We start from the raw sequence: 72,089 nt of genomic DNA on the forward strand, positions 1-72,089 counted from the left end.
GCAGCACATTTACAAAGACCTCCATGCCTTATGTGTTTATCGAGATCATTCGATGATTGATGCTAGAGCTGGTGAACGAGTTCTTTAGTTGACCGTCAGGAGCTCATGATGCAGCCTGGGAGATATTCCTGGTAAATCAAAGGCGTTTAATTTTTAAATTCATAGTAGGTTTGTATTTTATTTATTAATACACGCTTGCTTCTACTTGGAGGAGTATTATCGATTCGAGACTTTTCTGAATAAGGAGGCTGGTCGTCGGATCTTCGAGGAGGTGGCCATCCATAGGTTCTGAGATTGACTATACAGTCTTAGGCAGTCCGTTAGACAACACTCCAGTTCTAAGTCACCATCGAATTGAAAGTCTTACACAGGTCACTAGATATGGACGAACATATGGGAGGTTCTCTGTGATCAATGGAGTACTGAGGAGTACTTTGATAGGCGGTAGAGGACATGACAGAATCGATCCGTCCAACAGCATCCGATCAAGCATACTGACAGCTCCATTGGCACACATGTTATGATCGATAGATTGGTAAAAATTTTATAATTAAATTAATTTCATATTTAATTGATCATATGTATGTTTTAATTAATTTAATTTTATTATTTATTTATTATAGACATAGCAGTTGGGTCGTATATCAGGGTAGCTGCAGATATGGGAGGCCACACATCAGTCTAAGAGGATTGGTGATTACTTAGATCCTTATTTTCAATAGATCGAGGTAATAACTTAAAATATTATTTATTAAATTTTTATATATACTAATATATATGGACTGATAAATTTCTAAACTGTATAGGCAGATTATATGGAGTATCTCATATCACGATGCCTCAAGGATCCATCCTCTCAGCCCCTCCTTGATCTCGAGGGATGGCTCAGGGCTACCTGAGGGGTGAGTAGGAGTCGGATCATAGGATTCAGCTACAAATTTGACCCTTTACCAACTCAAGGATCTTCATCAATGTCCTCTTCTCAGAGCTCGATGACCCAAATATGAACTAACACACATGTGGAGGAGGTCGTGCAGAGATTTTGGAGCCAGTGATTTTAGAGCTTCCAAAACGTCATCCGTGATATGATCGTTGAAAATTTTTGAAATCCACATCTGCATGATCCGTTGGACTCATTGTCACAGCCATCACAGCAGATAAGTCTATTAATAATTTTTTTTTATTTTAAATTTTTATATGTAGAAGCTTAAATATATTTAGATTTGAGTCTGAAAAAGAGATATAGGGGGTAAAAATTCAATCTAACCATCCAAATGATAGGTTGGGGGTGTTTATAGCTCCGTATTATCAAATAAAATATGTAAGAATAATCTGTTTGAGAATTGAAGTAGTATATCGAAATATATATCTCCATCTCGATATATACGCTTTCATATCGAAATTTATTAATAATATTTTATTTTTCTTTATTACAAGATGTTGGGATATCTGATTCTCATCCATCAGCTACTAAAGAGGATGTATAAAAGCAGAAGGAGGATGAGGAGAACGATGAGGAAGATCTTACATGATTTTTTTTTTGATATGTATATAATTTTGATACTTGTAAAATAGTATAAATTTATAAAATTATATAATTTATATTTTTAATATAATATAATTAATTTTATATTTTTTATTATATTAAATAATTATTATTTTATTTATAATAAATTTTAAAAAATATTATTGCTTATTAATGTGATTAAAATAGATTTTAAATTATTTAATTATAATTTTTTTAAAAAAAATTAAAACTATTAGTGACGGTATTAGCAACACAGATGTCATCACTAATAATTTTTTAAAATTTTTATTAAAAAATTAAAAAAATTATTAGCAATTGCAGTAGCGACGATAATGGCCATCGCTAATAATTTTTTAAAACTTTAATTAAAAAAAATAAAAATTATTAGTGATAGCTTTTTATTGCTAATATCGTTACTAATTATCATTATTAACAATGGTAGATTTGTCATTGCTAATAATGATAATTAGTGATGAGGTTATTTCCATCGAATTTTTAGTGATGGTGTGCCATCGCTAATTGTAATCTCATCGGATTTTTAGCAACAGCAAAATGACTATTAGCGATGGTATTTAACCGTCGCTAATATTTTATTTTTTTATAGTGATTCTATAGTCATAAAATTTAATTATCTAAGTTATATTCGTAATTATATCTGTAATTGTATTCATATTTACAGTATTTGAATTGTATACATATTCATTTAAAATAAATATGGATATAAATTTTTGCATTCGAATAATATTTGTATTTATATTTATATTCGTTAGACAAAACAAATATAGATATGGATATGCTAGTAATTTATACGTATCCGATCCAATTTTAGCCCTACAAGAATGATTTATCCCCCTACAGGAATGATTTATCCTCTGTTTGGTTCGAAGGATGGATTGGAGGAAGGAGGGATAAGAGAGGAAAGATGGATTAGGAGGAAGGAGGGATGTGTTTTCCATCTATTCTTTGATATGTTTGGTAAAATATAAAAGAATAGATATGAATGATTTTCTTCTTTATTTGGTATAGAAAGAATATAAAAGAAGAATTATGATATTTACATAATATGTTTGCTAAACTACCTTATAATAAAAAAAATATTATTATTAATTTATAACACTTATTTATATTAAAAAATATAATAATATATAAAATTATAATCTTTATAATTTATAATTATATAAAAATTTATATAAATATGTAATTATAATTTTATTAAATAAATAATTCTATAATTTAACTTAAATAGTAAATTAGTTTTATATAAAAAGTTAACTAAAAAATAGTAAATATAAAGCGAAAGTAGAAGATAACTCTAATGCTTTGCTTATAATTATGAAAATTATATATTAAAATTAAAATTATTAATAATAAAATTTAGTAGCATAGGGTTAATAATATAGGTAAAATAAAAATATATAAATAAAATAAATAAAAAGTAAAGAAGTGTTCAATTTTGTCAAAAGATTAATTAGGGATAATTTTATCAATATAGAAACTTACTCTTCACATGCTCCATCCATCTTTCTTTGTGTCTTCCTATTTTGGAGGATATAAATTGATGGACCATAATGGATGAGCAATTTCTCTTTTTCATCTATCTTTCTAGACATTTATCTTCTGTTTGGTATGAAGGATGGATTGGAGAAAATGGATAGAAAAAGAAAGATAAATGAGAGAAAGGATTGATGAATCTTCATCCATCTTCTCATATATTTGGTGAAATATAAAATAATAGATATAAATGATTCTCTTCTCTATTTGGTATAAAAGGAATAAAAGAAAGGATAGATGATATTTATATGATATTTTACTGAGTGACTAGAGCTAGAACTGGGTCGAGCTGGGTCGTGGCCATACCCCTGCCCGAGCTCAGCCAAGAAAAATTTTTTGAGCTTTAGGCCGGGCTTAGGCTCGGTTATTTTGGAAAAAAATCAGCTCAAGTCTGATTGGGCCAACCCAACACTGTTCCTTAGCTTTGCTGAGCTCCACTCGAAGCTCGCCGGTATTGCCGTCCACACTGCCCCCGGCTCTATCAGCAATTGTTGGGCGCTCCTTCAGGCTCCACCTCAAGTCCCTTTTCGATGACCGTTGCTGCGCAGACACCCTCCTCCATGCCCCCTCAATCAGCCGCCACCCATATCGATCTCTCCAGCTGCGCCTACACAGCCAATGTCACATCCATCCACTGCCGTCGAAGCGCCCATCCCTCTCTGACGACCACCGTCGTGCCAACCCCCTCCTTCATGTCCCCTTCATCAGCCATCACCCATGTCGATCCCCCCAACCATGCCCCCACGACCGCTGTAGCATCCACATATTGCTGTTGGAGCACCCACCCACACCCATCCTCCTCGAGCATCCCAATCTTCTGCACCTGCTCCACCAGCGACTGTGCATTCATGATGATTGCCACCACCGCCATCGCATACTCCGCCCTGATCTTCATCGGCGGTGCAGGAAGAGAAGCAAGAGGGAGATTGAGAGAGGAAGGCATTCCAGAAATTGGCGGGAGAGCCTCTGCCTCTGGTAGACTAGTTGGAGGTCACCGCCGCCGTGCGAAAGGTGGTGGAGGAGGAGGCCTAGAGAGAGAAACCTCTCATAGGGCTACGACTCGCAAGAAAGGAGCGCACCACAGCACCAGGTCCGCGTGAACCAGGACAAATCTCAGAGCATATGCATGATGGATAGCACACAATCGAGAATTTGTAAAACACAAGGGGTAACGCGGTGTGTTGTTCACCGTAAGAATTGCCTCTTAATCGGACTGGACTTCAGGCTCGAGCCCGACGCCCAATCAGGCTGGACTTGGGGCTCGAGACCAGGCCGGACCCGAGTTGGACCAAACGTATATCCGAGCTCGGTCTGAAATATAAACGAACTTTATAATTAAGTCCAAGCTCGATCTGAACTGTTTTGAGCTTAACTCAAAGTTTGATCCGAAATCAGACCGGCTCAAGCCCAGTTCCAACACTAGAGCTACCCTTTGATAAAAAAGTATTATTATTATCAATTTGTAATACTTATTTATACTAAAGAAGTAGAGCAATATATAAACTTATAATCTTTATAATTTATAATTATATAAGAATATATAAATATTTTAAGTTAATTTAATTTAATAAATAATTTTATAAGTTAATGATATATGAATAAATTTATTTATATTTTTATTATATAAATAATTATTTTATTTATAATTTACTTTAAATAGTTAATTAATTGTATACAAATAGTTAATTGAAAAAATAATGAATATAAATAAAAAATAGAAGATAATTCTAATTATTTACTTATAATTATAAACATTATATGCTAAAATTAAGATAATTAATAATAAAATATAATAATATAGAGTAAATAGTATAGGTAAAATAAAAATACATATAAATAAAATGAATTAAAAAGTGAAGGAGTATTGACATTTTATCAAAAAGTTAATAAGAGATAATTTTATCAGCACAGAAATTCATTTCTCATATGCTTTATCTATCTTTTCTTGCATCGTCCAAATTTGCAAGGATGTAAATTGGTGGGGCTGAATAGATGAACAATCCTTTATTTTAATCTATTTTTTCTTAGATTTTTAAATTAAACAGTGAACAGAGATCATCTATCCTTCCAATTCCTTCTATTCTCCTTCTCGTGACCCCAACAAAGTATAGGATTACTGAATTAAATGATGGATGAAAGCTATCCATTTTTCCTATCATGACCTCAACATAACATATAATTGATCTCATATAGAAGATCTTGGGTATTTATATAGTGCTTAAGAACCCAAATAACATCTTTTCATTAGTTTTTTTTAGATGTGGTACTAAATTATTACAAATAAGATGGTATTAAACAAACTTGGCCCTCTTACCAAAAAATAAATAAAACAAACTTGGCCCATGGCCCATATGTGCAAGGGCGCCGAAGCACGAGCTTTTTTGGGAAAGGTCAATCTTGAAATTTGTGATTGAATTTGGGTCTCTAGCTTGGCAATAATGTCGAAACTTAAATAAAGAAAAAATATATGAGGATTTATATGAGCATATGTTTAGTTAAAATTAAAGTTGATCATGAGCCAAGATTGGGCATAGAAAATATCAGATTTTAAATAGGTATAGTCCAGACCTAAGGTTTGGTACATTATCAGCTCTTGTTAAAATTCAATTTCAATTCTCCTCCCAATATTCAAATTGCATTCTAACTAATTTACTATTAAAGATGGTAATAGATCGGGTTAGCCAATATCTATACCTATTCTATAATTAAAAATTATATATCCATACCCTCGTACTCGTCTTGGATTGGATTACGTCGGATATATGTAAATATTATAAAATAATTATAATTTTGAAAAAAAATATAAATTTATATTATAGCAGATCGAATTTGAGATGGAATATATTATTATCCATATATGTGATGGAAATATTTTGAATTTTTTTTTTAAAATCTATATTTAACTCAGATTGTAATCTGACTGGATAAAATTCATTGAAATATCCCATGGATTTGTTAATATTATCATCCTTATTTACTTTCGGTTTTCCAAAAAATATCTTTTCTAAAAATATCTGAATCCAGCTATTTCCTCTTCAGTCACGAATCGAACGCGTCAGGATTCGATAAAAGGAAGTTAATAAATTGACTTCCCTGGTCCCGGTGCTTGTCATGAAAAAAATGTCTTCCCTTCCTCCCCAATGCTTCCAACCAACTCGCTAATAATACACCAAACCCTCCCCGCCTTTTCGTTGACCCTATTCCCAAAACAACTCGAAGCCCGGTCATATACCAAACTCAGAGATTTCCTTCCCTACCCGGCTCCCATCCCCTTCTCCCCAAGGGAAAAAAAAAGGAAAAAAAAAATACAAAATCTCTTCCACCGCGTCGTTCTTATTCTATCACTCGGAGATGCATGTTTCCTCGTATGTTCGTTGCTCTCGCCTCGCAAATCCAACGTATTCGGAGAGTATTTCTGAAATCCCAAGTATATAAGAAAACGGGAACCCCTCAAGGATCAAACAACGAAATCGACCTGCGAGAGAGGACGGCATGGGCGGGTGCTTCTCGGACGTGAACGGTGGCCAGGCGGCGGTCGGCGTCGGTTCCCGCGGCGGCCTCGCCGGACCGCCGCTGGAGGCGGCGCAGCAGGAGCTGAACGACGCCGTAGACCACTTCCTTCATACCCACGGCCTCCGCGGCCTCTACATTCCCCTCGAGGCAAGCAGCCAAAAAACCCTTGCTTTTTAAAAATTTTCTAGATTCTAGCCAGTGTATCGATCTTTATAAGCCAAAGTCAATTCTTTATGGAATATTTTCTCTGTGGGGCCACATGTTTGTGTATGTGACCGATTGTTGATTAGGATGTTGTGGGCTGGTAGAATTAGTCAATCTATAGGACATGAACGCGTGCCTCGAAGCAAATGGTGTTTGAGACGTCGAAAGCTGAATTGGTTCTTATCTGAAGTTTGTGGTTTGAGGGTTCTCCACGTCGTTCACAAAGGGTGTCTACCTGGATGGATGTTGAAGTACAGAACTAGAGATAAATTGCTGCCTTTGTTATTATTGCTGGTGTAGTGAAAAAAAAAAAGAAGAATCTTTTGGGCTGTTAGAGGCTTGACTAAGGATATGAAGCTGGAATCTGATTGCTTCTTCCTATAGCAGATGCATGTCGAAATCCCACCATGTAAATTATACAAAATATAATCTTTCAGGCCATTAGAGGGTTGACATAGGTTACGAAACTTGAATTGGTTGACCTGTTAGTTTGTCGAATACATGTCAAGGTCCCACCATGTCATTATAACTAGGATTTTGTGGATCACATCCTCTATGCTAGTTGCTGTGAGGTTTCTCTTATGATAAGTGCAGTGATTATTCTGTAGGTGTGCATAAACAATGCTTATGTTTAAAAAAGACAAAAGTTAAAAATTTAAATTTTTATGTCATGCTTGTTGTGAGCATGCTGCATAGAGGCCGCAAAGCTTACATACAGTCAGGGAGGTGGAGTATGCTTAAGGGATATTGTTTGATGTCCTTGGTCAAAGATTGGTGAATCGGGTTGTTTGGGGCATTAGTTTTTGCTAAGCCTCTCTCCGACACACCATCGATTATGATCTGATTTTTAAGGAATAGAAAAAACTCTATGTTGCTCATGATGGAAGTTTTATTTAATGGATTGTTATGTGCAGCTTGCCATCTTGACTTTGTTTTGAGCTCAATGAAGAAAGGATTCTTTTAAGATGGTTTACTGTCGGTTATAGACAATACGTTATAGTTTGTTAGTAATATGTTATATTTTGTTAGTAATTAAACATGCTAATGAATACACACTGTTCAGTGTTCACTGTTATACCTTTTCTTTTTGATTGTTTAATTCTCCTTAACTTTCCTCCACCTGACCTTTGAACAATGAACTTTCACAAATTCGGAAAGAAGAAAATAAAGTTTACAGCTTCCGACACTCAGAGAAATAAATACTAAGAAAAGAGGTCGTATAGAAAGGATTGAGAAGAAGCAACTTTTACTTTAGTCAAGAAAGTTAATTTAAAAGATAATTTCGGAATAAAGTTTCCTAATTTACTAATTAGAAAGTAGACAGCATGGTAAAGTGTGAAGATGGTAAATAATTTTGGTAAACTGCAAGGGGCCTAGGGAGAAGTTTGAAAGATTGGCAAAGTTGAGGTTGGAGAATTCTTGAGAAGCGTGCAATGGGTTGAGACTACATTGTCTCACTGATATCTTAATGGATGCATGGGGAACATGAGCTGGTGTGATTTATTTGCTTTTCAAAATTTGAGGTAATGTTTTGAAAACTATATCTTATTTTCATTTGTCAAAATCTGCTTTTACATACTTTGCCTTGCTTGACTCATTTGAGAACTTTTGCTATAAGTTTTTCTTCATAATTTCAATTTTGCATTGAATAAGATGCACCTTGGTGCATCCCTTGCATTTCTACAGTCAAGATCCTGTAAGCAAAAAAAAAAAAAAAGAAAAGAAAAGAAAAATAATGATAATAAAAAAAAAAGATATTTGCTTAGATGGTGGATCCTCAGTAGCAAGAAACTTCTAGATCCTCAGTAGCAAGAAACTTCTAAGGAGGATGCTGTGCCCACTTTAGAATCTCAGAGGAAATTTCACCTATACCCACATCCTAAGGGCTCTTATTTCTAAATTTCTTTGGGAGACCCATTTTGTCGCACCTACACGAGGCAATGAAGGCAGTTACCTTTCGAAACATTGATCAGGGGTGATTGAAATTCTTAGTTCAATTTCTCTGTAAGTTATGACCATCAAATATTTTTTTGGATAAAAGATACATATGATTGGCAATAGTTCAGATGCACCTGTTCTTTCTGTTGTTGAGTAAACAGCTAGCATCATCCTATCTTTTTCATATAAGCTCTCCTCATCATTGTTTGTGATTCATTTTGTAGCTTCAATTTGCTTAACATTTGGCATCCTTCTAACACCAAGTCTTATGTTTGATGAAATTAAATATGACATATGAACAAGATAGATCACCACTCAACCAGAATGAACGATATTAATTTCCTACATAATTAACCATGATTCTCTAACTCTTTGTGAAAAAGTTGCTGGGGACTTTGATAGATAGATTAATTTAAAGCGATTAAGCATACAACCATTACATTGGACCTGTGGTGCAAAGGTACCTTTAGCATTATTGTTGCCAAATTTTGCAAATCATTAGGGCAATGTGATAGCTAATGGGACATTAATCATCATTTATCTTTGTAGTAAATTGCCAACCAAACTTTTTGTTACATTTTTTTATTATATGATCAAATCATAAATTTTTTATTGGTACCACTGCTGAATTCGATTTGGTATTTGCCCTTAATGATTGCTCCTTGCATCATTTATTTTCTTTCTTATTTGTTTTCTAGTTATCGCTATCAGCCTCGAAGTTGCTCGATCTTGATGTACTTTCAAAGGTATGCTTCTCAAATGTTTGATTGCATATATTGCACTATGAGAACATCTTGTTTTTATGGTAAATATTAGTTACTAAACCATGCTTCTTGGTTAGTATGTATTGTTCTGGTGCTCTTCCTCATGGCGATGCATAGACAATCTTGTCATATTTAGTTCCAGATGGTCTTTTGACAACTTGCAGGTTCATTGAGCTTTCTTTTGTTTTTGTTTGCTTCATCTAGTGCCTCTCTGGCTGCTAGTAACTGAACTTGTTAAGTTAATTGAGTTGCATGGAGCTTATACAACAATTCTTTAGTTCCAGCTGTAGTGTAAATTCTTTAAATATATGTTACTGGTCATTTCTTCAAGTTAAATGAATGTTTGTTAAAGACAATTCCTGCATTTAAAGATTTCTTCCTTTTGCACTGATCCCACATCAATAGTGAGGACCATTCATATTGTTTCTAGGTGGCTATATTAGTGGAAGATGCTCTTGGCTGATAATGTGGCTTTCATTACCCGCCTTTTTAAAGTACAACTTGATGCACTAATGATTGGTGAGGGCATGCCTTCCAATCACAACTTTCCATGTTTGGTGCGATGGCTGCGATTGTATGGAGCACACACTGGCACAGGGGGAAGCATATCTCATCAAATGTGGTGGGCCCCATCCAATCATGGCCTTTGCGCCAATCATGGACAGAAGCGATTTGCAAGAAAGACCCTCTCCAGTCCATGTTGGGACCGGAGAGAATCTTGATCCTTAATGATATTTGGGTTGCATTTGTTCATGTTGTAGCATCTACACATGCGTATCCATGTTATGCTGTGGTCTAGGATGCGTATGCCCAAGAATGTGAGCCAACAATGTGTAGAAATTTTGTCGAGAAGTAATTGCTGTCTGATACTTTATTCAAACATTGAGAATTGAGATAAACTGGTTAAAGAAAAAGTGAATTTTTAATAAAATTAACACACACACTTCGTGATTAGGGCTTGAATTTTTGTACAAAACCTATCAAATAATTGGATTGCAATTCAATTTAATTATTGCTTCTTCTCTATCTGGAATTTGTGTTGCAAGAAACTTTTATTTCTTCTTTTGTAAGTTATGTGAACTTGTCATACAGGCTAGAGAGCCATATCTGTGTGGCAGATGACGTTGCTGCTTTTGTTGTTTATACCATAGTTACATTTCTAACTTTGTGGGAAAAAGTAACTAAATCAATGAATCTATGCCATCCTGAATATTAATTTTAAAAAATTACAAATCAGTCTAACTTGAATGATTTGTTTAGAAAAACTTCTTCTAGATGTTGTTTGAGTTGATTGATAATTTTGGAATTTTGCCTGCTATGCTTCATGGTCTTCCTATTTCCATTTATATATTCTCTTTGGCTTTTGTAGAGTGATCCTATGGCAGTAATCTATGCAAAGAAACTAGATGGAATGCTTGAAGAACTTGGACGGACAGAAGTAATAATGAATACATTAAATCCTGCTTGGATCACAAAATTTACCATCAACTATCATTTTGAGATGGTCCAGCCATTGGTGTAAGCTTATCAAAATCCTCTACATTGTTGCAGATGTTACATAGTCTTATACTGATATATTATTTCATATATCAGGTTTCGAGTTTATGACATTGATACCAAGTATCATAACACATCTGTTAAGGTATTTGACTTTCTTTTCTCCCTACCGTGGTGATTAGATGGTACTCCTGGTTTTTGTAACATGCTATCAGGGACTATACTGTGTGAAGTTTTCTCTTGCTGAAATGTGTGAGAATAATCCTCACCCCTTGTTATCATGCATTTTCTATAGAAATATGGATTACCACTAGTTTTGTATATTTGATCTTGGAAAGCATTTCTTGCTGTTCCATTCTGCTGGGTTTCCTGCAGACTCATGGTATAGATTTTTGTGGTTAGCCCCTAATTGGAGCTAGGAGGTCTTCGACTGGATTTGACAGAGCATTAGTTAATTAACTGACTGATGAACACTAGTTTTAGTAGTTGATCCATGCTTTCCATAGGGCTTATTACATCCAGATCAATATTATTGTCATTCAGACTTGATTATCTGAATCTTCAAAAGAATTAAGATCCAAAATAATTGTAATTTGATGTCTTCTTGATTAGAAAGATTTAATATGAGGACCTCAATTTAGTAAATTCATGAAATAATGCAAATTATTTATTACATGCTTTTCTAGAATTCATCTCCATGTTCCTCTTTTCTTTTCTTTTCTTTTCTTTTTTTGACAATGCTATTACCTACTTAAATCTGTTGGAGAAATTTCAGACTTTGATCATTTAGTATTGTGCTGGACAAGGACAATCTGATCTGGACTTCCCCAGCAACTATATCAACTGATTAGTCTTTTCAACATTCATACGAGGGTTATACTTAATGAAATGCTTCCTTTGTTTCGTTTCCTTTTTCAGCTTATGTGTTCTTCAGTTTTCCTACTGCTTTACTTATATATTTAGAATAGAATATTGCTGTCATTTGCCTTTCACAACTTTAACAATTGTTGGTACAATTGCCATTTTGTTGAGACCGACATGATCATTGCATCACTAAATTATTGAGAATGTCATAGTTCTGAACAGGGCTTGGGGAACCATCCCAAACCACCCAGTTTGGGGCATACTAAGTCATGCCGGTGGTAGACTGAAAGGGTTCTAGTAATCAAAATGAGAAACTGGTGAGGAGGTGGAGAAGGAGAAGAGAGGAAGAGAGAGAGAGGAGGAGGAGGAGGAGCAGGAGGAGAAGAAGAGAGGGGGATGGAGAGAGGGCTTCTTGAGGCTACCAGAGAACAGTCGAGGTCATTGCACTGCTGCCAAGCTTGTTAGAAGCCAAAGGAGGGTAGAAGGAGGGAAGGAGAGGGGGAGAGAGAGGGAAGGCCACTGCACCATTGTCGAGGCTGGTGGAAGGCCAGAGGAGAGGCTCTGCCCTCCTCCCAATCGAAATAGAGGTTTCGGTCTTTGTTTCGTATTTTTTGGTTTTATTGGATGAAGTCAGCAACGCTATTGCCGACTTTGCTGTTCTTTTTTTTTTTTTTTTGGATTTTCAGTTGAAGCTAGCAACCATGCCAAAGCGATCCAGCCTTGCACTGGTACAATACAATCTAGGGTGAACCGAGTGGTTCGGCTGAAATCAGCATATCATATATTAGCATACCATATATTGATGTGTTAGGTGATCCCAAAACATTACATAAATTACAAAGGAATCGTGATATTTAATTGGAAAAAATAATTTCTTAATTAACATGTTAGGTAATACGCACACACAAAAACATATATATGAAATTTTTAACCTTTTTTTAAAAAAAAAACACCTGAGCATTTGCCTGCTACCTAATTATGGTTTGATCCATTTGCTGCCCACACATTGTAATCGTCTTTTGAAACACTGATGTGTACAAATGCACAAATATTGACAAATAGATCTGAGGGAGAGAGATGGGTTGCCACATTGTTTCCTTTTCTATACATGAAACTTTGAGGTTGAATCTACTAGAACTTATCAGATAGAAGTGAGAGAACTGTGTAATTGTTATTTAGCAGGACCTGACAATTAGTTCAGCCGAAATACAAAAATAATTGGCTATTTGGAATTCAGTTTGTCTACATTTTTCTATGCCTCCTAACTAGTTTATAGTTCCTAGTTGAAGAGCTCTAAGATGACAATTTTTAGTTTGACTTTGAAAGCCAGCTAATGGTACCCATGCCTTAACTTTCATGAGTAAATTTTCTATCACAATGTACAATTATGAATCATATTTTTTTTACATTAAATAAAGTTTATTTATTCTTCACCTGAATTCAGAAATTCACTAGCTGCTGATGTTCTGCAGATGCTGAAGTTGAATGAGCAAGACTATCTTGGAGAAGCTTCTTGTGCTCTGTCAGAGGTTATACAATCTCTCTTAGGGGAACTGTGTTTTGATTGTATTTTTTGAACATGGACAGTAAGCTATTGACAAAACATCCCATATGCATATGGAACCTAACTTCTGCTGAGACTTTCATTTCAATGCTCAGATTCATTTGTTTTAATACTATATGGATAGTAGCTAAATCGTGACATTATTGATGTAGATTTTATGTTTGGAACAAACTGTAAAGTATGAAATATAAAGTGTCTTTATGTTACTGAAGTTGTATGTACATTACATATGGTAAGCTACTTCATTTCTGTAATATCTCATAGAATGTGTATACTCATAGTGTCTGTGTTATTTCTTTTTCTTTTGATAGATAGTGACCAAACATGAACGAAGTTTGACACTTAAACTAAAATACCGGAATAGCCCACCTGCTGTTCATTTAGGGACAATAACTGTCCATGCAGAAGAAACAGTGGCTTCAAGGACAGCAGTGGAGATGATAGTACGCTGCTGTCACCTGGAAAATAAGGATGTGTTCTCCAAAAGTGTATGTATCATAAGGCTCCTTTCTTCATCCTAGTTTAAGTTATATTTGGAATATCCATTTTGATTATTTCTTTATTTTCTAGGATCCTTTCATAAGAATATCCAGAGTTGTGGAGAGTGGAATTTCGATTCCTGTATGCAAAACGGAGGTAGTCAATAACAACTTGAACCCAGTGTGGAAGCCTATAACACTGACTATGCAGCAATTTGGAAGCAAGGCAAGCTTGGCGTATCTATTAGACTATCAATACTGTGCAAAATAACATCGATTTATTGTGGGCATGCTTATGGCTTTGGTTACTAATCTTTGGTTGCTTGCAGGAGAATCCATTGATTATCGAGTGTTTTGATTTCAATGCCAATGGCAAGCATGCACTTTTAGGGTATGGCTTGTGATAAATGATTGGCAGTTGTTTGCATTTTACTCTGATCCTGATTTGAGATTTGCTAGTTATTTACGTATCAAGTCTTCCAACAGAGAACTTCAAGGAAGCATGGCAGAACTTGAAAAACTTAGCAGGGAAAAGATTGGAGCACACTTTTATGTTCCATCTTCTGTCCGTCAGGGTCATAAAAAGGTGATTAGTATCTGCTTTACAAAAATTTTGCTGGTTTCATATATAAATGCTTATTAACTGGCATTCATTTAATTTATTATGTTTTTTTTTTGAGGTACATATTTTATTATGTTTCAGATGCTGAAGGGACAGCTGTTTGTGGATAAGTTCTGTGAAAAAATTCAATATAGTTTCTTGGATTATATTTCCAATGGATTTGAGCTTAATTTCATGGTTGCTATAGATTTTACAGGTGCTGTACTATTACTTGCATAATTGTATTTGGTATTACATACTTTATTCTTTGCTTGTTGCTAAGATTGTTGTTTGTTCAGCTTCAAATGGAAATCCTCGATCACCTGATTCCTTGCATTATATTGATCCTTCTGGCCGATTGAATTCATATCAACAGGTAAAGGAAAAAAAATCATTTTGCACTTCTAGTGAGTTTTCTTTAAGGCGTCCTCTATTAAGGTTCTAGGCTTTTTATATATATATATATATATATATTTTTAAACAGGCTATAGTGGGGGTTGGAGAAGTTTTGCAATTCTATGACACTGATAAGCGCTTTCCTGCATGGGGTTTTGGAGGAAGGATGAGTGATGGGTCTGTATCTCATTGTTTTAACTTGAATGGAAGTCTTGATGAGTGTGAGGTAAGTTGAATTCAGTTTTCTCCAACTTGTGCTTATCATAACACCACTTTCTGTTCTTCTGATATTTTGTCTTTTCTTGATGTAATGATTAGCCTTCTAGAAAAATAGCTCATATAGTGGTAACTAGATTGTTGTCGTTTTACATATTTATTTTTCCTTTTACAAAATTTGTCAATGATTGGCATACTTTGTATTTTTGTTGTTTATTTCTCTGATTTCTAGTGACTGAATTACTAATTCATATCAATCATGAAAATAATGCATCTCTCTATGCTTCTTGAGTTTCATGACCATTAAACCCTAGGTCAAAGCTTGATATCATAAAAACTCTTTGGAAACCTGAAGTATGGGAGATATGCTTATCATTCGGATTGCATTGCTAAAATATGTGGTATGTTTCACTACCCTTGCAGTATCTAGATCTAACAGCTATGAAGCATGGATAGGACATGATATAGGATACTACATGATACGGATGTGCTGATATGGCTTCTTCTGCAAAAAAATGTACATGAAAAAACATGTATAATATGATATGACCTTATCCATAAAACATAATGGTTAATCACAGTAACATAGCCTATACTCCATACAAGAACATCAACATTTATAACTTCATTTAGTGATTAAATGATCATTTAAATCCATAACCCACAGACCATACTCCATTCAATAGAATCAGCATCATAGACTGTAAAATTGGCAGCCATTGTTTATATCATTAAAAGGTCACCATTCATGCAAGAGAAAGAAGAAAACCCTCACCAACATCCCTGGGGGTATCCGGGAAGTATCCCAGGCATATCAGGAACCTTTTTTTTCCATTGAAAGAAATACACAAGAAAATGCTTAAATATGGGACATGTATCCTAGCCTTATCCAATGTGTTCCAAAATCTGATACTGCAAAATACATGACATGCAAGTTGAATATATGTGTGTCTTCGTCAACAATGTAAGCACTAAAAGCTCATGATTAGATTGCTAATGCCGGACAACTTAATGATATTATTCAGGCAGCACTCTGTCATTTGAGGACATTAAATGACTATGCTATTCTTATTAGGACATTAAATTAAATTAATTAATATATCTAGTTGAAAGTTAACAAACAATGTGCAAGGCACTGAACACCAATATAAGCATGAAGACCATGTCAAAGGATAGAAAATCAGCATTCTGATGGAGAAGAACAAGAAATCTAGTGAGAATTGAAGAAAAAGTGTGATAGAGGATACATATATCAACCACAAAAGTTTGCCATCTGATATAATAGTTTCAGAAATCTACCAACAAACATTTTTATGAGAATTTATATAGGCCTATAACAAATGACTGGTGATTTTTCACAGCATAACTAGAATAAAAAAACATAACATCTCCCCTAGAGAAGTTCCACAGGTCGATTGCAAAGCAAAACATTGATGTGCAAAAGTACTTAGCAAATGCATAAAATAATATAAAGCATGGTAAAAAATAATTAAAGTGATATTTGGATGAACACTTATTTCAATTCAGAAGGCATAAAAGAAAATTACATTTTGGTTGAAATTGTTTTAGGCAGATTCTGTGACTCTGAGTTTTAGATGGAGTCTAGATTGCAACTTTGCAGTAATCCATTGAATATTAATAGTGTGTAGGTAGTGTACAAAATATGACTTCCCAATATTTAATAGATAGGTTTTAAATGTATCTACCTAAAAGATATAGTAGTGTACAAGTGTCACCGCTTCACCCCTTGTAAACTTACAACTAACCATTATCAAAAGTTATATGCCCAGCAAATATAACAGTATCTGGTTGTATAAAAAGGTTTGCAACCTGCTTTCTGGACTTGCATCTGGGATGGATCTGGGTAAAGAGGTAAAAGTATCATTGTGGCATTCAATTTATATGTTCTTGTCAGGATTTGTTATATTATGGTGTATTCTATGTACTCATGAGCTTTCCGTTGACTTAATAGTTGGATTCATACCTAAACTGGTCTTAGAGCCAAATTCATGCAGGCTGTCTGAAGAAACTAGATGTATAGTTTCTTGGTACCTGAAATTTTGAAATTACACTATCCTGGTAAGCAGGGTTATGGCCTAGTTTTTGCACCCGTTGTGTTAGGAGGCTGTTCCATTTTTGAAACTCCAGGAAGTTTCCATAGATGTTTGACAGGGCTTGCACTATTTTGATGAAATGCTTGGTGGCACTCCACTGTACACAAAAATGAAGGGGGAAAAAAGAAATCATGTTATCCTGCTTTACCAGGACAAATGGTGTTATAAACTTACAATTGGCCTAGCCACCAAAACAATGCAATATCGGGCTCCCTGAGTTTTGGTTTAGTTTTGAGACAACCAGGAATGGTGGTTTATCGGCAATTTTTTTCTTTTCTTGCTACAGGTTGTTGGAGTAGAGGGTATCATGTCATCATATGCAATGGCCTTGCATAATGTCATACTTGCTGGACCAACTTTATTTGGGCCTGTGATCAACAAAGCTGCGGCAATTGCTAGCAAGTCTCTATCCTATAGCCACAACAAATACTTCGTCTTGCTTATAATCACGGTAATGGTTCATTGCCATGTTCTATTTTTGTTTTCTCTTGTCTGTTTTTCTTGATTAGCATTCTGCTTTCTTTTCAGGATGGAGTAATAACTGATGCTGTTGAAACCAAAGATGCTATAGTTAAGGCATCAGATCTGCCCTTATCAATTCTTATTGTTGGAGTTGGAGGTGCAGATTTCAAACAAATGGAGGTACAAAAACAAGCATTCTCCATTATCTTGATACCAAAACTGTTGCCTTTTGCATAAGAATAGTTAGTGAAGTTTAAATATTGTCATTTAAGTCCCTTCTGCTAGGAAAGTTCAAGCTCCTTTTCCATCTGGCATTTAGTGGTGTCTAACATTATGCAGTTTTCTTGCAGTTTTATTTATTCAGCTGACCAATAGTCTAAACTCTGAAAAGTAATCAATATTCAATCTTGACCTTTTTGTGTATATAGATCCTCGATGCCGATGATGGAAAGCGATTGGAAAGCTCCACCGGACGGATTGCTACACGCGATATTGTACAGTTTGTTCCCATGTGGGAGATGCAGGGTGAGTAACCATGTCCTCTTTTCTTTATCAGTCATGGGACCTTGGAGCAGAAGGTCACCTATTTTGCTCTGATGGTAAGGTCCAATAAGAATAGAGAGATACTCCTTTAGGGGTAAACTAAAAGCAATGTCACAATTACTAAATATGTATGGAAATACTAAAGCATTTAATGTGAAGAATTGGAAGGAAAATGGAGAAAGGTGATAATTCTAGAGGAATAATCTTTTGTGCATCTTATCTCTTTCTTTTAACTTGTACTATGGTCCCGTATTTCCATCAAGTTCTTAAAAGGGCAATTTATATATAAAAGTATAAAACGAAGTATACATTTATGGGTTTTCTAGATGTGCATGGTAGTTATGTTTTAATGGGATTTCTACATGTTTCTTTTAACCTGTTCTATGGTCCTGTATTTCCATCAAGTTCTTAAAATGGCAGTTTATATATAAACATATAAAAAGAAGTTTACATTTGTGGGTTTTTTAGATGGGCATGGTAGTTATGTTTTAATGGGATTTCTGCATGTTTCTTTTTAAACAAAGATATAAAAACTACTTGTTAGGAGATAAGAAGGCATGTAAATAATGAAAGACTAGAAAATTTTCAGGAGCTTGGCAACAATAGGAAGATCATATATCTTGAAAGAGGGGTGGGGGGAGGAGGTTGGGAAAATAGTTATACAAGATCTAGGGGAGGTCATCCGTTTAGATTCCGACAACATATATGTACTTGAAACTATGGTGCTAATGTACAATTTCATTATGCGAGGGGGCACTTTCCCCCTCAACCCTATGTGGCTCTAACCCTGAAAGAAATAATAGTGCATGGAAGGTTTAAAGTTGCTATTATTGGAGTCCCATTGGCAAAAGATAAGGTCTCCTTTAATTGCATTGTTCATTTTTTTGTCTTCTATTTTGTCTATTTGAAATCATATTACCAGAGTTTTGAATTTGATATAACAGCTGTTGTGATTTTTGGAAACATGAAATAAATCTGGTGGCCCTTCTTTTGGTATATCGTTTTCACTTTTTTGAAAACTAAACAAGTGCAAGTACCTTGATTTTCTGTAAGTTGTTTTGGAAACTGTTTCTCAGAAACAGACAAAATTCAGTGATCGGACATTTTATTCATACCGATGCTGTTTTTCTGTGTTTTGAAGCAGAAAATAGAAACAGAGTGGAATCGAGAAGGAGCTGCTTTATTTTTATTTTTATTTGTTCCTACGTCTATATGCTCTCTCTTGTTCTCCAGCTGAGATAATCTATTTGTTGGTGACAGGAAGACAGATCTCCATCGTTCAATCACTCTTGGAAGAGCTGCCTGGGCAATTCCTGACATACGTGCGGAGCAGAGACATCAAACCAATATTTGCTCACCCTGCTGCAGCTTCTGCATCCCAACCAAACTGACTCCAAAGGAGACATGGAGTTGGACTCTGAGCTAACAGTGATCACGCCATAGTTCTTGCTAAACTTCTCTAACTATTTAGGCTCTACATTTTCCTTGTGAATACAGCCTACAAATTATAGGGGCTTGGTAAATTTTGGTGTAGTGATGATGTTGGTTTACATGTACAGCAATTAATAGCCTTTGCAAATCTGGTAAAGTTCACATTGTGGATTTATGGCCTTGATTCTGGGTGTTTTGAACGGATGGCTGTGATATCATTTGGAAAGGGAATGTATGGTTGTTGTGCAGCAGGGAATTAAAGCAGTCCTTGTTTAGCTATGTGATTTCACTAGAGGTGTATGCATATACATAGGTATGTACATGTTTGTACTATATGTGTATAATGCAAAATGGTAGCAAGTCACTTCACATATTATTGATGGAAATGAGACTAATTATTAATATATTTGGTGCCAGAGTTGCGCCCCGCTCCGTAACATTTTCCCTCATATAAAGGTGTGTGCTGGTGGATGTCTGGCTGCAAAGCTAAAAACAATTATGGGCTGACTTTGATTGGGATGTCCATCTGATCACCAGCATTTTATTGTCTGGAAGTTGAAAGGGACGACCATCAAATTAAGCGGGTGGGCTCCTCGGGATTTGTCAAGTGATTGAATAGTCCATGGGAAAAATAAAATTAACAAGATTCTTTCCATACTGATCAAACACAACTGGCTCCCCGCTGTTCGGACAGTCCTTAGCTTAGACTGGGTTCCAACGTCTCATTTTTGTGAAGTCGGGAGAATTCCAACCTTGTGCAATGCAGCCTTTGGAGGCATGCAAATGGGAGTTATTTCTCTCTCTCTTTTCTTTTTTTTTTTTTTCTTCTTCTTCTTCTTCTTCTTTGCATTTGAGAGTGCATGTGCATGCTCCTTCATGCATGCTTGCCAGTATGTTAATTATACGCATGTTCCTGCATCTATTTGTATTTATGTTTGCATGTATATCTATGTGTTTGAGTATGTACACATGTGCTTGTTGGGAAAACGTAGGGAGTTCAAAGTATATATTTTTAAAATTTTTACAGTAAAAATAATAGATTAAATAATTTAATCTCCTACACATGCTTTAGATTAGATTTAAACTATTTTTCTAAAGATCGATGATCATCGCTGTTGATGAACGTGATACGAGATCTTTTCTGATGTCAAGTAGTCATACAGCACGCTCGGCTTTTACAGATAGTCTACTTGAAGCTCTGAATAGATTGTCCATTTCAGGAGTGCTAGCTCGCGTAGAAGTTTCTAGATGGTTGAAGATGATTCTTTTTTTTAAATCGTCTAGACACCTTCAGATTAGAAGATGGAATTTTTCGAGGAGGTGGTGTGGAAGAAAGAAGACAAGATTCTTCTTGTGTTTTTCTCTCACATAACTAGAGCATAGGAAACCCTAGACCCACCCTAGATCTCATGCTCAAGAGGAAAAATCTTCCTCGATTTCTTACGTTGGGAAGCTCGCCCCCTCTCTGATTTTCCTCATGCCTTCTCTAAAGTTTCTCATGCCTAAGATCACCTCTAATGGGGCGCATAAGAAGAGATTTGGATTGTTTGGTTCAAGCTCAAACGGTGGTTGATCTTATCATTAATTCAAATCAAATTTGAATTCTATTTTGAATCAAACTTAAACTCTATCTTAGGAACTCAGAGAAAGTGGGTGACAACACTCAGATTGGCTTAAAAGGTTCATGCAAAAAATCATTTACACGTGAGAAAAAAGATAGTCGGCAGCAATGAAGAGTCCATCCAATCTTGGACTCTAGGTTTAAGTTCGATTTCAAACCTTTTGAACTCAAACTTAAACCAATCTAATCTCAATCCAAATAGGATCGGAAGAAGGCGTCAAACACCTTTTGGGCAAGAGATTCCATGCACAAAATAATTTCACGTGTGAAGAAGTGAAAGGGCGCAGGAAGGATGGCGCAAGGTGTTTGTTCAATTTGAATTCGAATTTGAATTTATTTCTAATTAGGCTCTTGACCCAACCAAATTAGGTTAGACCCAATTAGATTATCTAATCCAATTAGGTAATAAATGATTTCGATTAAATCTTAATCAAATCAAAAATTAATCAAGCTCGAATCAGAAATTGAACACCCTTACGATTAGGCCATCTCACCTAATCGGATCAAACCAAATTGAATCCAATTCAATTAGATTTAATCCAAACCTCAATGCTCAATCAAACTGAGCTAATTAGCAATTTAATTGTCAATCAATCCTCCTATAATTCATCAACAATTAGTGAATTAATTTATTACAACTTTTGCATAAGGTCAATTATCAATTAAATTGATAATTATACCCTAAAATAATTTTCAATTGTTGATCAGCCGCATGATCAGTTGGAAACTTCTTTTGAGTGCGACCCTATAGGTTTGAATCCAAGTTGGTAGTATAGGAACGATCTTCCTATATCAATTAAAGTGACCATCTAGCAATGGTATCCGACGTCTGAATAGATCGAAAGATTGTAAAGCATCATTCAAGAACCTATCGGCATATGATTACTGTATAATTCATTCCTTCGATCCTAATGCTCAAGGTGACCTAGGGTTTAACTATATCAACCCCAAAATAGTCAAGTACATTGTATTTCAATCTTTCAAATTCATCACATGGATTATTCTAGCCAAAATTTTACTAAATTGAAACATACTGATGCATTAACTCCTACTTATTTGATGGGGTCAATTTCATCTTGACTCATACACCAACTTCACAAGTATTTGATTGTGCCCAGAAATCTTTCAAATCCTGAATTAAAAATTTAAATAGTCCGACGTTAAAGCACAGTGAGTTGCTTGCAAGTTACCATGATGATCTCAGGTCAAAGGGACACTTATACTCATATCTTTCGCAAGCTACTCTTGACAGCAGAATGCTCAGCGGTTGATCACGTTCAATAAAATATACTCCTACATTTCACTTGTATGCAGTACCAATATCTCTACACCTCTTGATTATGAGGACAATTAATGCATATGACATACAACGATTTATACTTGATAATTGCTATTATTCTAGTAATAACGTATCATTTGGTCGTGAACTTATTTTAAGGAATAAACGATATATCTTCCTATATCGATTAGGATAGTCTTAAGGATTTCATCACAATATTGGAGTTCATTAAAAAAATATATACTATTTTGTGATAAAAAAACTAAATAATAATTTTATTAATTTATCAATTCATATATATTTACATAATGAGCTCAACCATCAACAGGCTGATGATTGACTTTGGGACACAATTTCTAACTGTGCTCGCTTATACAAATCTATATTTTTCGGTTGGCTCAAACTAGCCGCTATGTACTTGAGAATGTCATACCCTAGCAGCTCATTATCATTTTGACAACAACCTTGAAACGTCTTTAATTTGAGGATGGCAACGGGTCAGGTCTGTTCAAACTCATGTCAATTTATTTGACATAAACCTATGACCAACCACCACTATCTGAACTCCATTTGTTAGCCGAGAACTTCAAAAAAGTGAACAAAATGAAGACTTAATTGCATGTAAAGATGAAGTGGGAGGGAGTGAGAAGAAAGTGAAATGTAGAAGAAAGCATGATAAGTTATAAAATTGCCATCACTCAATTATTCTTAGAGCATATTTTAATCTTCAAGTATAGACTTCATAAGCTTCCTAATAACTTGAGCCAAGGATTGACCAGCTAATGGTCCACCAAACTGCTGCTATTGTTCTAGGTTTCAATGATTTGTCCTTATGGTGACTTGTTGAGTCTGGGGATCCAAGCCTAACTTGATCCATCTATAATCTGATTGGTCTTGGAAATGCTAGCCAGCTCAATTATGCAACTTCATCCATTTTCGATAGAAGAGTATTGAATAAATAACTGCTTGCCAATTACTTCGTTTGCCGGACCTGGTTGAGTGCTATATCAAACAAAAGTACATTCAAGTTGTAGCTGATGGCAATGCCATTGCGACAAAGATAACAATACTTTATGAAAAAAAATGCAACGATTTGCAGAAGAAAAAGGTCTCATGTGCGCTCAATAGAAAAGTTAACTATTGGAATATTTGGCGCAGTGCTAATAGAAAAGTATGGGATATTTTGTATGGGAAAAGGTACTCTGCCATTTCCAAGCAAAAGTTCGTTGGACCATTTCCAGTCTACAACTGGTGGACCACCAATAATCTTCTACAACAAAAATTATTTTCATTTTAAAGATCAAATGTGCAATTTTTTATCAAAAGAATCTTAATTTAATCTACTTTATTCTATGAGAATTTTTCTTAAAACTCGAGCATTATTTTTGCAAATTTTGGATGTAAATTATTTTTTTTTTAGGGGGAATACCGGATCAAAAGCACAGCCAAATTGAAATAACAATCTAAAAAAAATTCAATGGTCATTCTAGTGCAACCTGTGTATCATAAAGTATCTTTAGACGATGGTGATCAAAAGATAGATAGCCATCAAATAATATGCACCGTGTATGGCATAGAATGTGCTCATAGATTATTTTATTTGATAGTGGCTATTTATGACCATACAGTCCTCTATGGTTCTGCATTCATCACAGAGGATCCGTGCAAATAGAAATTAACTATCTTAGGCTCTTTGACTACAGCTTAATCGTCGAACTGGTTAGATGACTACTTTGGAAAGTTCAAACGTGAAAAAAAATGCTGCGGGTCAAACACGGCTGGAATGGTTAGGTTAAGAATGAGACCTCGTAGCTTTAAAAGATATTAATGGATTGACCTAAGCAAACCTCATCCATATCTGGTCTCCCACTTTATTTGATCAACTTTCAAGGTCAATTTGTTGAGCCCTCTTTTGCAAGGGAAGTGAATTAGGCATGTATGAGTAGGACGTAATCGGTCTTCAAAAGGAAATTAAAGATTTCATAAATGCTTTAATTATGCTGGTGTAGTTTGAGTGCTTGGATTTGTTTTCTAGAGTTTGATTGATCAATCCCAACCATGCTTGAACCTAGCTAATATTACGCTCAATTCAGATATATCATACATGTATGAACGGAATTTGTATATAGCTGCAGTGCATTATCCACGGTCTATATAACGAAACTCTATTGTACAGTGTACTTGTCCGAAAAATTTGAGTTGATAACAAATCTTGGGGAATTTTTACTAAAAAAAAAAAAAAAAAATCTTGGGGAATTGTTACTTTGGAGGCTGTTGGATGTTGATACAGGAGGCTAGAGTAAAAAGTTCAACCCTTTCCAGTAGGTGCCAATCAGGATGGTTGACAAAGCCGTAGGAACTTGCATGACAACAACTATGGTTTAAGTCTCATCTTTACCGTCTTAAGTTTTATTGTTCCAATAAATTGGATGGGAACTATTGAGTACTTGCTCAGATGGTGGAGGTTCGACTCTAATTGTGGTCATCCTCGTCAAGTGAGGTGGGTATGGAAGTAGTTCAAAGGAGGCCGTGTGGAAGATGAAGTTTGGAAGTGGAGTTTTGGAGGACGTGCAACAATAGGATGGCTTGCCACTTATTGTCTAGTGAACGAAAGAACTTCATCTTTATCTTAAAATAATAAATAAATAAAAAGGATGGGAACAAAAAATAAAAAACCTTTCTCAGTATGTAAGAGAAATAGAAGAAAAATATCATCTTCATTCAATTTAATGATTTCAATAAATTTTATCTATTTTTTTTTCAAAAACCTTGAGGAATTTATAGGATGAATGCAAATATGAAAGATAGCCTTGCCCTAAAATCTAAAACAAGTCCATTACAATAAGGATGACAACTTTTATAAATTATAATTGTTTTGGACGTCCTTTATCATGTAAGCGTATCTAACAATGTGAAAGAAAGCAACTCCTATACATTATTTAATAATATATTTGATCCTTTAAAACATAAATAACAATCATCTATACCATTTCTCTAACAAATTACTATTGTTTCAAATTTCGATTTTTATTATTTTTTTATACAAAGATTAAACTATCCAAGAAATAGTATTGTTTACTGAATAAACAGCGATTGGAAAAATAATCTACCATTCCTGTATCATCGTCCATTATTTTCTTTATAACATCAATTATTTTAATTCTAAAAATTTGAAAGAATATCTTTTTGAGACAAAATAACGGCTAATATAAACGTTACAACAGCCGATGATCGTTTCGGTTGGGGATCCGTTACAACATCAAAACGCTATTGTTGAGACCCTGCCTTGCCCCACCACGACGATAACGGTTAGGACCCTGGAGATTCTTGTCAGCTTCCCAAACGGGGCAGTCCTTTTTGTGGGGGACCACTTGGTCGGGTGTGAGCTCGTGCATAATTGCCTTTGGATCACCTAAAACGCTGCCGTGACTCGTTCTCACTTGGAAAAAACGGAGGCGTCGAGGAATTCGCAACGGTACGTTTTCGGCGGTCAGGATTCGCCTCCGAATTTGAAATCCATGGAGTTGGATTTGAGCTGCCGCGGCTCCGAAAAAGGGTCGAGAAGTTTCGCTCCCTTCGGTTGCAGTCACCGTACGCATCCCGCGAGTAGACGAGTAGAGGGGTGTTTAAACCGTCCGGCGGAGAATCCTTGGTCCCAAATTAAAGTTTGACCGGCGCAATAATTGATAATACCATCGTGTGGCAGCTCTCCTCTGTCCGCCATTACAATTTGTAGGTGCTGGACAAGTGAGATGGAAGCATAAATATAGCTGTCATTTGTTAGTGTTTTTTTTATTTTAATATTTTTTGATTTAATTAATGTATCTCTATTTTTAGCTGGTATGCTGTTACTTTTTTCCTTTTTTGGGTCAGAAGAGTAAAAAGGATAACGGAGAGGCTGCACTTGTTGATAATAAAAAAGAGTAAGAGAGCAACTCATAGTATCTCGTTGCTGGAGAGAACGCCATCATGACGGTGGCATTAATTTCATATTTCTCAAAATGATTTGGGGTGGCAACATCTTTGCTCCAATCCTTAGTAAATTCCTATTTTGGCAAGCAATGGCCTGATTTGACCAGGGTCTAGACTTCAGCTTGGATGGAGTAGGGCAGAAGATATAGAATAATGGATGAGAGTTAGTCCATCCCAATTTGCAAAAAAAAAAAAAATTATATAAAAAGATCAACATGCATGCAAGATGAGAAAGAGCTGGTGGATCCCAATATTTGAATGTAGAGTTATAAGGAGTTTTTATGTTGGCCTCATATAGTTAGATACAAAGAGTTTCTTATTGTTAATTTGTAGCCCTTATGACCGGCTAATAAGTAATTAGATTTTTTAGAAAAAATGATTACTATTAAAATAATATTTGATTTATAAACAATAAAAAAAATAACTTTAATTATCTATATATAGAATTATATAGATTATTAACATGCATATCTATAAAATAATTTATTTTAAAAATTGCTACAATAACATCTCAAGTACTACAAGAGAACTTGCGAAGATAAAATTTATTTTTATCATATCTCTTCTATTTTATACTCATTTTTATTTATCTCGATCTACACAAAAAAAATCACACATTCCTATGGTAATAATTATACTAAAACTAAATATAAAGAGTTTTAACATCATATTCCATTCCTTTTGTAGCTTATTCTATTTGTTTTATGCTAATTCATATGCTTATACTTCGATAAAAATTTCTATATTTTTTTAAATTTGAATTAGCAAAAAATAAAAATATATAAACTTGAAGTGTGTGCCTATATATATATATATAGACACACACACATTAATTTTTTAAAACAACAAAAATTGATAAGTTCACACCCCCATCCAATTACTCCACTATGATCGATTGTAATTGCACAATACTTACTAATTATATCTTAAATATTTTTCTTATATGAATAATCATGTTTTAATTTCAATGGAAATGGTGTGACCCCACAAAGAAAAGAAGCGAAGGTGAAACGCACAGGAGAATGACCAGACGCTCCTAATTGCATCCCTGGCGGTGCCATCTACGCAGGAACCCCCTCAGGCCTCGACCCCCCCATCTCGTGCATCTCACGTGCCACCATTCAGCGCTTAATCCGTAATGTCCAGCCTGGCATCCCTACTACTCCGCCCAAACACATGCAGATAATTACGTCCCCGCCGTCACCTTTCCTACCCCCCGGAATCCCAGCCGACTCCCCGATATCAAAACCGTTGGCTTTCCGCCTTCCCCATCCCCGATGTCCCACCAACCGTTAAAACCATCTTGACCACCCATTCCAACGGTCCGATCCCCGCCACCTGTCCCACTTATCCCCGCCCAGAACAAACTTATCCCGCAGACGGTGGTGAACCCATTGGTAACCCCAAGCTTCTTTCTGCCACGTGGAACGAGGGGAATGGTTCAAATTCTGGGTGTTGCGGCCTAACTGGGCCCAGGGACCATTGTGACAATGACGTTCGCCCCGCAGTATTCACCAACTTATTCCACCGCGGACCAATTCCAGACCCCGGAATACAAACAACCGCGCGGCGCATTCCGACGTGGCGGCGTCGAGGTCCCTCGCGTCATGCCCCATGTAAAGCGCGTATGGGGCAGTTTCGGCAACTCTTTTTTCTTTTAATTTTTTTGGTACATTTCGGTAACTCCATTGAATTACCCCACGCCCCCCTCACCAGTTAATAATTCGTCTTACAATTATAATTTCACAAGGCTATATCATATAAAAATACAAAACCAACCCATTTGTCTTCGTCCCCCCTAATAAATTATTAATTCCCATCATCAAACTCTACCATCATCACCAACAAGAACGAGAGAGGAAGAGAGAGAGAGAGGGAAGAGGAGAACAAGAGAAGAAATCTCGAAGAGTAACCGAGAAGAGATCGAAGAGAAGAGAGAGAGAGAGAGAGCGAGAGAGAGAGAGAGAGTAATGGCGGAAGGTGGGGAGAAGGGCGAGGGAGGAGGTGAGAAGGGGAAAGACGGGGAGAGAGGAGAAAGCGTGAAGCTTTTCGTGGGGCAGGTGCCGAAGCACATGACGGAGGAGCAGCTCCTCGAGATGTTCAGGGAGGTCGCGCTCGTCGATGAGGTCAACATCATCAAGGACAAGGCCACCAAGGTCTCCCGAGGTTGGTGCTTCGATCTCTTTAGCTCTTGTTCCGTTTGATGTGATTGGATCTTGGGAATGCCGGTGGGAATTGGGTTTTGGTCGGGGGTTGATGGCAAAGAGGGATTTTCTTTGGGTCGCAGGTTGCTGCTTCTTGATCTGCCCGTCGAGGCAGGAGGCCGACAAGGCGGTCACCGCCTGCCACAACAAGCGCACGCTCCCGGGTGTATGCATTTCTTCCAATCTTGTCTTTGTTTTTCTTGATCTGTTTTGAATTTTTTTATGGAATGAATCGGATTGGATCTGTATTTAGTGGTTTGTTTCATTGGCATAGATTTCGGAAAATTCGATTTTTGGATTTTGTCGCATTGTTATCATGATCTCCGTGTTTGAAAAATTCAATTATTTATCTCAGATCTTGTGTTGGAATTGTGTCAGTTGTGATATGATCTGACGAATTACTGGGAATGGTCGGGGAATCTGATGCGGTTGGACGGGTATCAGTGGCAGCATTGATGGAATAGATGGCAAAGAGTGGTTTTTAGTTACGGGCAGGAATGGTTGAGTGTACTGAATAAGACCATATAAAAAGCTCAAAGTATTTGATGGACAGCTGATGTCAGTTGTGAGAATTTTTGCTTAGCTGCAAATTTGAAAAAGCGTGAAGTTTGCAAAGGAAAGGTGATGTAGCTGGGTTTGAGTCTGGAAGGGGGCAGAACTTCTACTCTGTCACAACCAAAAAGACAGAAATATGGTAGTTAAAAAAGTTGGCATGCAATTAAGGCCTTACCACTAAAAAGTAATTTGTCAGTTCAGCAGAACTATAATTAAAACCGTTAGGATCAGCTTGTCAATGTAATTAAGGCATGAATTGGACATTCTCAGGAATAATTTGATTCAGTTGAGTGGCAGTGATGGCAATGTTGATAGAACACAAGGCACGGATGGATTTGAATTGTGATAGATTGGATGCTCATTGTCGTGAGAAGGAAATGTAAAAAAGTTGATGTCAGGTGTGCTGATTTTCAGAGTTGTGTTCTGGTCGGCAACTGATTCTTTTTTTTTTTTTTTTGTTACACTGATGTAATAAGGTAAACTTACCATATCAATTTTTTTTTTACACAGATTAAATGTGAAATCAGGATAGGAAAATTGAGAGTTATTTTATCACTGATTTTGGGCCATTTATCAGGCTATGTTAAGTGCCTAACAAAAGGAAGCCATCTATTACTTCAATGCCACTAAAGCATAAAATGCCAAAAAGATCTTTGAATTAACTGGATAACATGTTTGACATCTGCAAAAGACTTTTAATGTTTGTGTTCTAAAATCAAATCATGACAATCTAGCTAAACAACATAACTTGATATGAAGATTTGGAGATAAATACTTGTCAGATGAGGTATTTCATATAATGCAGCATTGAATCACATCTTCACAATATGGCACATAATGTGTCATTGAATCAGAGGGATCTGTTGCTAGAAATATATGTAAACATTGCAAAAGAAAAATAGAGATATTTATTGATCTGTATTTGGCTAAATTTCATCCAACTACACCATTTAATTTGCTTTCTTCTATTGGTTTGATTGATGCCATATGTTATGTTCAAGATGACCAGTTTCATTACCAATTGATTTGAGATGTGTTGTTAACACATGTAGTAAATTTTTGGCAATAGCTCCCTCTGATAATGAACTCGTAGTCTTGAAATTATTCCACACTTTCTTTCCATGATCAGGCAGTATATTTCACAAGTGACATTTGTTGATTTTCATAGCCATGGAAGGGAAAAAAGGAACAACCTCTTAACCAAGCAAACAAAAAGTTGCAATCAATTAGCTGATACATAAATCCTCTCCTGGTTGATCTGAATTTGCTGAGTCACATGTCATTTCGTATAAGATTTGATTTTTTTTTTTGGCTCTATTTGCATTTTATGGTCATGGCCAAGTCTGCTTTTGTTTGGTAATGTCTACATTGTGCCGAAGTTGGATTGGAGATCAATTTTCATCAAGGGGCTTTAGAAACCACATCTATTTGCTAAGAAGTGCAAAGTGGATTCATTTGACATTTAAATAAGTTTAAGTTGCTCCAAATTAAGAACATGTTCACTCAAGTGCTCAAAATGGCCAGGCATGCAACTTAAGTACAGAAAGACCATGGTTAAGTATGTTAATACTATACGCAGGTGTAAATATGGAGCCAGAGATATGACCTTCTATAAATTTACTTAAGGTTGCACAAGGATGAACTTGACCTTTCTCACGTCTAAGTTACATATCACAAGTGATATTCCAAAAGCTTATCTTTGGAACTGAGGATACATCAAATCCTTAAGCTCCTAAATTCTTCTCGTTAACTAGCTCTTAAATTCTTCTCTTTTAACTACCACAGAAAAAAAGCTTCTCTCTTGAAATATCGTCTTCTTGTCATGAGTGTAAAACAAAAAAGGTAATTCCTACTGCACATCATGACATAGCCAGAAATAGAGCTTGCTTAGCATGGACAATTAACCAATTTATGCACCACCATATGGTAGATATGTGAAGCTTCGGCATAAATAATAAATGATGCCATGCTAAAATCTGTTATGAGATTAAACCGCTGTATCACTTATTAGTTTGAACATTTGGAAACATGATTCCTAAGGAACATGTGGAAAAAGGAATAAGCATTTCACAACAGTTCTGGATACATATTGTTTAGAAAGCAAAAAAAATATAAGGTACCGAACAAGGTTTTAAATCTCATGGGATGGAGGTATCTCGGTATCTCCTTGGAACGAGATGTCTCGCTATCTTTTCCTGTCCCGATAGTTGTCCCGGTCATGTATCCTGATAGATATCCTCCTTCTCTTCTCTTCTTCTTTCATTTTTTTCTTTTTTTTTCTTTTTTCTTCCGTCATTTCTTTCTTTTTCTTCTATCTTCCTTTCTTTTCTTTTCTTTTTTTTTCTTTTGTTTCGTTTTCTTATCATTTCCTTTTTTTTCTTTTTCTTATTCTTTTTCTTTCCTTTCTTTTTCTTCTTTCTTTTTCTTTTTTCCTTTCACTTTTTTTCTTTCTTCATCTTCTTTTCTTTCTTTCCTCTTTTTTTTTTCTCTCCCTGCATGGATGGATTTCAGAGTCTCCACCCCGTCCCAACCTTGTTTGCTCACAAGAACGGGACGGCTAGGATGCCCCTCATCCTGCCGAGACGTAAAATCTTGGTACTAAAATGGTGTTGATGGTGGTAAGACAATTGAAGAATTTACAATTGGAAGATTGAAGTAAAAGGTTGTTCCATGCAAGACTATTGTTAGGTCTAACTGTATAAGTTTTTGTTGCACTTAGTGGACTCTTATGGAGTGGCAAAAACTAAAGAGAGAGGTTGCTGGTTTTCTTTTGGCTGAATTAACAACCTATGTCCAAAAATCTATAACTAGTCAGTTTTTGGGGGAGTGGGACCCAATCAATTTCTTTCAAAATTTTATGGGTTTCTTTGAGATTTCAACTTTGTTGGATCATATATGTTTGAGTCCTCTATGTTGCCCCATGCTGATAGGATTGTATTTGGTTGCAAAAATTTGTCAGGTTTTCTATTTTTCATTTTAAAAATAGATTTAAGCAAGTGCAATTAGATGCAAATCAAACTTGATCAGATTTAAGGAGTTGATTTAGCTAAAATTTTAGATTTTTTCTGATGCAAATGAACAATTAAGAACCCCACTTCAAAATGGATTAAGAAAGTATAACAAACCTATTTCTGTTATGAATAATTAGGAACTCTATTAGGCAGGCAAATTAGTCAAGTTTCCTAGCATATTTTGGGGAAATGTGTTTCCAGTTAGACTTACTGGAGTATCCAGTTATTGACCCACAATCATTCATACATCTGACCCCTACAATTCATTACTGGGTGACTGGACAGACAATGAGACAAATCTTGCTGTATCTGTCAGTCCTTGTCAAAAAATCCACTATTAAATGGTGTGGCACACCGTAATGCACCGCAGTGGGCAAATAACCAGATTGTCCAATTATTTTATAAACGAGAAATGATCCAAACTCTCATCTATTTTTGTTTCTTTTATTGAGCTATATTTCATTTGGCTGGATGCAGGCCATGTTAGGTTGGATTCAAAGAGGTAATCTGAAGTTCTGAACATCCAACTTTTAGAAAGTGTCTTCTTGTTATCAGGATTGCTTTCTGTGTGATTTTTGTTGGACATCTCATGCAGAAGATTTAATCGTGAATGGAGCATTAGCGGTAACTTAGAACTTTTGGAAATATTGCTTCACCTGTGCCTCTTTATGCGCATCCCTCTTGTTGATGGCCTGCATAATATCACTTCAAAAAGGACTGCTACAAGCTTATAACAATTTTGTTAGCACCCAAGCACCGATGTTTGGGTTCCCTGTTTGATCAGTAATCCCATTTGAAACTTGTATTGATAGGCCCCTCATGAGAGCCCCTATGGATAGCTGGTTAGGTAATTTAATGGCTGTTTTAGTAAGAAATAATATCTTACTTAAATATCTTCAAGCAGAGATGTAGTTTATGGAGGCATCAGAAAGTTCATTATCTACCTTTTCTCTTTCTAGTTGATTTAGAATGTTTTGAGCATCATGTTGGAATCAAGTTGGGGTTTAGGGAAAATTTTTCTGTATAAATTTGACCACCTATGAAAATTACTTTGGGTGGAATAGAAGAAAGAAAGATTAATGATGAATGTGAATGAGGAATTTCGGTTGAGCTTGTACTATTAAGAAAAATTTTGTGTACGTTTGGACTGGGATGCTGTATAAAATCAAAAAGAGGTTGCAAATAGTTATGTTTCATATGCTAATTACTGTAGGTAAAGAATATAATTGCTATGGCAAAGTGCTCTAGAAGTTTTGAAGCGACCGTCCGATGTTGGATGTTCAACCCGCTTAGCTGAAGTTCTTCTGAACAAAGAATGTCATCCTGAACAAAGGATATAGACATATTACAACCCAGATGCATATTAACATCTTGCCCAAACTACCAGTCACAGAAACATACCGGGCTAAAGTTTATAGTCTCTAGAAAGGAGTTGATCCTGTTTCATTTTCATTATGTCAGATGCTGCAGCATCAACAAGACATGGTTGGCTGGTGCATATCCTCTCCTCTAAGGGTGAAGACTGTGGTTTGATCCTGGGTTGTGGCATATCACCAGTCTACCACTGTTTGTCAGATTGCTATATAGTGCTATTCTGAATCATGAGATTGTTTGACCTGACCCTCATGTATTCTCTGCCCAATTAAACTGGACAACTGATAGTTACATATGTGGTTTTCCCCTCTTTTTTATTGGTTTGCATGGCACTAAGCCATGATACATAAGAACCAGGATACATAATCTAATGAATGAAAGCCTCAGAGTTCCATTACTATTAATAGATGGCTCTGATATTTCTTGTGGGCACAGGCATCTCAAGTAATTCAGTCTTATGGTTCTTCATTATCTGCATATGGTCTTTTTTCTTAGGTGTTCATTTTATTTCAAGTGGCTGTGGTTATTGGCAAGAACTCATCAAATCCATCGTTAGGGTCATGACAAATTAAAAGTTGCTCCCACTGCTCAACCTAGAGCCTTGAGCATTGTATAAGGACATGCTGTAGGAGTAACCCATTACCTTCTTGGTGGAATTGCTACAATGTGGGCATTCCTATTAGCAAGAATTATTGCTGGAAGATTTGAAAGGCATTAGGGCATTAAGATTTCTAGGTTTAGCCTCAGCTTAGCACTACTCGTCATATTTGGTTTGGTATTGCTACTGCATGTGACTTCGAGAGGCATGATGATATTACTGAGGAACGTCTTTATGAGAACTTTTTTTGCTCTTTGTTGAACACTTGGGTTGGATAGAATGTGGAAAACTTCTAACCAAGTCCACCATAAAATTCACATGTCAACTCCCAACCTGTCTTCATGTTAGTTAACATCATTCTTTTCTATTGTAATTTCTTGGGAGAGATTGGTTGCCGTACTGAATTTTAATGTTTTGAGTAATATCCAAGTAATTAGTGTCTGTTATTTTTTACTTCCTCTATGAATTGAAATATTGAATAATATTTTTGTGGTTTCTTCTTCGGGCTTAATAATGGAAGAAGGTATGTCTCTACCTCAGGCTTACAGAAGTTGTTCTCTAGTTCTGATTGATGGTTGCTCTACTCTTCTGATTCAGGCTTCTAGTCCATTGCAAGTGAAGTATGCAGATGGTGAACTGGAAAGACTAGGTGCGTAATGTTGTGCAAGCCAGAACTTACAATTTTGCATTTCCTAGAAATATGATATTCTGCCTCTTTTCTTCTTGATTTATAGTTATTTATGTTTGATGGTGATATTTCTGTTTTAGATAAGCCTTTTTGAATACTTGTTATTGACATGTGCAGAACACAAACTTTTCATCGGTATGCTTCCGAAGAATGTATCTGAAGCTGAAGTTTCTGCTTTGTTTTCAACATATGGTAACATTAAGGACCTACAAATCTTAAGAGGTCCCCAACAAACAAGCAAAGGTACAGTTTGTTCCTTTCTATATTTTTAACTAGTTAACATGACTCACTCTCTACTCAGCAGGTTGTAGTTCTGAATTAAAATTTTCAGTATTTAATTATCATACTTTCCTTTCTTCTAGAAAGCATCAATACTTTAAATCACATGCAGTTTCCATATCAGATACATACTAGATATAGATATTTGTTGGAAACTCCTAGGATATATATCCAATGTTCAAAAATGTTTGGAAACTTCTTGGATATGCTTAAGATCATGGTTTGCCATACCCCACCTTGTACCACCCGGTATAGAGCATACTATACTGGTCTGGCATACCGTATCATATCGATACTCTCATACTGTACCGACCTGCATACCAACATTGTAATAAAATGGTACGGTACTCAGATAGCAAATCTTGTTTAAGATACTTCTAGGACACCTCCAAGACTGAGGGTGAGGATGTTTCTTTCTTTTCTCTATGAACATTACCTCATTAATGATAAATGGTTAATTTTAGTTTTGAGATGTTGCTATTAAAAGCATGGATTGTGAATTATGGTCTATGGGTTTGGATGATGACTAGATGATGAATTTACGGAAGGTGATGCTAATACATAAAGTACGCATTATGCTATTGCGGGGTACATTATTACATATATTTGTAAAATGTATATGTACATGTTGGCATATCCTAGTTAAAGTGTCCTACTTTTTCAAAATTTACTGTATTGGCGTATACATATCATATCCACATCCTGTGTGTGTCCATGCTTCCTTGTTATTCTTTTTTAATCAGAGTCACTTATTTCTTTCTTTTACTTACAATAGCAGGCTGTGCCTTTTTGAAGTATGAAACTAAAGATCAAGCTCTTGCAGCACTCGAGGCCTTAAATGGGAAATACAGAATGGAGGTCTGTGTTTATCCAACTAAGAGACTTCTGCAGATTTTCATTTATTTTGTTTAGCTCTTTATGCCTTTTTCTTTCAAATGATGCAAAGAAGACAACTATATAACATTCATATGTTCTCTCTTCCCAAGTTGCATATGGCTTAATGTTAGACACTACTTTTCTTGCACTAAACTGAGAGATAGTCCAAAGCAATATTGTTCTAGAAGCGTGTGATAGTGCATATTCTTTGATTAGTACTTGCAGGTATGGCAACCATATGATATTTTGGGACAAGTGGTGGATTATTTGTTGGATGAGTTGCTGCATATGATGCACAGAGTGGCATTTGTAGAAAGCCAAGGTGTCTTCTCATTGTAAAATTATATCGTTCTTGAAGCTATAAGAGTGTTGGCTGTGTTGTTCAAATGCAGTACAATCCATTGATGGGGCTAATATCCTTGTATATGCTATTGTGATAGGCTATGCGTTACATACATATACAAGCACTAATTCATTTGTATCATTGTGTATACTATTGTGATAGGCAATGCGTTACGTACATATATGAGAACAATTCTTATGGCCATTGATCTTAATGTACTTGTTCTTGGAAACCCAAGTCGCCAATTATTTGATAGAAGATCGAAAAACCATGTTGGAGAAATAGTCATTGAATAACTTTTGCTTTAATAGCCATGACATGTTTTCAGCTCTGGCATTGAGGTGGGGAATGATATTATGCTATTGGTTTTCCAAGGAGATGAAAATTTCTCATTTGAAGACTTACCAGTGGTAGTTCGCCAATGGTTCACTGCCTAGCGTAGACACTAGTCTATTTTGGCATCTGAGTCATGGATTAGCAGTTTGATGCAGGTTGTATAGTTCAGTGATGACAAAATTCATTCACAAAAGCCTACTGCCTTTTTCCAAAGAGGAAAAAAACCTATTTTCTGACTCTGAGAGTTGGGAAAGGAAGAAATCATCAAGCTCCAATTCTTGGCAATGGCTGGCTATGTTCTTTCTTGAAATCAGTTATTGAGACCTAATCTCTAATTCCTCTTTTAATTGTAGAAAGGAAGAAATCAATGATGTCCAATTCTTGGTGCTTTGCTTAATGTCAATGGATTCCTATCAGCAGCAAAGAAAAAGGGGACAAAGAATAATGATTGCGGAATAGAAGAGGGACATAATTAGCTGCCTGTTGGAGCCAATCATAGCCCATGATGGCATCGGACAAAAATTAAGGCGGAAAAGGAGAGGGATGAAAAATCAATCAAGAAAGATGGAAAGAGATCATCAGGCTTAAGAATATGATAGCATTAGGTCATTAGACATTTTTCAAATGCCTTTTCTTTATGACATCTTATCTGCTGAAGCAAGCATGTTTGGACATTTTATTATAAGTGGTTTGAATGCTTCAACCACTTGGATCAATGATATAAAGATATTTTGAATTGGTTTCACATAAAAATTGTTTTTGCACCAATCTAACTCTCAATGCCTTGCAAGCAATGGTTCGACCAAGTCAGCATGAGTGGGTAGACTGGGTTTTATTGAATTTTAATCAAGGTTTTAAACTCTAGCCTGAAGGTGGAAAGGAGAGGAATGGTCAATGAAATGCCCTCTAGAGTTAATTAAGATTGTTCAGCATAATTGCATAGAAACTAATAGTAGTCGGGCAATTATTATGTGAGCAAGTTCAAGCTAATTGATGATAACTTAGTTGAGATCACTCAAAAATTGACAAATATGTTGCATTTATCTAAATACAGGTCCATCATTTTATACGTTATTTTGTTAAAGATTAAACTTCCACATATAATCGAATTGGGAAAATTGAACAAATCAGGTATATTCTTTGCTACAATGATGGCCACCTATGGGAATGAATGAAAATTCAAGCTTCCAATGTTGAAGATGCTATAATAATTAGTTAATAATGGAAACATCATTACCATAAATAGTGTTTAACATGCAGCAGGACGCTGCTTACTTTGGCGTGGACATAATTAAGTTATGTTTATTTAATCTTGCAAAGCCCATCTTTAGCTCATGTGTAATGTAATTGAGCTAACACGCACTAGCATGTAGGTAGAAGGCAGGGTTGTATATCAGCCTCATTATGGTCTTGATGGAAAAAATGATTCTTCATAGCTGTTTGCTTGACGCTTGGCATGGTCGGCTATAATGACAATCAAGGATGGGCAAATTTACCAGACATCTTAGCATAAGGCCATGACGTTGCTTAACATTCATACTGATTGCCCACTTTAGTCAAGGATTTAAGTGCGGTGGCATGGGGTGTGTTGTTTCGTGGCTAGATGAAACATGCCTTGTGCTGTGTCAAACTCAAACTTGGCACACCATGGACACGATTTGCATGGCATTAGAACACATTTTACAAGGGAATGGGGTTTTATATTTTTTTTCTTTTTCTTTTGATGCTTTAAAATTCTATCGGTCTGTATAATGACTATTTCATACACTAAAGGATATTTAGAGTTCCTACTAGTATCAAACATTCAAAACATTAGTTTTTGTAGGTTGTAATACATTGTATAATGTGTTGTTTAAAAGTTATATTGACTTTATAATAATGCCTGTACATTGACATTATGACATCGTTAACAAAAATATGTGGTAGTCATTCAGAAAATCTTGGATGAGGGAAAAAAGAAAAAGATTTGAGAAATTTGGTGGCATTTAAGGGTTTCTATTTCAATCCATTCCCAAACTTTGGTGAGGTGGAAAGTTGACCTTATTGAACTCAAATGGGAATGCAATAAGTAGTACAAATTTTCTTTGCTTAAATGATATTTGTGTGAAGAAGATTTGTTTTTTGTTATCTGCCTGATGGGTCATTTTTCTACTTACTACAATGTCATCCCCCTCCCTTTCCAACATAGTGAATAGTGAAAACAAAAATATGTTTTAACCTTTTTGGCTCAGTACCAAGCACTATCAACCCAATTCTAGGTACCTAAATAGGCATGACATGGATTAATACTTGAGCCATTGAGTTTATTAGTGTCATGGGATCATAAGAAGATGAACAACTCCTAAGTATGCACCATTTATGGCCTTGAAAGCAAGGCTTGAAGTACTGGTATTGCTGCCTATATTGGTACCTTAACAATATAGGTATACTATTGAACTAATACATGGTACGGATTGATATCAATGGGTATAAATAGCAGCAAGGATTTACTAATTGGATTGTGTTGTTTTGTATTGGGCATATTGTATCAACTAGTAAGTAATTGGAACTTGATATGCTCCCCATATCTTGTCGATGCTAAGGAATGTAGTATATTGATGCTTGCTGTGGGTGTACCAGGGGACCATTGGTATACGTACCAAAACCGGTACTTAAAGCTAAGGTTTGCCATCTCAGAACCGAACCCCGTAGTAGTACCCTCCTATTATGGTGTTAGGATGCTTGGTATAATACCTAATTTGGTATACCGAAAGTCGGTATGCCTCCCATATTGCTTGCTAGTTTGATATAGGTATGGTATGGTGTGGTTAGTAGGCACCGATATCGATCGGTATGTCAAACTTTGCTCAAAACAATTGGTAGTACTATGATATGGCAAGGCTGATACAGAATTTGCATTTATGCTTAAATCCTTGGTTGAAAGCCTCTAATCCATGGTGGCTTGTTGCTCATGATGTTGAACCAAATTATGGCGTATCTAAGACTCATATGTCATGATAACCTTGAGTTTTTGTAAGAAAGGAGAGGAACTTACTGGATAGAGCATGATTTCATAGGAAGACAACCTTAATATTTGAGAACATGACATGCAATGAAAAGTTCATTTAAGGGAGCACTGGAGCTCTTAGATTCTGCTTGTATGAGCATCATGGCTAGCAGTAATACCAGCAACTAGATGAAATGGGACATGCAATGAATAGTTTATTTGAGGGAGCATCAATGAAGAACTCCTAGGAGGCACATCTTGGAGTAGAAAAGATAAGAGCTTTGTTCTTTGATTATCTTTTATTTTAAAGAAAAAAATTATTATGCAAATAGGAAAGCCATAGTTTAAAACTTATCCATTGTTTCCATTTCCAAATAAAAAATTGAGACTTCCATCTGTGCAAAACTTCTTATTCTTCATGAAATTTCTAACCAGAAAATAAATTTTAATAGAAACAAGAAAGAGTAGAAATGTTTCTTCTGAGGGCTTTTCAATTTTTGCCTTGAGATGAGACTCTTAAAATGCCATGAACTTCATGAGTGAGTCTATATATGGTGAGGCATATGCTCCACGTGCAGATGCTCATTTGAAGTGCACACCTTACAACTTATGCCTTGTGCAGGAGGTATATGCATTCGGTTTTATTCCTGCTCATAATGAATGGATCTTTTGAATTCTTTTATGACATTGCTGTATATATTTTCATAAAAAAGACATTTCTGCATATAGGGTCTAACTAGTATGGCAAGATGTGTTAAGAAGCACCGATCACTAGGTTTAAATTTTGCATTGCAATTGTGAATTGCCCTTGGTTATAACAAAGTCTATAATGTTTGTTTCCTTTACCTTGCTTTGTTGGCATGATGTTCTTTCAAGGAATTCATGAGACCTATATTTTATGCCTTTTATGCTTTTGCATTGCCTCATTATGTGCCACAATGCCTCACCTTATCCCTCCCCCCTTTAAAAATTGAATAGAAAATAAGTGAAATAATTGAATTGGAGACTGATAAAAAAGGAACGACTGGTTACAAAAACCATAAAGCAACGGTTCGATTTAGACTAATTTCAGTTTAACTTAATCCAAAAGTTGAAACAGATTGGTTTCAATTGGAACTTCTAACTCCATGATGCATCCTTGTAGTCAACGGAGTGAACCTGATGCCTGGTCCCAAATGTTAGCACCAGGACTATGTAGCTTGAATTTTCAAGTGCTGGAAAGTTGCTAAGATGCAATCATCCACAATGTAGGTCCTTAACCCAAGACATCCTATGAACAAAGGCCATAACCATTAACCCATGTTATATAATAGAGGTATATCCTATGAATGAATGTTCAATTAATATACATCCATTGTTATGCCAAAGCCTCAAAGTCCAGCCATGCAAAGTTGGATGAGAAGACTTTCCTGTGAGGTCCAACTGTAAGGCTTTCATGTTTTAGTAGGAAAGGTGACAGCAGTTCTAATGCGTCTCTTGTGGAGGTGATTTGTTCTCTTTCTTATCTAACAAGAAAAAAGAGACCATGGACATAACTTCTCTTTCTTATTTTAGTTTGTTTATCAAAAAAAGAAACCATCTAGATGGCTCTTATCTCTTGTTTGAATTTCAATGGTAAAGAAATCAACGAAGATGAAGCATCTTCTCTGAGATGCCTATTTCTTCTAGATTAATGTTGCTATATTTTCTCTATTAACATGCCCTGGAAGGGTGTACATGTGGTTTTTGGTCAATATACAGGGGAGGACAAAATGCCAACTTTTCACTGTTGGTTGCAGCTGTTTCACTGAGCTTTTAAGGAAACAAAGCAATAAAGCATTATCACTTCTAGATATTTATGACACTAAAGCTGCCTGCCCCTGCCCCCTTCTTTTCATTCTTCACATCTCTCGCAATTTATAGCCTGGCACATCTTCAATAAGCATTTTTTTTTTAATTTTTAAATTTCTTTCAGTGAGGAAATATACCAGGCAAAAGTTTGAGCGTGTATCAGGTTAAATAAATAATGCAAAAAAGAGTCTCACTTGGGTGATCACAACCATTCAAAGTCTCTCTCTCTCTCTCTCTCTCTCTCTCTCTCTCTCTCTCTCTCTGTGGTTTATCTGGTGTGCCCAATACTAGTCCTAGTGTCCTACAATATATCATGGTGCTATATCTCTATTGGAGAAAGTATATAAAGAAGCAACTTACCACTATAGATTTTATTAAAATAATAGAGAACCTAAATTTTCTGACATAAATTCTTAAATATAGAATGTAATGAAAGCTTAGTCACAAGTTTGGCATTAGGAAGCCATAAAGATCTGGATCAGGAAAATGCAGAAAGTTCATGAAGTTGGAAAATCCTCACTTCAAGCAAACATAAATATGTATATATGTATCATAAATGTATATAATAATGTTTCAATACATGGAAGTTCATCTGAAAAAGAATGATGAATGATCAAGTCTGTATTCGAGTATCATGAATTAATTATGAAGTATTTTATGGATAATTTATGATCAGTTCATGAATTAATTGTGAATTTCATGATTAATTGTCACATTTTTGGTTCAGTTGCAACAAAAAAAAAATTCAGAAAGTAACTTTAGGTGAATAAATTGTTTTTTTCTTTTTTTTTTTTAAGAATTGGAGGAATAGTGTGAATAAGATATTAGATAGATTTAGGAGGTGCCAATGACAAAGTTGGTAATGCCTTTAGGTGATGATACAGGAGACTGAGTTCAATTCTCACCTTTCCCCCACCCAAAAAAAAATGTGCCTTTGCTTCTGTCCCTTCTATTGTATCCTCTTTTTCTTCTGATTTCTTGCAGTGCCATTAAGATCCCTTTGGTATTGGATTTTATGACTTACTTGAAACATGTCCACTTGTGTAGGAATTAAACGACAAATTATACAATTAGATATGGGATGGGTTGACTTGATTGTTTATTTTTTGATGTCAAGCAGGGATCATGTTTGTTTTGGAAGGGTTGGGTAATCATTGGGTCCAAGGTTTGCTGTACCAATCGGTACCATAACATATTGGATGTACCATACCATACTGTATCGATACTGAACCAGTATAGAGTCCCATGCCCTACTGATTCTCGGTATGTTTTGTTATCTTGTATTGTACCACATACTGACACTGTAATTAGATGGTACTGGATAGGGTCCAACACCGACATGGCAAATCTTGATTGGGTCCTTTATCAATTTTGTTACTTTATTACAAAAGGCTTACATTGGCAAACACAAGAATTTAAGCTTATCCTATTGTAGAGAGGAAGTGTCTCTTGGCAAGGAGAAAAAATGAAGTTCCATTTCTCTATTTTTTAAGCAAAAGAAATGGATGACCGTTCAACAAGCAAGCTACCCATGATTCAAATATTGACTTTGAAGATCACCATGTACAAGAAATTGTAGTTTGTGATGGTTAATAACTGTCACGCCCCTGATCTGGGATCGCGAGCCAGGGGTTGTGGCAATCGCTGTATACTTATGGAGAACTCTATCCACAAGCATGCATGGCATCACATCACGATATCATAACGCAATAGTAGAATAAAATTCAAAAAATTAATGTTTAATTTTAATTCAAATAAATCAAATATCTTATAAAATAAAACGTCATAGTTTTTCATCAATTTCAATAAATCTTAATCTAAAATAAAGATATCAAATTCTGCTTCTAATTTGCTTTTCCATATAGAATTTTTCAATCAAGGTAGTTCTTTGAATATATAAAAATACTAAAATAGATAATAATGAGCTAGACAGCCCAGTAAGTAATATACACTTTAGTTAGATAAATTCAGCAATAATAATATGCTAAAAATAAGTATGCAAGGTGCATCAATTCAATATATGCAATACTAATCAAATAAGATCTATGAAAATTTATTTTCATTCATAAATCAATTTTTTTCAAAACATCATGTTTGTCTCAACAGCCACAAAGTATGACCATACTTATATCTTATGGTTAGGCCAGATGAGCTCAGCATAGATACGATGACAATCTATAAATCCCATTGGTAGGGTATCGATATACTAGCGTATAATCTCAACTGGCAGGGTGTCGATATATCAGTGTATAACCCCCACTGGTAGGGTGTCAATATACTAGCATACAATCCGCATTGATAGGTATTGATATACCAATGCATAACCCCTTCTAGCAGGGTGTCGATGTACTAGTGCATAATCTCCACTGGCAGGATATTGATATGCCAACATATAATCTTATTGGTAGGGTTTCGATACATAGTTCAGCTTCAAAATCCATCTTGATTTAAATTTTTTTTTCAATAAAATCCATTTCGTATTTAAATCGAACAATATACAAAATCATTCGAAATCAAAATCAATCGATCACAACTCCCTAATGGGATCAATGCCTTCGATAATGCATCAATAGTATTGTATCATATATTTATCGAATAAATATCATGCTTCATATTCGTAAATCACAAGAAATATGATTCAAAATTCAATGATATAAGTAGTATATAATTTGTCGATAAATCTAGAAAAAGTGAAGCATTACTTATCTTATACATACTCCAACAAATTCATATAATTCCATAACTTTTTTTCAAAATCTTTGATTCATAGATCACATTGTAGTATTCTACTGCGGGACATCTTCTTATCGAGACAACTATATCCCTATACATAATTAAGTCCAATAATCAAAAAGTATACGAATAGTTAAATAAGACATGATGAATGGTAGTCGCATCCAATAGTCTGAATCAATCTGGTCATGATAATTTTATTCGATCATGATCAAACTAGGATACAGGTAGTTCAATAGAGATCGAGGGTCATCAAATCAATAGTGTCCAATAAGGGTCAGGATGGAGGCCAATACAGTGCTCAGAGATTAAAGATCAATTCGATCAAATAATTTCATTTAATCTAGATTAGATTAATATATAATTGACTCCGTAGAGATCAAATCTAAAAGTATCCAAGTCTAAGCAAGGTAGGTACTGGCATGTTATCCAATGATCACGAATCCGGATCCTTCACTGAATTTGATCAAAATCATTGAAATAAAGCCCTTTACTCGATCAATCTTAGAGAGATAAATTTCATAAAGAGAGAAACAATTCTAGAGAGAGAAAATTATTAGAGACAGTAAAATTTTTTAGAGAGAGAAAGTGGAGAGAGAAACTAAAGAGAGAAACAATTCTATGGAGGGAAGAGGGAAGAGAGAGAAAGAACTCTTTCTCTCTCCTTTTTTTTCTTTTTTTTTTTTCTTTTCTTTCTTTTTCTCTTCTTTCTTCCTCTTTTCTTTCACGGAACAAAGGATCCATTGCCCCTCTTATTCCGAAGCATGGGAAGGCCCCCTTGTCCGGTAGTGCCTGTGGCTAGAAGAGCAGACCACGACCGCATGATCAAGGGACTCTAGTCCAGTGATTGGTGGTGAGGACGGCATTGGAAAAGATCAATAGAGTGACGGAAAAATAAAGAAAATTTTAGAGCTAAGTTTTTCAAGAAAATCTGGTGATTGCTAGCTAGAATCCATGATCCTATGACTAAGAAGGAGAGGAGGGTCAATCAAAGTTTGCCGACTAATACCTGACTTTTCCGGCAATGTTAAGGTTGAAATCTGGCAGCACAATGATAGCTTTCGGGAAGAAAACTCTGGCAATTTCTCCTCTGGTTGGGCTTGATCTCCGATGGGAAGGATGAGAAGACTTCTTCCCTCTAAATAGAGATGGAGGGGGAGGAGTTACACTCCTCCCTGGCTTTGATTTCCACCAAAAAATGGGAGGAAGAAGACTCCCAATTGAAGTCTTCTTCATTGTTTAACTTTTTTTTTTTGATGCTTTAATAATCATGCAAATCCTTTTTTTTAAAAAAAATTGGGTCCCCTTTTTTTTTTTTGTGGCTAATCAGGCCTAATTAGGTAGGGTATCACCATAACTATGAGATGATTTGGTCTAAGTGGACTTGAACAATCTATCCTCAATTTGTTGAGGAATTTACTTTGGACAAATGAGCATTTGTGAGAGCAAAGTAAATCTGGATGATGTCATGTGAGCCATTGTTTCTCAAATAGATGCAGTGAACTGGTAGAATTGGGTGATTGGAGCCTTTGATAATGTGTTTCAGGTTATGATGCTTCCACTAAGGTTAATTGGCCACAAGGTCCAGCATCCCTGTTATACCATTTTGCTTCATTTTTTGGAGTAATTTTTTGTTTTATTACTTTCCACTTAGGGTTTAGGATAACAATTTTATTCTTTATCCTTGCACAATTATGATCGCAATGGATTCTTCAGTATCTTACAAGAGCTGTTCTGCACATGCAGGGTTCAAGCATGCCTTTGGTTGTTAAATGGGCTGACACAGAGAAGGAAAGGCAAGCCCGGAGGGCACAGAAAGCTCAATCTCAGGCCTCAAATCATCCAAATACCAATTCAATACAGCACCCTTCATTATATGGAGCTTTACCAATGGGATACATTCCTCCATATAATGGATTTGGCTATCAGGTGAGATTCCTTCAATTGGTTGAAAAGATATCTCTTGAATAGATATTTCCAAAAAGTAGAAGTGCTAAAAGTGTATCTTTTTATAAATTAGATTTTTCTTGTTGCTTATATTTTTTTCTCCGCATGATAATATTTCTTGTAATGCATATCTTGCTTTTGCTTTATGTGTGTTTTTCTTGTTTTTTTCTTCTTGTAACTGCTTTTTTGTTTTTATTTTATAGAGTCGTATCTATTGGGATGACAGTTAAAAGTATAAATAATGTTTGCTGGAAAAACCATTTGAACCCTTTGAGATTTATCTGGTTCATGTGAATCTGGATTTCCAGCAGATTTTTCAGGTCATGGGCCTGTTTATTTATGAACTACCAATTGTCAAGATTGAGGTGTTAAGTAAAGTGCTTTAGATTCCTGTAGACAGCTTAGATGGTTTGCTCATATGTACTTCATTTTATTAGAAAATAATTTATTTAATAAAATTACCATATTTTTAGTTCAAGCATCATACAAAATTGAAACAGAGAGAGGTGAAAGGTAGCAAGGTTTTAAATCTTGTGAGATAAGGCTAATCTGATTTTTCTGCGGAACTGGACATGCCTTTGTCCTGTCCTATCCTAACACTTGGGACTGGGGATGTCTCAAGATGTGCCAAATGGGACACTGGGATGATGGTGAGATGGTCCTGTTCTGAAATTTGGGATGGCAGCCCGTCTCCGTGTCCTAAGGGATACCCCATGGGGATTTGAAACCATGCAAAGTAGCACAAATAGGCATAATGAGTCAAATGGTGTTTAGCCACAATGCATAACCAGCAGACCTACGCTAGAAATAGTATATCCCATTCCAATGCACTAATTACCTACCATGGTATCTCCACTCATCCAAATATTGACAAAGATGCCACAATATGATTTCAGCATATGTATGTTTCCCTAGCTACTTAGTTTCATATAGCACTAACAGAAATTTAAAGGTCCTAAAAATATGGTCCATGAAGTTCACATCCACCTTTGTAAAAACCATGTCTTATGCATGTATCAGTCTACCCGCTGCATAATATAGCATACTTTAACAATCTGAGAGTACCAACATGTTGTGACATGACAATCTATACGACTGTTTATACATGCATAGTAAGGGACCGATTTCTTCTTTATGTCAACTAGTTTGGACTATTTGATGCTGGGGAATATATCTGCCCATTTCCAAATGCCTGAAACACTTGAAGCATCAACAAACTTATCCATCAATTTATGGTACATCTATTGACTTTCACCTCTGAAATGATATCTGGATCTCTATAAATTCTATTTGATTTCATGCTCTCTTTTCTTTTCCAACATAATTTTCTTCTCACATCATGGCAATGCTGGACTGCTTATGTCCTTTTTTCCTTTCCTTTTTACCCCTCTTGCTGGCACAGCCAACTGGAACTTATGGACTCATGCAATACCCTTTAGCTTCAATGCAAAATCAAGCTGCCTTCAATAATATGGTTCCTCCTGTTAATCAAGGAAATACGGTACATGGAATTAGTCCAGATCTTTCCCCAGGCACGGTGCCCAGGAATTTTGCCACAATGCAATCTGCCGGCTACATGGGGTCGGCATATCCTGCCATGCCAGGTGTTCAATACCCTCTAGCCTATCCAAGTGGTATGATGAGCCACAGGCCTTTTGGAAACTCCCATGCACCAGTCCAACAGGTAAACATGAATAGTAATCCAGCATCATCTTCAAGCACCAGTACGAGTTCGGGGGGTCAGGTAGAAGGTGATGGACTTCCTTTTGCCCTTGCATTCCTATTAGTCCTTTAAGCTGGACTCCTGATGTTTGTTGTCCTGCTAGCTGATTATTCAATTGTTACTGTCAGGTCCTCCCGGAGCTAATTTATTTATATATCATATCCCCCAAGAATTTGGCGACCAGGAGCTTTCAAATGCCTTTCAGGGATTTGGAAGGGTTTTGAGCGCTAAAGTTTTTGTTGACAAGGCAACTGGTGTTAGTAAATGCTTCGGTAAACAACATGTTTCTCTCTATGATATTTGAGTTGTTTTTGAACATTCCAATAAATGCCTTTGATATGCAGGTTTTGTAAGTTATGACTCTCCTGTAGCTGCTCAGGCTGCCATCAATGCAATGAATGGTTCTCAGTTAGGTGGTAAAAAGCTTAAGGTACAACTTAAGAGAGACAATAAGCAGCGCAAACCTTACTGATGCTGGAAGCTATTTGCAAGGAAACAAAATTTCCTACATTATCTGGTCCCTTGCAGTTTCAGAGTTTTATGACTGCAAAATCAGGAATTTAGTACAAGGTGGATGGAAGAAAATTGATCATCTTATGCTTTGCTCCATCCCATCTTGTCTGAAGGTGGGGACACGTAGCTTCTTTTCTATTCAAATTCTTGACATTTGTTACACTTGATGTATTCTATTCAGCATATTTGTAATTTTTGTATCATGAATTTTTCATTAGACATCAGCAATTAAATTCATTTGATTCCCTCAGAAGTGGTTGGTTATATGTGCGATTTTGGGCGAGTCATGGAATGGTGAAAATCATGCCTGGAATTTGCATTAAAACCATTGAAATTTATATTCTACTTCATGCAGTTTATCGGCCAGAACCGTGGAAATGTCTGCGATAAACATCTCCATACCATGCAATGTTCCTTATGGTGTCTATGTTTAAAGCATTGGAGCTGTGTTAGCTCATGGTGTATTTTTGAGAACGTCCCTTTGATACATGTTTCTTTTCCCAGTTTCTTTTGCTATTTTTCTGTGAAAGCAGTACAAGATGTTGCGTTGCCACTTGCCCTGCCCGTGGGTGTCTGGTGTCCTTATTCAAGCAGTGTCCTTAACCAGCGATTTTGAAAGTTAAACATTTTGTGAAGTTTTGTCCATTGTATTATTTCTGTTGAGAGAACATCTCAATGTGCAGTGACCATTCAGGTATTTTGCAATTTCTACAAGTGTTGTTATGTTGTCATCTTTTATGAGATTTTATATGCAATTTCTCTATTTGATAGTCACCTTTAGAGCTCAGCATGACCATAGCAGTTTGTATATCATTGTATTTGTATGTGTTCTGATCTCAACATCTTTGCTCTGCAGAAAGCTCAAAGATGCCTTCTAATTTCCAATGATCTCACGTATATCACTACTACACATGGAGGCCTTCCAGGTAATCTGCACAAATTTTTGATGATTGGTTTATCATGAGAAATTTGTCTTTGTAATGAAAGATTTCATAACATGACTATTTGGACATTCTTCTGTCACTAAAGAACATTATTATCTGCAGCATTCTGAGCTGCAATTTAGAACAACTAATGAATGGTAAACTGTATATGTCATGCATGTGGAGACTAATGCTCAAAGATGATGTTAGTTATAAAAAATCATTAGGCTACAAAGGTTGAAAGATTGAAAATTACATTTAGATATTTTGTGATTGTTCTAAAGTAATAGTAATGCCAGAAGCAAGTATGTTATATATAGCAAAGTCAATTATACCAACATATGTACATTTTTATGTATATGCAATTATGTTGTATGTGATTTACATATAACTAATATAAGTAATTGAAATGTTTGGAGTAGTTGGAATCTTTGATCCCATTAAATTTCAGGCTATGCTAACTAGATAATTGCTCACAAGTTGCGTGCACTGAATTGATCATGTTCTGAAACTCTGGTCCAATCAGATCTCGGTCTATGTTTTAGTTGTTATGCAGTTTCACCAGAAAACAAAAGTAGATTTTCTTTTATATATTAAAAATCTTCAAATATTAATTTACAAATGAAATATTCAGAAGGCACTTAAAGTTATAAAGTAATATATTTAAAGATGACCTATAGGAGTTTTAGTGCCCTAGTTGGCATGGTTTGGACCAGGGTTTTTAAAATCGTGTCGAACAGCTCGATACACCTTATACCGAGCCAGACCGGCGGGAAATCAGGACGGATCCGGCGTCTAAATCGGTTCTTGGAGGGAGGGAGAAGAAAGAGTGGAAGAGAGAGAGAGGGGGGAGAGGAAGAAAGGTCTTCGGCGGCCGTCGAAGGCCATCTGACATCTTGCCAAGGTCGGTATGCACGGAGGGAGGGAAGGAGAGAGAGTGTGGGAGGTCCTTATCGGGCTCTGAAGGCTGTCAAAGGCCTCTAGACGGATGGCACCTCCGCCGTGAGATCTTCGATGGCCGACGATTCCACGCTGATGGGCCTGAGGGCGGTTGAGCCAGAGGAGGGCCTCTGCGGCTCTGCCCCCTTCATTTTCGAACAGGGGTTCGCCTTTGTTTTGGATTTTTTTTTGATTTTAACGTGTAAATTTGGCTTTGCAAATTTTTATTTTTATTTTTTAAAATTTCATTTGAAGTTAGCAAACTATTTGCCGATTTCATCCGGATATTTTTTTTTTAAAAAAAAAGAGTGAAGTAGGCAACATTGTTGTCAATTTTGCCCATTAAAAATCAAAAATAAAATCGAAACAGGGGCAAACTCTTGTTTCTAATCAGCCATCCTCCGCGTTCCTCAGCCACCCTATGCTCCCTTCGCACTACCTCGCCGGCCATCAGAGAGCTCTCCGGCGGCATCTCTCCCCCTCCCTTTTCCTCTCCCTCTTTTCCTCTCCTTCTCACCCCCTCTCTTTCTCTCTTTCTTCTCCCTCTCCCTTCTCTGGCTTGTTGTCAGGTTGCACCGGTTCGGTCCGGTATGGACCCATGTCGAGCCATACCAACGGTCGGCCGGCATGGGCTCCGGTATCGAGTCCGTGAACATTGGTTTAGGCTTGAGATTTGTTGAAGACCAGATTGAGTTCTTATCGAGTGGGTTAAAAGTCGAAACCACTTGGATTGGGATCAAACTGAAATTGATCCAAACTTACCCTATTAAGGCCTAGTTAAATTTCCTTAAAATTGTAAGGCAAAGATTAGGGTAAAATCATTGGTCAGCAACCTTTGAAGTCCCAGCCCATCGCTAGGTACAGATTTTTTAGCCCAAACTTAGGTTTTTTTCAGCTACCTTTGGTGGGTCACCCCAAGAAGGATCTCTTCGCACCAGTTTTTCTGGCAACTTTGTTGCAAGATCAATGTCTTTGGGAATACTCAATGGCTATTATTGGGAAAGTTAATTGGACTCTATTCAGAAATTAGGATGTTAATCTAAGTAAATATGGGGATTGTGGTTTCATTGGCAAATTTTGATTCAACACTAGATGTCTTAGTTTAAACCTTGAAGATTCCCTCTTATATTTGGTGAATAACACCTTAAAATCAAATGTTGTACATGCGGCCCACCCCTACCCCCCCAACCTGCCGAATACAAATAAAAAAGGGAGAAAAAAAATCCATTGAGCCTATGAACGCTTGCAACATGTTTGGCCTTTGAGATTTGATTGCTATCATCAAGCTATTGGTCGCCTCTATGCTAGAAGTCTGAACTCGGACATTTTAAACCTGAACTAATATTGTTTCTTTTATTAAATTGGTGTCCAATTATTATGTCAAAGGACGCTTGACATGTTTGCCTTGATCCATTCATTTTTCAATTTTTCTTATATCAAGTTTTGGTGCTTATTTTGTGCATTATTGTTTTTGCCAAGACCTTATCCACTTTGAATTAGATTTTTTATGGGGGTGCTGTTCACTTTCTTGTACCTTCTTCTAGGTTTTTGAGTATACATAGAAAACCTTTTTCTTAGTTATTTCCTATTGTACTTTTGAGATTTTGTTTGTTAGTGTGGATTTCCTTAAATTTGGTCCTTGAAGGTTGGTTCTGGGACATTTTTTACATGGTTCTCCACTTCTGCTGCTTCACCTTGTTTGAATATTTTGGGATCTGGAGTTTATTGTTTTGCTTTTTCATGGGGCACTTAATATACTTTTCTCTTCTTTTGTTCTATCTACTGTTTTACAGTGAAAATTGTTATTAATGTGATCTTGGCATTAGAAATTTAAAATGGTTCATTATGTTCTTTGCAATTCAAATTAGTAATATATTGTTTCAAAGCATAGTGCCAATTGGGGTAGGGATAAGATGATGTGTATAGAATGATGATCAGGGTCATGTTGAATATTGTGGATGTAGATCCGGGACAGCTATCATTCCAACATTTGGTGAGGTGGCAATCTTCCACCTGATGATTGCACAACAGAATGTAACTAAATAAATTTTACTTTTCCAGGAACTGGTTGAGGTAACAGGTATGTCATGTTCGTAAAATTTTGTAGGTTGACTTATCATGGATTGATTTTGTTGAATTTGTGGTGTGTTTGTCTTTTTTTTTAAATTAAAGCAACTTTGTTATACCGTCTTCCGGCATAGACGGAACAAAAACAATTACACCCTTATCTCTCTATCTCTCACTTGCTCACTGTCTCCTCTCCCTCTCTCCTAAATTTTCTGCTTGGAGTTTCATCAATATCTATCTGTCTATCTATCTGAAAGAATGTATTTAATATCTTAGAAGACTTTGGAGTAATAAGAAATAGGAGGGTGATCGATGTATGGCCTTCCTAATTGAATAGTGTGGTTATTTTGCAGTTGATATTTGTACATAACACTTATGTAGCATAAAAATGAACTAAGAACAGTTTGTGAGCTATAATTTGTGTTTATTGCTTTATTACCTAATATTTTTTTTGAACACTGTGCATTGTTTCTAATTGCTGAAGCTCATGTTATTGTACACTAAGTACATCTTTTGCTCCTTTTTATCAAGCTAAAAGGCCTGTCTAGACTTTGAGAGTTTCCTCCATTTGCTAATCACTGCCACTATTCATTGTTCCTTTCTCATCAACCTCTATGTGGTGATATCTCTGCTAGACTCTTTCATTGAAGTCTTACAGAAATCCAATGATAATAGATTTGTCAGAAACAAATAACTGTTGTCTTGCTATCTATCCATCTATCTAAAAAAATGTATCCAATATCTTAGAAGGCTTAGTAGCAATAAGAAATAAGAGGGTGATAGATATATGGTCTACCTAATTGAATAGGGTGGTTATTTTCTGTGCTTATTGCTTTATTACCTAATATTGTTGGATTCTTTGCATTGCAATGTTTCAACTTTCTGAAACGCATATTGTCATCTGCCAAATTCATCTTATGCTCCTTTTTGTCAGTCTCAGAGGCCAACCAAGGCTCTATAGAGGTTGCTTCATTTGCTAATCACCAGCACTATTTGTTGTGCCTTACTCATCAACTTCTGTGTGATGATACCTCTGTTAGACTTTCTCATTGGAGTCTTATAGAAATCCAATGATAAATGTAGTTGTCAGAAACAAACATGTGTTATTTTGCATGTTTGTAGGGGACTCAATTAGAAGTTGGGCATCCCATTCTTTTAGTGAGATCCAAGAATCACCTTTCCCAAAATCTTCAGTACTTTTAGAATCTTTCTTTTGGATATTCCATGGTTTGTACAGGAGGTTGTGAACTTTATTTCTGGTAGTTTGAGATAACTGGCCTTCCTCTTTGCAACCAGCTGGGTGATCCATCCTTCTGTAGAATCCCAAATCCGTTTTTTACCCTATCTATTCATATTTTACAAGATCAGCAAATTTTTGTCCTTTGAGATTTGTTGGTTCACTTTTTTTGACTATGGTCATAATTTTCTTATATGTTTTTTACATTTGTTTGTTCTGTTTCACTATCATATCGTTATTTATGTTTGATGCAATTTGTGTTCTTAGGATTCAATTTAGCTTTTGGCTCTTCATTTCTGCCTTCTTCATGAGAACCTTAATTATGGACTTCTGTAGTTCATTATTTTGGGAACTTGGGTCTATTTCTTGCTCTTGCTTAATCCTTTTATGTTGATCTCCATTATTTTTGTCCAAAGAGCAAATATTTTACCTATTGGTTTTCTGCTATTTAATATCATCTTCTTTCTGTTTATATGCTTGGTTTATCATCTCCCCATATTCATCAATTTAGGGCTTGGCTTAACCTTATCACTGACAGTCCTTAGTGTGATGCTTGCTTATGACAGCCTGCTGACCATGGACATCTAGTTTATTTGTGGATGCAATCTGGTCATGTGGTACTTAATATGGTACTTAATCCATGTCTAGAAGCTCATGGAATCAAAAGACTATATATCATAATACGTTCAGAGCATTACATGGAAATGTGGTTGCATTTTCAAATTAATTGGTCATGGTGCCTTAAGTGATAAGTGTTCATTCTTTATTTAACTACACAAAAGAAATATTTTCAGACTTTCGATGAAACTGACATGAGGAATTTTTAAAATGAACAAGTCTGTCCAGACTTGGGAAAAGCTAAATGAGCCAGCAAAACTGGAAAACCTAAATGAAGTCTAATTGCTCTTTTAAGAAAGTAATAAGTATTGTATTTTTCTTGTTTTTCTCATGGACTCAGGCCTTTTGAGGACCAATAAAGGACTAAAAGACTTCAATAGAATAGATAAGAGCCTGGCTTATTGTCCGGAGGTCGTAGGGAGTCTAGAATGATTGAAGACTGGATAAGCGGTTAAGGCAGTACAAGGATTTCAAAGCTATTAATCTCATTCCCATGTACTCCATTTAAGAAATAATTTCAAATATAGCAGTATGCGGCATCTAACAAATGAAGGCTTAGACTTGTAGGTTAGGTATTACTTGGTGATTCAAATTTAGACTACTTTGGCTCTTCCTTTGGCTGGCCAGACTGAATTCTTAATTATAAAAGATTATTCATGTCCAAGATCTTGAAAACTATCGACTCAAATTTTCAAATTTAAAGTATTTATCACTTCTTTCTGATTTGGCATAGGTTAAATCTAGATCTCACGCACACTGTCACGATTGCTAAGATTGAAAGCCACACACACACTGTCACAGTTGCTAAGATTGCAAGTGCACGCACACTGTCACAGTTGATAAGATTGCGCATGTGTGCGCACACATACACGCACACACACTGTCACAGTTGCTATGATTGAAAGCAAGAAGGAATATATTACCATGCCCCCTCACGCACACTGTCACAGTTGCTAAGATTGAAAGCAACAATAGATTACCATGCGCCCCATCACACCCCACACACCCCCCCCAACCCCCCCTCCCCCCCCACAACACACACACACACACACATTCTTTCTTTTAAATTTTTCAACAGCCAAGTTCACATAACTGTCACAGTTGCTGAGATTGAAAGCAAGAAGGATTGTTGATTTGTGCGGAGAGATAACATGAGTTGTAAAATAACATAATGTTATATCCATTTCCTTTTCCAATTTAAACTTCAAGGTATTTAGTGCTCGTCTCATCATTTTAGTCATGTCGCTGATTATGCATTCAACATCTACCGGGCATTGGAAGGGGTTGGAAGTTACGGGATTGCCGGAGTCAATGTTTAATCACTTGGTTTTCCTAGAACTAGTTTATGTTGCAATGTTCTCTTGTAGTTAAGCATCATCTCTTGATGCCAGTCAGATGGCACACTGAGGAAGCTGACTTTCCACTAGATACTGGTAAATGTTGCATATTATGAGCTTCACCATATTCTGCCCAGCATTTTGCTCAGAGGCATGTAGAACCAATCACCAAGGGACTTTACTAGGCCCTAGCCTATGGCAAAAAGCTTATTGTTGGATAAAGTGCATGTTGTACGTTATTGGTGGCTAGACATCTTATATTCACCAGGAAATTTCAGGTGGGAAAATGAAGGATTTGTTGAAGCATGCCTCGGACGAAGATTTCTTATGAACATTTTGGAAAACCTGATGGCCATTTTCTTTTCTTGTGCGCGCGCGCGCGCGCGTTTGGTTTTTAATTCCAATGCAACCTATGGTCAAGCGTGATGTATGTAACAGTATGCAACTGGACCCAAGTTTCCAAGTTAAAACAGAACTTTGGATACTTGTGTCCCCTGGATATTGTCGGGGGTTGCTCATTTTCTCTTGGACCCATTTCCTGCTATTAGACAGTTTGAAAGGAATGTTTCAACTTTGAAGGTTGCGCAAACAGTATGATCAAACAATATTGTCTGGGTTAATATCAAAGGATAAGGCTATGAGTTTTTCATTTGTGCAGTCATGGTAAGATTTATAAACAAGTTAACCGTATAAGCACAATACTTCGTCTGTGAATGGTTTGAATTGCCTTCCCTTCAAGCTCTGAGTCGAGCAATGCTCTCCTATGGATAGACTTCATGGACCTGAAAGGCATGCTGAGATCTGGGAGTTTGTTGCATAAGGTGTAATGGTGGTGTTGTGGCACAGCATTTTTTCCAGGACAACGGTAGACATCAGTCCGGAATTGGAGCCTTTGCACAAACTACTGCTTGTTTGTTTGATATGATTATTTATATTCTTCCGTATGTGATTCGTGGACGGAAAAAAATTATATCTATTGCACCAACAAAAAGCATCAGAAACCAAATAAGATGACAGCTTGAAAATCAGAAACATCATAATTAATTTGGTTCATCTATTTATAATTCAAACTTGAGGTTCGTTAGATATATTTTATTCATAAACAGCATTGTTTTTTAACTCAAAAATCCCGAAGCATCTTACTAGGACTAGAATTCATGGCATGATAAATTATGTTACCGGTTCCCCATTCTTCATGGCACGTGTGCGTGATTGCACCGGTACCAGTAGTTGGAAAGTTTGTATGTTAGTTGTCACATCACTGCCCTGATAATAACTAGCTCTAACTTTACCTTGCTTATGATACTCCTTGAATATTTTCACAGGGAAATTGGCATCCACCAGTCTTAAATAGGTGTGGGGCATCTCATGACCTTGAAGGGAAGGAATTGCAGAATAATACCTCCGCAAAGAAGATCAGAAAGGAATTATGAGTTGGATTTGAAAGTTAGATCAACTCCCAACAACCTAGAATCACAAAAATTTAAAATATGAACCAAGGATTAAATGGAAAAGAAGAGATTTCACATTGATCAAAAGCATCACCGACAGTTTACCAAGCCCACTTAATCAAATGTTTACCATATTAGTCATTTACTCATTTTGCCAACCATAGAGGCTCCATATAGAACAAGGGGGCGGAAAATACAATAGTTAAGCTTTTATGTTTCTCCTTCGAACAATAATTAGAGGAACATACTATCAAGACACACAAGAAACGGACAAAAACACATTGAAAGGAAGAGCTTTGAACATGGAGTAAAGAGAATTAACTATGAAGTCATCTCATAATAGAAATACAGATGAGTAAAGCCCACATATTGCACATCAATAATCCTCCCTCTTTTCTTCTGCTGCTGCTGCTGCTGCTGCTTTTCCTTCTCTGCTTTCCCTAGTGCAAGATCTGGTGCCAGGCACCAGATCAAAGGAAGAAGAACAACAAGAACAAGAAGAAGGTTCTAATACCCAAAGTAAGAGATTACATGAAAATTAGGAAACAGCCCTTGGAATACTCAATCTGGTGGAGTGTGGTGGGATGATGGCATGGTGGTGGTGGCCAGCCAAGTAAGGCTTCTCCAAATAGGCGATAGTTGGTGAAGGGCTCACTTGCATGAACATATAGTTCCCTGCAAACAGCTCCCCCACGTAAGGCCTCCCTTCCTTCAATCTTTTCAGCACCTTCCTCACTGCAGCCCCCACCACCTTGGCTTTCCTCCTTAACAGCCTCCTCAGCCCCGCCACTCGGACCCTCGGCCTCCGCCACCGCCTTGCCCCGCTGTCGAGCCTCAGCCAGCTCCTCCTCCCCCTCCTCCTCACCGCCAGCACCCCTTCTTCTGTTTCATCTTCTTCCAGCCCTGGGGGGAGTTTTCTTAGTCTTTGGTAAGAGAACTTGGTGGAGGAAGCCATCTTTCACAGTGGGAGATGAGGCAGGGTTGGTTGAGTTGATGGGTGGTGGTGGTGGTGGTGGGGAGGGTTAACCCCTTTTTCATGGGAATTCCCATGCCTTTTTATGCTTTCTTTAGCCATAAAGAGGGTCCAGTGGAGTTGGGGGAAGCTGTTAGGGTTATTTAATGCTGGATGGAGTTGCGTGGTGGATTGGGAGCAAGGGTGGAACCCATGCACTTGGTTGCCAGCTGTTGGCTAATTCCCTCATTCTCACGCCACGAAGGTGGTCCCTTTTAAGTGACACACCACCAGGCAGTTCAGCACTCTCACGCAAGTCTTGTTTTCTAGTTAGAAAGCATGGCTCCAGTAGACAAAAAAAAAAGAGGAGTCTTCCTGTCCAGATATATATGAAGGTTTTAACCCGATATAGTGGACTGGTTGTGAGTCGTTTGGGTAGATGGTGAGATAACGCATTGAAAGTTACAGGGCATGCAGGCTTCATTTTTTTTTTTTTTTTTTTTTTTTTTTGGGTAAAAAGCATGGAGGCTTGTTTCGTGGGTCTAGGATGATAAGCAAAGGCTGGTACTTGGCAATTCCATCCTGTTGCCAGTCTCTGTCAAAATCAAATTTTTTCAAGATATGTTCACCAGGAGGTTCAGTGGTTCATGTCAGAGGACAATAATTTTTCCATTGATTTTTTCAGAAAGTTTTTGATGTAGAAATTATATAGTGATATTCAAAGAGTTCTGTGATCACAGGGCACGGGAGGTGGCTGCTTGAAGCAGCGTAACCTAATTTAAGTCATGAGAAGTTAAACGGAATCAAGAGTTTAGCTTCAGCATAATTTAAATTCATATATTTGCGTTCTCGTGGTTAGTTTTGTCGAATGTAACTGGATAAGGGCCTTCTGCTAGCTGAATGTTCAACGTGACCAATTTGGACCAGAGCTAACTCAGAAATAAAGCACTATATATATATATATATATATATATATATATAGACTCTCCTCCGATTGGCCGGATTCCAATATACATTTGGTTGGGTCCTTGTTTATTGGATCGGCATGCATCTCAAAGCTACCCTTAAAAGCTAACGGAGGAGTTTGAGAGGCCATCAGCTGACTTGGCATTGTTTAAAAAAAAAAAAAAAAAAGCGCGACAGAGAGAAAGCACATATTGAATGTGATGCGATGGCAGTCCACAAGCGCACCTCCGTCTCTTGATCTCCTCTCTCTCTCCTTTTTTTCTGCTCCCATCTCTCTCCCTTTTAAAAGCCATCTCTCTTCCCAAACCTTCTTTTCCTCTCTCCCATTCAAAACCCTACCTAACCCAAAACTCCCACTCACTATCGGCTCTTCCCCAATCCTCAACTCTCACCTTCTTCTCCTCTCTCTCTCTCCCTCTCTCCCAACTCTTACGTTTTCCTCTCTCTTTTTCTCTCTTCCCCCTGTCATCGGCTGTTCCCCAACCTCCAACACCCACTTGCTGCCCTCAAATTTTCTTCTCATCCCCAACCCCAAGTTCTTCAACCCACTCGTCGTTGGCTCTTTTTCAACCTTTACCCACTGTCGGCTCTTCTCCAACCCCTACCCACTGCCCCACCCACGGTCGGATCTTCCACCAACGGCCGGGTCTTTCCCAAACCCCAACTCTCACCCTTCGCCTCCACCCATCGCTGTCTTCTTTCTTTCCTATTCGTCATCAACTATCGCCACCTCCAACCAATGCCACCACCAGCCTATACTGCCCCCAATCGATGCCGCCATCAGGCTCCACCGCCCTCAACCATCACTTCCACCATCTGGCGCCACCCTCAACCGTCGCCGACACCATCCGTCGCCGTTGCTGCTATCCGCTGTTGCTCCTAACTGGCACCAGCACCACTCGCTGCCGCATCCAATCGGTGCTGCCACCACCTGCCGCCACCCCCACATATAGCCAGAGGTCCACCTCTTCCATATCAGGTGAGCATCTTCCTAATTTATTTCCTTCGTATCAATAGCTAGATAAATATTAAATCTTCTTAGTTGAGGCATGAAAGAGAATCATAATATCTCTAATAGATCTAAGTCATGATCAATCATAAGATGAAAATATTTAGAGATACAAGAACAAATGAACTAATGACACATATCTTTCTGTCGTGACATCAATCTCAGTGTTTAATAAGTATTCATAATCTTTCTTGCTAGATTGTGAGTAATGCTGTGCATGGTGCGTTGCAATCTGCATGTGCAGAACAGTGTATGTTAATCATTCTTGTGGACAATACCTATTTATCAATGAATGGCAAATGGATTTCTCATCTTTGCAATAGTAGGACAGTTATTCAGGACTTTTAAAATTGGTCAAAAGAGAAACCCAAGATTAATATAGGGGAGAGAATGGTCACTATAAACTTGTTGATCTCACGATTGATTTTAATGATCGTCAAATTTTAAATATTTATGAATCTAATCATGTATTTTAAGAATGAATATAGATCTTTTCAGATGTTTAAATTGAAAAAATAATCCATGAAAAAGATCTTCTCAAGATTCACTAAGTCAAAGAAATTAAAATTTTTTTTGAGTTTCTGACTTAGTGAAATTGACCTCAGAGCAAAAGAAGCCAACCCCCTCACTGAAACTGGCATTAAAATGATCAATTTCAAATTTTAGGAGGATTCGAGTCAACCCCAAGAAGATTGAAGTCGACTCTGGTATACTGGGACAGCACTGGCACGTAGCCGAGCCAACTCGAAAAAGATTCGAGTCAGCTTTTTTGGAGAAACAGAAAGTTGATTTTTTAGATCCTGTAGTCGAACTGACTCGAGATTAGTTCGAGCTGACTCGAAGGCAATTAAAGTCGACCCCAAGAGAAAAGGAGTCGACCCCAAGCTCGGAACAGACTGCAACGGCTAGTTTTCTGTACTTCTCCAATGGACTGATTTTTACTCCAACGATTAATTCAACCCATCTAATCATCCAATCTTAACCTCCAACCAGTGTGAAGCCTATTTAAAGGTAGAGAATCAAAAGAGAAAGGAAAGAAGTGGGTTAAAAAGGAGAGAATTTTTCAAAATTGTGAGCTGCATTGAATATCCAAGAATAAGAGAGAAAAAGAGAAGAATCAAACTTCAAATTCAGAGAGCATTCACAAGAGATCTTCTACAACATCTCAAGAATCCTCTCAGCATTCAAAGAAGAGTGGTCAAGCTTCTAAGAGAGCAACGATTCAATCTCTTCTTCAGGCACAAAAGAGTTTTTTTCTTGTTTTTATTTTGTACTAAAATTTTTATACTTGTACTTTGAATTCTTTATAAGTTTTTTTGGAAAAAGAAACTTGGGGATAAGGCTGTTCCAAGCTCGTAATTAGATGAGTGTAAGATTTTAGTTGGTTGGTCCGAAAAATCAACTAGATTGTTAGTGAGTCCGAAAAACTAACGGTGTAAGATTTTGATCGGTGATCTCCAAAAATCAACTAAATTTTGTTTATAGGCTCGAAAAAATAAATACACTGTAATTAAGGAAGGATTATAGTGAAATTCTCAAAAAAAGCTTGGAGAGTGAACGTAGGTACGAATTGCATCGAACTACTATAAAATCTATATATTTGTGATTATGTATTGCTCTCTTACTTTTTTTGCCTTACTTGCTTTACTTACTTTTAGTTTTTATTTTTTATTGGATTATTTATTGTAAAATTTTATTGATCATTTGCTTTTGGTGTTACATATATTGATCATATCACAAGCACTTAGTTAAGTTTTAAATTGAAAAATATAATTATTTAAAAAATAAATTTGATTAAAAATTTTTAAACAACCCAATTCACCCCCTCCTCCTCTCTTAGTTTGCTACCTCTAGGCAATAAAACTTTTAACAGCTCTGTTATATATTTTTTTATCTGCTTTTGCTTTGTACAAGATGCACAATGACTTAGGCACATGTTGCAATTTCTATAGAGTACTATTTCTATAAAAAAATATGATCTGGATATCATGATTAGCATAATGTAATTTTAATATTTTAATGGCTAAGGTGATTGTTTTAGAGACCCCCCTTTTCTTTTATAACCTTTATTTTAACTAAACTACTAAGACAACAGCCTGTAATATGGTTATAATAATTGTTAGATAACATTCATTAATTAAAAATATTATTATAAATTTAAAATTTCTTTCATACTCAAGTGATATCAGTGTGTTATCTTCTTCAGCCTCTCATATGTCACCTTCTCCCCTTCAAATGTGTCCATGGAAGCATCAAACTAGTGTCCTTTGCCGACGCTCTAGGACTGTGCCCTCTATCAGAACCTTAACATTTTGGTTTTTTGACTATCCTAATCCTTTTTTAGTATTTGAGTGTAGTTGAATATAGTAGAATATATTGTATTATTCTCCGTATGATATTCCTAACTAATGCAATTTATTTTGTTTTGTGTAGAAGTTTTAATGTCTCAACAAAGTTCAAGTTGTCAGAGTAGCTCATGTTGGCTTGATTATTCGAACAAAAGATGCCATTGTGGTCGATTAACATCAATTAAAATCTTAATTCACAAAAAATTCCACACAAGTTGTATTATAGTTGTGAAGAACATCATTTTGTGGATTGATGTTTGCCTATAAATGATCCATTGAGAACTCAACCATCGATTTCAGTGGATGATTCGCTTCAAGATATAAGAAAGAAAATTAGTGATTTAAAGATGGAGTCCAAAAAGTTGTATTGTAAAATTAAAGATTTAGGTGAGAGTAGTGCTATGGCAAATAGAATTCTGTTTGGAATGATAGCACTATTTGTTGTTGGAGTCCTGCTAATGCTAAAGTGAATATTGTAGGAAAACATGTTATTACATTGTACATTGGAGTTAATTTTGTATGGTATGATTTTAGTTATACTATAATGAAGTGTTAATGCAAAGAATGACTTGTATCAGTTCCTTCTATATCATGTATTTTATGGAGAGTCTGATGACGAGATGACAGATTATAATTACAGTGCTCATGTGTCGAAGTTACGTGTCAGATATGCTATGTAAATGATCGTGAAGGATCGTGAGATGGGATTATCATTGTGATATCTAGCCCTAAAATCCTACCCCCTTGCACGAATCTTAGGGCATGAAAAAGAAAATAAAAAAAAAATAAAACAGAAAAAAAGAAATGTTGAAGACTCCTACTAGGAGTCTTCTTCCATGCGAGCCCATCAGAGAGGAAGACAAATCCGAAAAAGATTCAGCCTCCTCTCCACCCTACAAATCCCCTCCTCTCTCCTTCAAAGCCATCCATGATGAACACCGACCTTCTCCCTCTCCGTTCTCTTCGAATTCTTCCATTAAAGCCACGAATGCTCTCATTGTGTTTGCCTCAAATCCTTACTAGAGATCTCACTGAAGTTTGAGGTAAGCTCCGGCCCTCCTTCCTCTCTTCCTTCTTTTTTTCATGGTGTCATGCACCCCCGTCGGCTGTTGGATTTGTCGAAAAACTCACAAAAAGCAAGAACCATATTTTTTTCTTTATTTGATCAAACTTTGTTCTCCCTTTTTCGGCCACCGATGCCGTCATTTGCAGCACCTCACCTCTAGGTCTAGATCCCCACCTTTCTGCCTGTCTTCTTCGAAGGTCATGGCCGTCTGTGATTGGTCAATGATCAGAGAAAATTCAAAGAAAGGGGCAAGCCCCTATTTTTTTTGAAGTTTTATGGTTTTCTTTTGTTGGTTGGCCGCTTGCCATTGGCCCTCCTTTGCTCCACCGCCATCGGCCACTTGTTGTTATAGCCTACTGCTGGTCTTCCAGCTAGGAACCACCACTCGTGTCCCTCCTCTACTCGGCCAAGAAAAAGAAGAAGAGAAGAAAAGGAAAGAAAAGAAAAGAAAAAGGAAAGAGAGAGAAGGGATCTCTCTCTTATCTCTCTCTCTTCTGTAGGATTTTTCTTTCACACCATCTTTCTCTCTCTACTTAATCCATAGACCCCAATATAAACTCAAAATAATTTTTCTAAAGAGGTCCAGCATCGCTTCGATATCCATGCAAGATGTCGGACCCCATCCCATTCATGTCAAATATCTTTAAAATTCTCTATTGATGAACCATGCTGATTGATCTTGATCTTGATTCTAGTCTATACTTCATGATTTTTTGATTGAGTCACTTAGATTTAATCTTCATCTGAAAAATTTTAAATTATCCCAGCATCCAGACTGCCTGTCGAACTGACCATTCGATCTATAGTCTTCTTTCTTTATGATTGAATTAATAAATAAAAATTAATGATGCTTTTAATATATTAAATAGATTTGATAAATTCATCTATCAAAGCTTGAAGGATTAGGATGAAAAAGATAAGTAATCTCGATACTTCTTACTTACTTTTAAAATTATTGACTATTTTATTATGAAAAAAATTATTCTATATTTTTATAAAATAAGAATCAAGTATATATATTATAAAATTTATGATTCATGATAAAATAATAATTTATAAATATTTTAATATGAATAATTTTTTATGAAATATGAACTTCATATTTATAAAATATATGTTTTGTTATGAAAAAATGATTTCACAATTGTTTTACTGTTAAAAGTTATTTTTGGATCATAAATTTTATGAAATTATCTAGTATCTTATTTATGCATGATTTAAAAAAAAATGATTTGATGAAATATGATTTAAGAATGCTTATCTTAAGGAATATAGAAAAAAGCTCTCAGATAGCTATGTATGACTCTGCCTATGGATAATAGTAATTGACATATGAGACATATGATCCTATCAATGGATAATAGTATGTGACATACAATCCTATCAAAAGGTGATAGTAGTTGGTATACGATCCTGCCAAAGGGTGATAGTAGTTGGTACATGATTATGGCCTTATCACGGGTATAATAGTGACCTTAGTTTTAGTCTGAGATAATTATTAAAAAATATGACATGATAAAAGGACAAATAATTTATGACTTTATTGATAAAGTTAATATGATTTATAAATTTATGATTGATGGTAAAATGATATTTGAAACTATGTTTACGAAAATTACATAATTTATATGTATGCAAGTATGATTATGAAAGTTTTATGTTCCAATGATCATCATTTTCTTTAAGTGATTTATTGAGATATATATAAACTTATGCTTGATTTGGATAAGATAGTGTAAGGTTTACTTACTGAGCTGGTGTAGCTCATATCTTTCTTTTTTTCTTTTTCTATCCAGACAAATAAGGTTAAGAAGGAAGGATGATCTAGACTAGAGGATTTACACCAGTGAGCATAGAGATTTACACTTGAAATTGAATTTATAGGATTATTATAGACTTGTAATCAACTACTGATGAAATTTGAGACATGGGTTTGGTATTATCTTTTGGGTTTAGTTACTCTGTATCAATATTGGTTTATTTACTTGATAAATAATGGAATTGAATCTTTTATTTTTGATGGATTTTAGCTGATTATGATTGATTGACTTCGTGTTATCGTGGGCTCCATCCATTGGTAGCATGACCGTATTATGTTTCAGATTTAAGACATGACATTTTATGATATCAGAGCAATATATTTGATCATGGGTAGACTTAAAGTCTAACAATGAGTAGATAGGTCTCATTTAGCTAGATCATGTTTAATTAAATAAGAATAGATAAGTTTTCTTAAAGTTTTCATTGCTTATTTAAGAAAGTTAATTAATGCTAGTATTTCTTTTATCTAGGTGACAATGAGCAATAGAGAGAATGAAGTCTCGACGAATCCTGCCAATAGAAATAGAGGAGCAAGAAGGATTATAAGAAGAAATACCAGTCAATCGATTGAATAGGTCCCTAATGCACCGACTACTCATGCAGACATTGCTGGAGTATGCCACGTAGTGGCCCAACTTATTCAACAATAGCAGACATAAGTCGCTCCTCAATTTGCACCATCTTTAGAGTCATATTACAAGAGGTTTAGAAGACTTAATCTATCACTATTTGAGGATGAATCTGACCCTCTGGTTGCAGAGACATGGATTCGAGAAATGAAAAAGATGTTTGATGCACTATAGTATCCTGAGGATGTGAAGGTTAGGCTAGCCATTCCTATGCTAAAAGAAAATGTTGAGTTTTGATGGGCTATAATAAAGGCTGTATATGAAAATAATGATAATTAATTGACATGGGAGGAGTTCAAAAAGAGATTTTATGATCAGTATTTTTCTGAGTCAGTGAGATTAAAGAAAATGAGTTCTTGGATTCAAGGCAAAAAGATGATATGATAGTACTGGAGTATGCAAACAAATTCAATGAGTTAAATCGATTTTACCTCTAGCTTATAGAGTCTGAAAGAAGCAAACCAAATAGATTTGAGCATGGTTTAGGATATAAAATTTACTCTTGTTTATCTTCTCATATTTTTAATGGCTACAAGGATATATTAGAACGAGTTGTGAAAGTTGAATCAGATATTAAAAGATCGAAACAAGAAAGAAAAAATAGAAAGAGGTCTAGACCAACTGGGACTCGAAGTGACCAATATGACAACTTAAAGAACCACTTTAATAAGAAGACAGGAACTGAGACTTGTGAGTACTGTGTTAGAAATCATAGTGGGCCTTGCTATAAGAAACTCGAAATATACTTTCAGTGCGGCAAGAAGGGACATTTAGCATGGAATTATCTTAATAAAAAGAATGACTCTAAATCCGTCAAACTCACTGATCAGAACAAAAAAAAAATGCACGAGAATTTGCTTTGATTGAATAGGATGTCAATACAGATAATCAAGTCATTACAGGTACGATTCTAGTCAATCTGTAGATGTCCATATGTTGTTTGATTATAATTTTTTTTATTCTTTTGTGTCTTTCAAGTTTAACTACACATTCAAAGAATTGAATAAATTACTATATGTGATCTTTTTACTTAAGAAAAGTTATTCCCACTGATGCTTTATTTAAGAATTATGTCATAAGAAAATTAGGATTGACAGAAACTGATCTAAAATATGATAAAAATAATATGAAGATAAAGTATCATCACTTATTTAAAAATAAAGGTATGTTAAGTTTCGAGGATGAAACTATTTTTAAGGAGGATAGAATGTGATATCCAGTCCTAAAATCCTACCCCCTTGCACGAATCTTAAGACATGAAAAAAATAAAATAAAAATAAAATAAAAAAAAAGAAATGAAGAAGACTCCTGCTGGAAATCTTCTTCCATGCGAGTCCATCGGAGAGGAAGGCGAATCTGGAAAGGATTCGGCCTCCTCTCCATCCTATAAATTTCTTTTTTCCTCCTTCAAAGCCATCCATGATGAACACTGACCTTCTCCTTCTCTGTTCTCCTCGGATTCTTCCATTGAAGCCACAAATGCTTTCATCGTGTTTGCCTCAAATCCTCATCGAAGACCTCATCGGAGCCTGAGGTAGGCCCCAGCCTTCCTTCCTCTCTTCCTTTCCCTCCTTTTCATGGCATCGTGCACCCCCATCGGTCGTCGGATTTGCTGAAAAACCTATAAAAAGCAAGAACCCTATTTTTTTTCTTATTTGATCGAACATTGCTCTCCCTTTTCTGACCACCAAGTGCCATCGTTTGCAGCGCCTCACCCCTAGGTCTGGACCCCCAGCTTCTTGCTTGTCTTCTCCGAAGGTCATGACTACCGTTGATAGGCCAATGATCAGAGAAAATTCAAAGAAAGGGGCGGTTCTCTATTTTTTTGAAGTTGTATGGTTTCTTTTGTTAGCCGACCGCTTGCCGCCGGCCCTCCTTTACTCCACCGCCGTCGGTCACTTGCTATCATGGTTTGCTGGCGGTCTTCCGACCAAGAACCACCACCCATATCCCTCCTTTGCTTAGCCAAGAAAAAGAAGAAGAAAAGAAAAGAAGAAGAGAAGAAAAGTAAAGAAAAGAAAAAGGAAAGAAAGAGAAGGGATCTCTCTCTTGTCTCTCTCTCTTCTATAGGATTTTTCTCTTTGCACCATCTTTCTCTCTTTACTTGATCCATGAACCCCAATATAAACTCAAAATAATTTTTATAAAGAGATCCAGCATCGCTTTGATATTCATGCAAGATGTCGGATCCCATCCCGACCATGTTAAATATCTTTAAAATTCTCTATTGATGAACTATGTTGATTGATCTTGACCTTGATTTCAGTCCGTGCTTCATGATTTCTTGATTGAGTCATCTAGATTTGATCCTCATTTGAAAAATTTTGAATTATCCCAGCATCCGGACTGTCTGTTGAACTAACCATCCGATCTACAGTCTTCTTTTTTTATGATGAATTAATAAAAAAAATTAATGATACTTTTAACATATTAAATAGGTTTCATCTATCAAAGCTTGAAGGGTTAGAATGAAAAAGATAAGTAATCTCGATACTTCTTACTTACTTTTAAATTATTAATTATTTTATCATGAAAAGAATTATTCTATATTTTCATAAAATAAAGATCAAGTATATGCATTGTGAAATTTATGATTCATGTGTAAAATAGTAATTTATAAATATTTTAATATGGATGATTTTTTATGAAATATGAACTCTTTATTTATGAAATATATGTCTTGTTATGAAAAGAATGATTTCATGATTATTTTACTATTAAAAATTATTTTTGGATTATAAATTTTATAAAATTATCTAGTATCTTATTTATACATGATTTAAAAAAAAATATGATTTAAGAATACTTATCTTAAGAAATATGGCAAAAGACTCTTAGATAGCTATATATAGCTTTGCTAGTGGATAATAGTAATTGGTATATGATCTTGCCAGTGGATAATAGTAATTGGCATATGACCCTGCTAGTAGATAATAGTAATTGACACACGATCCTGCCAATAGATAATAATAGTTGGTATACGATCTTGCCAACGGATAATAGTAGCTGGTATATGATTATGATCTTATCACGAGTATAATAGTGATTAGCATTTAGTTTAAGCTAATTATTAAGAAGCATGATATGACAAAAAGATAAATGATTTATAATTTTATTAATAAAGTTAACATGATTTATAAATTTATAATTGATGGTAAAATGACATTAGAAACTATATTTATCAAAATTGCATGATTTATGCATGTGCAAGAATATAATTATGGAAGTTTTATATTCCAATGATCATCATCTGCTTTAAGTGATTTATTGATGCACGTATAAACTTATGTTTGATCTGGATAAGATAGTATAAGGTTTACTTATTGAGCTGGTGTAGCTCATATCTTTTTTTTTTTCTATGTAGACAAATAAGGTTAGGAAGGAAGGATCATCTAGGTCGGAGGGTCTACGCTAGTGAGAATAGAGATTTACAGTTAGAATTAAATTTATAGGATTATTATAGACTTGTAATCAACTACTGATGAATTTTGAGATATGGATTTGATATTATTTTTTGGATTTAGTCACTCTAAATTAATATTGCTTCATTTACTTGATGAATAATGGAATTGAATCTTTTATTATAATTTATTTTTAATAAATTTTAACTGATATGATTGATTGGCTTCATATTATTATGGGCCCCATCCTTGGGTAGCATGGCAGTGTTATATCACAGATTTGGGGTGTGACAATCATAGTTTGTTTTGTGCTACCAATGTGACCATATTTGTGTTGGCTATTTGTCTACATTTATAAGAAATTGGTATTCTATCGTGATATTTGGATGGGTTGTGAATCTTTTGTGTATAAAACTATATGAATTAGTAACAAATGAATTAAAAATTTATATTCAAATTTGTATTCTATCAAAAATTTATTTACTACAGTGAAACTATTATTTTGATGTATACAAATATTCGGTAACAGGTGAATAAACTTTATTTTCTGTGATTGATGTAATGAATTTTTGGATAGGTCTGATAATTATTCAGTTCTACTGTTGGTGTGAGAATTATTTTTTAAATAATTTTATGTTCGAAGTTAATCCAGATCAATTTGTGCTTATTTGTAGAGGGAGTAGTTTTGTTTGTGCATTTACGATCTTGTTTCTCATTATTTTTGAGACTATTGAGAGGATAAATATGAACTGTCACAGAATAAACAAAAACTATCCATAATAAACAATAAGTCCTATGAAAATAAATAATAAGAGAGGATGATAAACAACAAGAGAAGAAGATAAACACAAAGTACTCCAGAATAAATACAAACTTCGTATAATAAACAAAAATTATGAAAAATAAATTCAAATTCTGAAACGATAAATAGAAACTATCCAAGATAAATACGAACTTGGAATTCAAAAGTTGAGTGATCCAAGGGTCTACTTAGGATAAATAACAAGAGGAGAGGATAAACACTAAATCTTGTAGAAATAAATATAAACTATTGAAAGATAAACACAAACTTCAAATAATAAATATAAATAGGTCCAGGATAAATACAAACTACCCAGATTGCTCTCTACCTTTCATGAACCTATAGTAGGATAAACATAAAGTACTTCAAAATAGATACAAATTTCGTATAATAAACAGAAATTATGAATAATAAACATAAATTCTCGAATGATAAACAAAAATTGTCCAGGATAAATATAAACTCGGATCATCCCATGGACAGTTTTTTTTTATCATGGACAGTTTCTATTTATCGTCTTTGAGTTTGTATTTATTATGGGCAATTTCTATTTATTATATGAAGTTTGTGTTTATTCTGAAGTATTTTTTGTTTATCCTGCCATGGATTCATAGAAGACAGAGAGTAATCTGGACAGTTTGTATTTATCTTGGGTCTGTTTGTGTTTATTATTAGAAGTTTATGTTTATCCTCTGATACTTTATATTTATTTTTATAGGATTTAGTATTTATCCTCTCCTCTTGTTGTTTACTCTGGATGGATCTTTGGATCATTAAACTTTTGAATCCCTAGTTTGTGTTTATCTTGGGCAGTTTCTATTGATCACCTCAGAGTTTATGTTTATTATTCGCAACTTCTGTTTATTATATGGAGTTTGTATTTATTCTGAAATATTTTGTATTTATCCTACCATGGGTTCATGAAAGGCAGAGAGCAACCTGGACAGTTTGTGTTTATCCTAGATCTGTTTATACGTATTATTTAAAGTTTGTATTTATCCTCCGATAGTTTATATTTATTTCTGTAGGATTTAGTATTTCTCCTCCTCTCTTATTGTTTATCATAAGAGGGCCCTAGAATGACCTAAACATTGAGCTCTGAGTTTGTGTTTATTTTGGACCATTTGTGATCATCGCCTCAGACTTTATGTTTATTATATCGAGTTTCTGTTTATTTTGTAGCATTTGTGTTTATCCTGGGATAGTTTGTGTTTATTTTGAATTTGTGTATGTTTATTATTTAGAGTTTGTATTTATCCTCAAATAATTTATGTTTATAGCAGCTAGAGTTAGGCGTGTCCATGTTTATTTCAATCAGAAATTAATTTATACATTTTTCTCATTCTCCATCATAGGAGAACATAAATTTACCTAATAGAGCAAACTCAAATTTCTGAATGAATAAGATTAAAACTCAGAATATGATCCACCCAACTTGTGGACCCTCTCTTTGTGTTTATCTTGAGAGGATCCTTGGATCACTCAACTTGTGAACTCCAAGTTTGTATTTATCCTATGATGTTTGTACTTATTTCAGTAGAGTTTCTATTTATTATATGTAATTTGTGTTTATTACATGGCTTTTGTGTTTATTCCTAGATAGTTTGTATTTATCTTACAATGGGTTCATAAGGGACATAAAGCAACCTGTGGCAGTTTGTATTTATTCTTCGTCAGTTTATATTTATTATTTGGTGTTTCTATTTATTCTATTATGTTTTGTATTTATTTCAGTAGGACTTAGTATTTATCCTCTTCTCTTTGTCTTTATTCGGGGAGGACCTTTGGATCATCCAACTACAGGACCCTGATAGAGAAGAAGTGTCTTTCGATGACAAACAGAGGGGGAGAGAGGAAGAAATCTATTTTGGCGGCAAGAGAGAGAGAGAAGAGTTTTATTTAGAAGAGTTTCTTCCGAGGAGAAACAGAGGGAAGAGTCCTGTGGCCTTCAAAGCTTTTGGAGGAGACATAGATGATTGCTATAGAGAAA

At 35.8% G+C, this 72,089-nt stretch overlaps 3 protein-coding genes across 12 annotated transcripts; 2 read left to right on the plus strand and 1 right to left on the minus strand.

The window, feature by feature from the left end:
* The first annotated feature begins 6,349 nt into the window (after positions 1 to 6,349).
* Positions 6,350 to 19,840, plus strand: LOC105045310 (protein BONZAI 3). Of its 2 annotated transcripts, XM_010923545.4 has the most exons (16): positions 6,350 to 6,739; positions 9,433 to 9,480; positions 10,868 to 11,016; positions 11,092 to 11,140; positions 13,332 to 13,388; positions 13,735 to 13,911; positions 13,994 to 14,128; positions 14,232 to 14,293; positions 14,389 to 14,488; positions 14,606 to 14,720; positions 14,803 to 14,879; positions 14,988 to 15,125; positions 17,516 to 17,680; positions 17,758 to 17,871; positions 18,120 to 18,216; positions 19,495 to 19,840. In XM_010923545.4, exons 1-16 carry the CDS (start codon positions 6,572 to 6,574, stop codon positions 19,623 to 19,625), a joined length of 1,782 nt encoding a protein of 593 aa, XP_010921847.1. In that variant the 5' UTR covers positions 6,350 to 6,571; the 3' UTR covers positions 19,626 to 19,840. The 2 variants fall into 2 exon arrangements, with proteins under 2 accessions (XP_010921847.1, XP_073113970.1); XM_073257869.1 differs by lacking the exons at positions 14,606 to 14,720; positions 14,803 to 14,879; positions 14,988 to 15,125.
* Positions 19,841 to 28,342: 8,502 nt separating this feature from the next.
* On the plus strand, positions 28,343 to 56,315 carry LOC105045311 (RNA-binding protein BRN1). 9 transcript variants are annotated; one of them, XR_012141497.1, is made up of 13 exons: positions 28,345 to 28,703; positions 28,825 to 28,907; positions 34,820 to 34,928; positions 35,085 to 35,210; positions 36,022 to 36,104; positions 46,097 to 46,279; positions 47,700 to 48,048; positions 48,149 to 48,292; positions 48,365 to 48,646; positions 49,038 to 49,227; positions 49,390 to 49,459; positions 52,360 to 52,475; positions 55,933 to 56,315. XR_012141497.1 is itself a non-coding variant. In XM_073257874.1 (9 exons), the coding sequence occupies exons 1-9, from the start codon at positions 28,508 to 28,510 to the stop codon at positions 48,371 to 48,373; spliced, it is 1,266 nt and encodes a 421-aa protein (XP_073113975.1). In that variant the 5' UTR covers positions 28,343 to 28,507; the 3' UTR covers positions 48,374 to 48,786. The 9 variants fall into 9 exon arrangements, 5 of the variants coding, with proteins under 5 accessions (XP_073113975.1, XP_073113972.1, XP_073113971.1 ...); XR_012141496.1 differs by having other exon boundaries at positions 52,360 to 56,315; XR_012141498.1 differs by lacking the exon at positions 52,360 to 52,475.
* A 1,093-nt stretch (positions 56,316 to 57,408) lies between these two features.
* On the minus strand, positions 57,409 to 58,204 carry LOC105045312 (uncharacterized). The gene has a single exon (XM_010923548.4). The coding sequence runs from the start codon at positions 58,058 to 58,060 to the stop codon at positions 57,644 to 57,646; it is 417 nt and encodes a 138-aa protein (XP_010921850.1). The 5' UTR covers positions 58,061 to 58,204; the 3' UTR covers positions 57,409 to 57,643.
* Between the last annotated feature and the right edge of the window lie 13,885 nt (positions 58,205 to 72,089).

This window comes from Elaeis guineensis, chromosome 5, assembly GCF_000442705.2.
Source record: "Elaeis guineensis isolate ETL-2024a chromosome 5, EG11, whole genome shotgun sequence".
Classification (NCBI taxonomy): Eukaryota; Viridiplantae; Streptophyta; class Magnoliopsida; order Arecales; family Arecaceae; genus Elaeis; species Elaeis guineensis.

Excerpts from the sequence above, each read along its gene's own strand:
- LOC105045311 (XM_073257870.1), top strand. The coding sequence starts at position 28,508 with ATGGCGGAAGGTGGGGAGAAGGGCGAGGGAGGAGGTGAGAAGGGGAAA. Across the intron at positions 28,704-28,824 it reads GGCCACCAAGGTCTCCCGAG|GTTGCTGCTTCTTGATCTGC; the intron begins GTTGGTGCTTCG and ends TTTGGGTCGCAG. Across the intron at positions 36,105-46,096 it reads ATGGGAAATACAGAATGGAG|GGTTCAAGCATGCCTTTGGT; the intron begins GTCTGTGTTTAT and ends CTGCACATGCAG.
- LOC105045312 (XM_010923548.4), bottom strand. The coding sequence starts at position 58,060 with ATGGCTTCCTCCACCAAGTTCTCTTACCAAAGACTAAGAAAACTCCCC.
- LOC105045310 (XM_010923545.4), top strand. The coding sequence starts at position 6,572 with ATGGGCGGGTGCTTCTCGGACGTGAACGGTGGCCAGGCGGCGGTCGGC. Across the intron at positions 6,740-9,432 it reads GCCTCTACATTCCCCTCGAG|TTATCGCTATCAGCCTCGAA; the intron begins GCAAGCAGCCAA and ends TTTGTTTTCTAG. Across the intron at positions 17,872-18,119 it reads CAGATTTCAAACAAATGGAG|ATCCTCGATGCCGATGATGG; the intron begins GTACAAAAACAA and ends TTGTGTATATAG.